Source organism: Eublepharis macularius, chromosome 9 (assembly GCF_028583425.1).
Source record: "Eublepharis macularius isolate TG4126 chromosome 9, MPM_Emac_v1.0, whole genome shotgun sequence".
In the NCBI taxonomy this organism is placed as follows: domain Eukaryota; kingdom Metazoa; phylum Chordata; class Lepidosauria; order Squamata; family Eublepharidae; genus Eublepharis; species Eublepharis macularius.
The window spans coordinates 63,824,148-63,896,236 of NC_072798.1; the positions used below are offsets into that span (position 1 = coordinate 63,824,148).

Below are 72,089 nucleotides of genomic sequence, written 5' to 3' on the forward strand. Positions count from 1 at the left end.
GGAGATATTCCATCAAGCCCAGGGGCTTTTGCATTCTTTAACTGGATAATATAAGCTTTTACCTCTTTGGCATGAACTGGGGGGCATTTGGCCAGATTTTCTATTGTTAGGGCAGCAGGGGGTTGAATAGGATCATCATACATTTTTTGGAAAAAAGAAGTCCATTTATCTGGGGGGATAGAGGAAGCCAAGGGGGAGGCGGCTGTGGAGGCGTGGTTTGACACTAGTTTCCAGAACACCACTGAGTTTTTGCTCGTAGCTGCTTCAATTATATTGGCCCACAGTTTTCTGGTATGTTCTTTCTTACAGCGGGCAACCAGTGATTTATATTTCTTTTTTAAAAATGAAAGAGAACGATATGCATCTTGTCTGGTCTTTTCATCAGCTCTCAGTGCTAGCTTATAGGCATAGATTAAAGCATTTTTAGCACAAATACAGCTTTGATCAAACCAAAGTTTAGATGACAAATTGTTCTTGACCAGTTTTCCCTCTCGAGCACCTACCAAAAGTGTCCTTAAGGATTGGACAAGGTCATCATAACTCTTTAAAGGATTTTCAGATTTTGAGGAAACCTTAAAAGCTTGGCTATATAGTTGTAGGTTCTAGTGCAGAGGTATTTTTCCCTGCACTTGTTCCTCTGCAGCAAGTATGCTATGCGCATTGCTACAGCAGAATTTCCCTACTTTCCTCCCTTTTATTGCAGCCATGAAGCTGACTTTCTGCCCATTTCTTTCCAGACACAGCAGAATAGCTGTGAAGATTTTAGTGTTTTCCACTCTGCCTCTTCTCTTGGTGTTGCTGGGATACAGTTTGCTCTATGAAGTGGGTTTTTTTCTTAGCTCTGGAGGCAGTTTCCCACCTTTTCCCTTTTGTTTTCCTTCTCACTTCTTGTTTGGCTTCCTCAAGTTGCTGAAAAGTTTCTTTTTGTAGCATTGGAAGCTATTTCCCCACCTTTTTCCTGGCTGGCACAACAGAGTCTCTTCTACTCCCACCCCCTTCTCATGTTTGCTGTGAGACAATGAGAGAGAGAATTGTGTTGTACTTGAAAAGGAGATACTTTTGTCTGCAGTTACTTAATTTGTTTGCTTTCTTCTTTTTAGCTGACTCTCTGGAGAGCTAAAAAGGAGTAGTTTCACTAAGGATTGTTCCTCTCAAGTTGACTGAGTCTTCTGAGATAACTTTGAGTAATTGAGAGGGCGGTAGTGGAACAGCTGCAGGTATACCCTGGGTGATGCCTCTATCCTGGATCCATTCCAGTCCAGCTTCAGGCCCGGCCATGGTACAGAGACGGCTCTGGTTGCCCTCACAGATGATCTGCGGCGACACCTGGACCGGAGTGGGTCGGCACTGCTGATACTTTTAGATCTTACAGCAGCATTTGACATGGTCAATCATAATCTTCTGACCCATTGCCTTGCCGATGTGGGGATTTGTGGAACAGCCCTGTAATGGCTGAACTCCTTCCTTCACAATCTAGGACAGAGGGTGGCACTCAGGGAACAGATGTCTGCTTACCATTCTTTGGTATGTGGCATCCCTCAGGGGGCGATTCTTTCCCCGATGCTATTTAACATCTATATGTGCCCCCTTGCCCCGTTAGCCCGCAGCTTTGGGCTAGGTTGTCACCGGTATGCGGATGACACTCAGCTCTATCTGCTGATGGATGGTGTTATGACCTTTACTTTCTTTAGGGTAGATTTTTCTTTTAATCTATCCCTTAACCCTCTGGGTAGTCTGCTGCCACCCGGAATATTTTATTCCAAGATATTTTATTTAAATTTTCCCTTTGGTAACATTCCTAAGCGTCAGGCTCCTTCGTGGTTCTATGTGGCCCTGAAGATAGGAATGGGATATAGCAATGACAGCTACACTGTTTTGCTATAGCAAAACAAAAATAAGCTTTTATTTATTTGAGAAGCGTATCGGTTTCATAAACGTAGTTCTCGGTTCTTAAAGTTACTTCATTTACTCTCATTCACACAGCTGGCCTCTCTTTCCCTGACTGAGTGTCCTTTTACAAACATGCTCAGTTCAGGTTCCACTCAGGTTATATTTCTCTCATAAACACTTCAACATATTCAGGCAGCACACAGCTAGCCTGCTTTCTTCTGACTAAAAATTTTCTCTCTACTCTCAGTCTCAAACTGCATTCACTCCACCCACCCTCTCAGTCCTCAACCAATCATATTGTCAGAAACTGTTTTAACCTAAGTAACGCCATATTTAATCGTGTAGTGTTTAGACTTCTTTCCCTCCAGGCAACACCTGCAAGGAGCCGATTCCATGGGAAAGGATCCTGTCTTATCTGCTGTTTCGACCTTGGCCAGGTCAGCGCACCTCTGAGAAGTTTTGCTGTATGAACTCGGGGGGGAGGCTGGGCTCCGGGAGTGTGAAATGTAACAACCTTTGCTCTATGATTCATTCCTAGCAACGCTTTGCTCGGCCAGGATCTCTAATCCTGGAATATGCACATCTGGGCTTGAATGCTGTCTTTCACAATAAACCTTTTGAAATCAAAAGACCTCGTCTTTTTTTTTTTATATAATATTTTTATTAGTATTAAGCAAATTAACATTTAACAATAGCATTATAGCCATAACAACGAGAGAAAATGTTTCACATTACATCTGAAGATAGATTTAACAAATAGATAAACGGAATATTAAAAGAAAATATTCCTTATTATACAGATCATTGTATATTTTTCCAAAAGCAAATTTCTATAATTTCTTTTGACTGTTAACATGCTATAAACATACATAATGCCAACAATGATTTATATTTAGCCAGTCTTTTAACCTTTTTACTCTGTTAAATCTACTTTAACCATTTAACTTGTAAATATTTTATTCAGATGTTTATTGATTGAGTTATAATACTAATTATATACTTCCTAAACCACTTACCCACCTCCTCCCTAACCCTCCCCTCCCCTCCCTTACCCATCCAACCCCTTTGCATAAAAGTAAACTTTGCATCTTGGTTGATAATTGAATTATATGATCTTAATATATATTGATATCTATTAGCTTTAAGTATAGCTCTACTGAATTAGTGTGACATTACACACACCAATTCTGGGTACCCTACTTAACCCCCCCCCCAAACAGGTAGAGCTATAAAACAAGGAGAGCTATGTTGAGAGGACTGTAACCTCCCTTCCCCCAAACCTTCGTTTGTTTTAAGGCATTCAATGGGTAATACAACGAACTGCATATATATATATATAAAAGTATGCTTAAGTTCCTTCCTAAAGTTCTTGCAAACATAGAGAGAAACATCAGATAAGTCTGATAGGAATCTTGCTTCCTTTCTGTGGTGAAAGCAGGTCTACTGGTTTCTTTTTCTGATTGGATTTATTCATTTCTCTTTCCATAGGAATTTCCAGCTTAATAGAATTCAAAAGGTTCATTCCAGTGTCTATGTCTGTAGCAACATAATGTTTTCCATGATATATCACCAGAAGCTTAGTGTAATTTAGCCATCGGTAGCGAATACTGGACTTTCGTAGCGCTTCAGTTATAGGCTTTAGTTCTTTTCTTTTAATAAGAGCTTCTTTTGGGAGATCGACGTATACATAGATTGGCACGCCTTCATATGGAATTGATCCTTTTAATCTTGCTTCTTCCAATATCTTCCTTCTTATGCTTTGATTTGGAATTTCAATAATGACGTCTTTTGGAGTCATTTTATTTTTAGTTTGTGATACTCTGCCGACTTGGTAAGCGTTAGTTATGAACAAGGCTGTTTCATTTTCCAACTTAAAATATTTTACAAGCCACTTTGAAAGAAGCATTATGAGATCCTCATTATGGGTACTTGATATATTAAGTCCCTTTAGCTTGAGGCAGTTTTTCTTGGCTGCAACCTCCAGCCGAAGAATCCTGTCCTTTTGAATTTCAATTACTTTTTGCATAACAGTTACCTCCTTCCGAGACTGCAAACTAGAGTCTAAAGCTTTCTCTGCTTTTTGGTTGACAGTTTGCAAGTCAAGCTTTATTTCGGCAAGCTGTTTTGACAGCGGGTTGATTAAATTAGTCATATGCAAAATAATGTCCTGACTCAATTTTGCTAGCTGCGGGTTTAAAGTTATTCTGTCTTGATTTACCTTTTCTGTGGCGTCATTAAAAAGATCGTCCGCCATTTTGGGTGTTTCTCCCCCGCTGCTGTCTGCTAGCATCGGCTCTTTAACTGTAGAAAAGAACGTCTGTAGGTTCCTTGCCACTTTGAAGTTACTTTTCCTCTTCTTTTGTGATGGCTTATGCATAGTTTTTGTAGATTTTGTTTCGCTGTATGCTGTTAATGAAGGTTTAGGAGTCGGGAGGAACGGAGCTCTCCCAGCACGCGTCTGGCCCCGAAGGTGCCCTCGCCACGCCCCCCAGACCTCGTCTTCTTGCAGAAGGGAGTGAAACAGACTATCAAGTCTGGAATGCCATAGCCTGACACATATCACTCACTCATCCATCTCCTTCACCCCCCACTCTTCACCTATCTCATCAAGCATTTAAAGATACATGCACACATTTACTTGGAATCATTACAGATGGCCAGTCCGATCTTGCTTCGGATTCCTTGGTCAAGGGTCTTGAGGCTGTGATGGTATGGTTACATCAGAGTCGCCTGAAATTGAATCCCCTGAAGACAGAGGTTCTGTGTCTGGATCATGGGGCAATCGAGCTGGGAATCGGCTCCCAGCTGTTGATGGGGTACAATTGAAACCTTCCCTGATGGTGAGGAGTCTGGGTGTGACCTTGGATGCTACACTTTCAATGAAGGCCCAGGTCATGACTGTTGCCAGGTCTGCCTTTTTTCATCTTTGACAGGGCAGGCAACTGGCGCCCTATCTTTCACAACAGGACCTGGCCACAGTAATCCATGCAACGGTCACCTCCAGGCTAGACTACTGCAACTCACTCTATCCTGGACTGCCCTTGGGTCTGACCCGGAAGTTACAGCTGATCCAGAATGCAGCGGCACGCATCCTTACCAGAACGCCCATCCAAGCGCACATTCATCATGTGCTGTGCCAGCTGCACTGGCTTCCAGTGGAGTTCCATATCTGTTTCAAGGTTTTAACCTTGGTATTTAAAGCCCTTCATGGACTGGGACCTCCATACCTGCGGGACCGCCTCTTCCATTACGTCCCCTGCAGGGTGTTGTGCTCTGCAGACAAGCAACTCCTGGTGGTCCGTGGCCCAAAGGACATCCATCTGGCCTCAACCAGGGCGAGGGCTTTTTCTGCCCTGGCCCTGGCCTGGTGGAATGCTTTCCTGCTGGAGATCTGGGCCCTGTGGGACCTGTTACAGTTTTGCAGGGCTTGTAAAACGGAGATGTTCTGCTGGGCCTTTGGCTGAGTGCCAGCGAGTGTCCTTCTTCTTCCATCTAAGACCACCATTTCTTCCGGAGCTGCCCTCAGCCATCTGCCATGCCTGTATACGGACTCCCAATATTTGTTTAAATAGCCTGCTCCTGGACTATTTTAATTATTTTTAAAAAAATATTATTGATTTCATGTTTCTGTGATTTTAATGTATTTTTAATGTTGTTAGCCACCCTTAGCCCATCTGTGAGGAGGGCAGGGTATAAATCAAATAAATAAATAAATAAATAAATAAAAAAGTTACGGTGAGCTTTTGAGCTGCTTGATGTCTGTGGACAGGACCATTTAGGGGGTGCTCAATAGGTTTTCTCAGTTGCATTTTTTTCAAGAAAGTAATCTGTATAAAACTATGCCCCTCTTGAGGTCTGTGCCCAAGGCGGCTGCCTAGTTGGTCTAATGGTAGCATTGGCCCTGTCTATAGTTATGGCAAACAGAAATGGGGAAAGGGGACAGCCTTGTCTAGTTCCCCTTGCTATATGGATATCTATTGAATGTACATTGTTAGTCCTAACTGTAGCTTTTGGAGAAAGATAAAGAGCATTAATGGCATTTTAGAATTGGTCGCCAAAGCCCATTTTTTGAAGTAAAAGTTTTAGATATGGTATTTCCACTTAATCAAATGTCTTCTCTATATCAAAGGCCAGAAGTAATGCAGGGGTTTTGTATGCTTCACAGAAATTAATTATAGTTAAAGTGTTACATGTATTGTCTGGTCAAGGTGAATGTAGTTGGTTATTTAAATTTAGACAATGTTTTGGCAAATATGCTTGTAAAGATCTTTTGGTCTTGATTCAGTAAGGGTATTGGTTGAGAAGATTTAGTATTTGTAATATGGTTGTCCTTTTTTGGAGTAACTACTTTTTCAGCCTCTGACCAAGATAGAAGGATGCTACCTCCTAACATAACAGAGTTGCATGTGGCAGTTAGTGGAGTTGAAAGTAGGTGAATGTATTTTTTTGTAAAAATTGGGCAGGGAATCCATCCCTGTCTGAAGCTTTGTTATTTTTTTCAAGGATTTGATAGTGACTGTAACATCTTCTGTTGTGACTGGTTGGTCCAGATATTGTTTTATGTTCTTGTGAGTTTTTTTCCAAATAATTTCCTGTGATGATAAATAATTTAAAATATGATTAGTGTCAGGATTGTCTGATGTACAAATGGTTTGGTAGTATTCAGCAAATACATCGGCTAATTTTACAGAATTAGTTTGAGTTTTTCCTGGGTGCCTTTAATAGCTTGTATAGAATGTGAGGAGGTTTTTTCCTCTAATTTTCATGCAAGCAAGTTTATAGATTGGGTGGCCTTTTTTGTGTTCATCTTCTAGTCTTCTTATTCTAGATATCATTTCATTACTAATGTTTTCTTTTTGCTCTTCATGACAGGAGGGAACGGAGATTAATTTCCCTCTAAGTACCACTTCCATAGCATCCTACACGTGGATTTGAGGAATGCCACATAGTTTATTTGTTTCTATTGTTTAATTTCTAAAGAGACTTCAGAAGAAATTTATTTGTTAAATAAAAGTGATTTATTTAGTTTCCAATTTGTTTGATGTCATTTATTCTCAGTGTACATTCTGTCCAAGCATAGTCTGTCCACAACTTGTCACCAATCCTTGATGTAAGAGTTTGACTAATTAATTTAGGAGATAAGAATATGTCATTTAAATATGTAATTTAGAAGGTAAGAATATGTAATTAATCCTTGTGTATATATTGTGGATAGAAGAGAAGTATGTATAGTCTGTTACCAGTGGGTTTTGAAGATATCACTAGATCAATAGATAAAGCCTAAGAGCCATTAATTGATCTTAGCAGCTTAGTAACTGCATTGTTAATTTTAATTGCTTTGACACGATAGGCAGTAAAATTTAAAAGGTCATTCAGAGAGGAGTGATACAAATGTTTACTGCTGACACATTGATTTACCCATGCTGAACGAAAGCAGAATTGAAAGCCAAGAGAATCAAGTGTACTCTGCATGAAGACAGCTCGTCAGGTTGTTTTGATCTACAAGCAGCTCTCCACACTGAAAGCAGTGAAAGCAGCTTTCTCAGTAATCATGCTTTGCGGTATTATCCAATACAATTTTTAAAGTTTGTATATGTACACTCACACATTATGCAATGCATTTATATTTTGTATCACTTTCATATTTATCAAAATACTTAATTTCACAGGTCAAGGGATGGTGTCATGGAAATATAAATAATAATAATAACTGCTTATATACCGCTCTTCTACACATATTAGTGCCTCACCCAGAGCAGTGAACAAGTTAGTGTTATTCTTATCCCCACAATTGAGCTGGGGCTGAGAGGAGTGGCTGACCCAAGGCCACCTACTGAGCTCATGTCAGTAGTGGGATTCAAACCAGTAGACTGCTGATTATGGTTTAGAACACATACTTCGTGAAACATATGCATTCTAAATAACGCTGTATGAACATCACTGTAGTTCTTTTTCTAGTATGGTGTATAACTGGTGCTTTATATTTGACAGCCAATTATAAATAGTGAACAGTATCAGATACATGTTCTGTAATTGTTAGCAGAGACCAAGGATGATCTGGTCATGTAACTTTTCTTGTCATTTTTACTATCCATAGCCGGGTTTGATTCCCCACTCCTCCACGAAGCCAGCTGGGTGACCTTGGGCGAGTCACAGTTCTCTGGAGCTCTCTCAGCCCCACCCACCTCACAGGGTGATTGTTGTGGGGTAATAATAACACTTTGTAAACCGCTCTGAGTGAGCATCAAGTTGTCCTGAAGGGCGGTATATAAATCGAATGTTATTATTATTATTATTATTATCTCTTATCTTGCAGCTGGGCATAGTGGTACTTTTGGCTAGGTAGAATGTCACATGATTGGAAATAGTAAAAAAAGAATTAAATTATGATTGGTTTGATATTTATCTTTGTTATCATATGAAAGGATCTTAGATTTCTGCATAAGATAATATATAAAAATGGTAATCCAAATAGCAGATCAGGGTTTTGGCCAAAAGAAATCTCATGAAGATCTAGGCAGGAAACTTACCCTTGTAATATGTGCTACGGTAACTTGAATGCATTTCATCGTTAATCTGACTGAGTTAGATTTCATTAAGAAATGTTAGGAAACTTAATTCTTTTTGTGTTCATCTGTTCTATTTTTCTGTTTTATTTAAATAAACATTTATATTTTGATACCTCACGTAATGAAAACGACTAGCATTTGTTAATGAAAGAAGCCATTAAACTCTTAGGAAGAGTCTGTCTCCTGGTTGGGAGAGTGCAACAAAAACATACATCCCGTTTATTTTGTACTGACAAACAGTTTCTCTAAAACAGAGAAACATGTTTTCAGTTCTCACTTGAAGTTTTCAAGCTGCTCAGGATTTAAGATAAAACCTTCAACCCATCTCTACCGAGTATTTAATACTTTTTACTTAATGTTTAAAAGTTATGTCTAATATTTATGCCTAATATGTTTATAGAAGCAATACTGTTTGAATTATCTATAAACTTATTTGAGTTGGATTGTTAGTAAAATTACAATTTTATGAAATGTTTACCATTTTATAACATTACAACTTTGTACCAAAAAAGTTTTGCATGTAGAAGAGGTTGCCAAAAATAAAATTGCCCATGCCCATGCCCATGCCCTTCGCGAAGGTGAAGGCGAAGGCGAAGACGAAGACAAAGACAAAGACAAAGACAGCCAGGCCCCCGGGGGTCGCGGCTGCGCAGCTCCCCCGACGCCCCCCGCCCCGCCTATTGTTCTGGAGTGTCTCTAACACATCCCCCTCTTTTTTGTGGCACTGGCATTTCTTTAGTGCCCGTTCCGGCCTGTTCCGTCCCGTTCCAGCTTTTACCCTGTCCCGAAATTGTTGGGAGATAGGTTCAGGACAAACAAAAGTAAATACTTATTTACTCAAAAAGTTATTAAACGGTGGAATTCAGTCCCACTGGAGGTAGTGACTGCCATAAACACAGAGGGCTTTAAATGGCACGGGGGGGGGGGGAGGCTGAGAGATTCATGGAGGTCTCTCAACAGCTACTAGCCATGGTGACTGAAGAGAACCTCTACCTACAGATGCGGCAAACCTCTGAACACCAGTGCTAGGAGGTGGCATCAGCAGGAGGCTTGGACCTTTACGCCCTGCTTGTTTGACCCTCCAGGGCAACTGGTTGGCAGGCCAATGTGAGAAAGACTACGGGTCTGATCCAGCAGTTTGTACCCTGGCGCGGACTGCAATCCAGCGCTTCAACAAGCAGCAGCAGCAAAATGATTTTAAGTCTTTAGTTGCCACAAGACTCTTGCTTCTTTTCTGTGTTTGTTTCGCCACTCGCTAGAAGGGCGGGCAGATGGAAGTCAAGCGCCGCTGCCCCCTCCGCCCCGCAGCAGCCACCTCTTCTGCTTTGCAGAAGAACAGCAGAGGCTTAACCTAATCCCCTAAGGACGGGGAGGCGCCGAGGCTCGCTGGCCTCTTCCTGCTGTCCGCAAGACCGGCTTCTACAAGCCGTTCACGCAGCGCCCAGCCGCGGCTCTGAGGCAACTGTAGCAGCAGAAAGGGACCGGACGCCTCTCCCCTCACACCCTTCGAGGGGTGGTGGAGGGCGGCCCCAGCTGAAGCGCTGATTGGGTGGCTCCGCGCGCAGGCGTCTGAAGCGGGGCAGGCCGAGAGCTTTGCTACGGAGACGGGTTTGTTTACAGCCTTCGCGTCTGGCCCCCTTCTGGGACATCGGGCCAGAGCCTGCCTGGCGGATGACGAAGGGAGCAGCTATGCCTGTCCGCTGTAAGGTGAGACCAGACGGGGCCGCCGCCGCCGCTTCACCTCCGAGGCTTCGAATCTGCTCAGTCGCCTCCTCTGTGGAGGTTCTTGGTGCTTTCGAGGAGAGCACTCTCGCTGTGGTGGCTTCTAAGTATCGGTGGCCGTGGTTGCAGTGACTCGTAGCGGGCAAATCTAGTCCACGGCAGGGAGGGATAAACGCTTCCTAACCCCCCCCCCACCTCAGAGACATGAGGATGGCCATAGGGTACCGGGGGGAGGTGAACTGGCGCCAGAAGTTGGGAAACCTGTGCCATCCTTTCTCTCCGGATATTCTACAGTTGTATTAAAGAGAGGAATTCAGCAGGCAGTGCTTTACCCAGTACGGAGACACGCTATAGTGCAAGTTGCACTTGTTGGAGTTATGCCTGTCACACAGTTTTAAAAGCTAGATCTTATTTCTGGGGCACAATCCCCTAGGAAGTTCCTTTGCGTGAGCTGTGTGGAAATGAATAGGTGTACCAAGAGGATAGTAGCATTTGAGTCCAGTGGCACCTGAGAGACCAGCAAGATGTTTAGAGTATAAATTTTCGAGAGTCAAATCTCCCTTCTTCAAAGCTTTGACTCGAAAGCTTATGCCCTGAAAATTTATTGGTCTCTAAGGTGCCATGGGACTCAAATCCTTCTGTTCTATTGCAACCCACACAGCTACCTATCTGAAAAAAATATAGAAAAGAATTCTTTTTTTAAGTCTTTATGTGAAAGAGTGTAATTTGGATTTTTCACCTTGAGCATCAGAATGTCTTGGTAGGACTGCTGATGTTGACCCTGACTGTATGGAGGAAGATATAGGATAAACCAAAATATTTGCACAGGGCTGCAAAAGAGTAGACAATAGACGACTTGGGCTAAATTAGTGAAATGGTAAAATAGAAAGGAGGCAGATTTTTTTTTAAAAGTAGCACAAAAATAGTGTTTAGTTATGCTTTATTATGAATTTTCTCTCTGAAGGTTACTTCACACAAAATAATGCATAAAATACTTCCATGTAGAAATTGGTGTGAAACCCATGTGCAGATTATCGTGTCTGCTGTCTTATGCATGGTTTTGTCTATTTTTTCCTGTAGAATTTATTGGCTGGTTGTGCTTTCCCATTTAGTGTGGTCATCATACATGACACTGTATATGTACATTTCATGTTAATTCCTAAATGGAATTTACTTCCTTGTCAGCTCAGAAAGAGTGACTGGCCCAAATTCTCTCAGGGTACTTTTGTAGGGATTTGAAGCTGGGCCTTCCCAGTATGGGATAACACTCTAAACACTACACCACATTGGCTCTCCTACTTTCAATATTAAGAAAGGCTTCTTTCAAAAGCATGCTCTGAAGACTTAGCTTTTGGACTTAGACTTAGCTTCAGCACTATCATCTGCTGTGGATGCATTTTATGATCTTGGACAAGTCACAATTTCTTAGACTCTGTTTGCTGTCTATAAAATGGAAATAATGCCCAACACCCCACTCCCCAAAGTTGTTGTGAGGGCAGAATATAGATAAAGTACATACCTAAGTGTTAACTATTATTTATGTATTTGAAAGCTGGTTCTTAACATTTGGTCACACTCTAGAACCTAGGGCACTGCTATACAGATGGTGGTGGTGGAGAGTGCCCTCAAGTCATAGCTGACTTACCCCTGATGGGGTTTTCATGGGAAGAGACTAGCAGAGGTGGTTTGCCATTGCCTGCCTCTGCAACCCTGGTCTTCATTGGAGGTTTCCCATCCAATTACTAATCAAGGCTGACCCTGCTTAGCTTCTGAGATCTGAGGAGATGAGGCTCAGCTGGGCTATCCATGTCAGGGAGTTGTGTAACTAAAAACTTATTATTTATGGCTGAGTTTATGAGGGTAGGAGAAAGGTTTATTCTCTGGTCCGTTTGTACATAGTCTGGAGAAGCAAAACCTTGTACTTGATGATAGTAAAACCTACTCTGCACCCCTCACATTGAGGTATCTATGTTGAATTAAGACATCTCACAGGATCCCACAGTGGAGAGATGCACAGTACCCCCGGGGGGGGGTCTTCCAGAATACAGAATTTCAATATATAGTTTGCTGTGTATCATAATGATGAACTATTATAAATAACAATCAGTAGTCCAATGAGATTACTATGTGCTTCTTTCCTTTCAGAATTGTTATGAAGTTGTGTCATAAAAATGGAGTTGAAGTATGGAATCAATCACTGTTGCATGTTTTTTTTTTACTCTAGGGAGTGAGTGAGTACAGGAGGAACTTCAAATGGAGAAAAGCAGATCAGTCTATACTTTGTAGTCCCGTGCATGAGCAAAAATGCCGATGGGCTGGACTTCGATCAGATCAGCTTGGTAAGCCCAGTTAGATCGCAGTTTCTTCCCAGGCTCTGCAATACATTAGAAAGTAGTATTTTATTTTTATGTTAATTATATAGTGTTAAGCTGTATCATCAAATATGATTTTTAAATTAAGAAAACAGGTTTGACCTATTGCTAGGAGAGCTTTCCAACCTATATATTGGATTAGTGTAGTATGCTCTGTGTGGGGCTGCTTGGAAAGCAACCCAGAAACTTCAATTAGTGCAGAATGCAGCTGCTTGCCTACTCTTAGGGCTTAGCTGCTTTGCTCATGTAGTGCCAGTTTTGAAGGATTATTGCCCTTGTATTGTGGAACAGACTGCCAGAGGAAGTTTGGAAAGACCCATTTTTGATATCCTGTGTTTTATTGTTGAAACATGACAGGCTGTTGACTGGAGTTCTTAGCTCTGTTACCATAACAAAATATGTATGTGTTTTATGAAATGTCAATTTGCATGTTCCTTTATTTCTGCATCTAAGTGCTGTATAGAAACAGCTGAAAGAATCACCATCCTTTGCAAACTTTTCAGGCTACACAGATCTGATGTCACTTGTTTTTCAGGAATTGCAAGAGAACCAAATTTTATTTCCAAGAGAAGAGTGCCATATTACAGCACACAGATTTCAAAGTCCTTTGAGTGGGACAGGGATAATGATTACAGGGCAGGTAAATCATCAGAATGTGAAGTTCCTCCACCACTGGAGTTGCATACAAATCACAGCAAAGATGATATAAATAAGGATGATATTAAGACACCTGACGCTCCCAGGCTTCCAGAAAAAATGGATCCTAGTTCTGCAGGTTCTAGACCAGACCCAACTGATGTCCTTTCAGAAAACAAGAAGTTACCGGCCAAACCTTCAGTGAACGAAAATGGAATGTTAGCACCTACAGAAAAGGCATCAGAAAAAACAGGGGTAGGGAATTACTAAAATTGTTTCATTTGGGCAATGTAGAGGAAAGGCTATATATAAGTATGGTGATGAAATTGTGTCTGATTTTTTAAAAATTTTGTTTCTATTGAAACTGAAACCCTGTTCACATGTGAACAGTCTTGCGTAGTGGTTAGAGTGTTGGACTAGGATCTGGGAGACCCAGATTTGAATCCCCACTCTGCCATGAAGCTTCCTGGGTGACCTTAGGCCAGTCACACACATGCAATTGAAACCGGGGACCGGGACCTGGATAAATGTGAGGTATGTGCATTGAATGTTCAGGTGCGTGCATTGAATGTAACATGAGAATTACTCTACACACAAAAAGAAAAAAAATCAAATGTACACTGTACACAGATTCTACATGCGATCACTGTAACTTGTGAATAAGGCTTCGGTGTCAGTCTATTAGATATACTATGAATTGATTTCAGTGAGCTTAGACTGGAGTAACTCTTCTTGGGATTGCATTGTTAATGATGGAGGTGGAATTGGTGGAGCTCTGCTAACATGACAGAGGTAGTGTAGTCAGAAGGACTTTCGGCTGCTACTGGCTGAGCAGCTCTGACCTTAGTATGGGGGAAAGCTAAGGAGGCATAGAAGAAGTAGGCAAGCAGTAAAGGAGGAGATTGATGTATCTACAAAGTGAGCATTGGAAGCAGGGTACTCTACAGGAAGAGGTGAAAGGAGTCTGAGGGAGGAAATACAGCTGAGAGAAAGGAGGAGTACAGGTAAAGTAAGCTAAAGCTGACACAGCAATTTGAGTTAACTAATCAAATCCTTGATTACAGGCTAATCAAATCCTTGATAACTAATCAAATCCTTGATAACTCATAATCTGATACTTATGCTGGGCAAACTATATTTGTAGGACAAGCACCTACTCTCTTCCAAATCAGTAGTGATTCTACCAATGAAGTTAAAGAAAGATTTCATTTACAATTAGGTTTCAGAAATGGTTGTAGAATGGGAAGGTGTACCTTGCCTTCGTCCACTTGATCCAGGTTAAGAATATTCATGTTATTGTTATAACTTTAGATGTTAACAAAAACAACAAATGGACGTCTTCCTGAATTTATTGTCGGTTTCTGTTGACAGCTTAACAGAGTCTTGCAGAGAAAAGCAGGCATGAATATTTTACGGTCAAGTAGCTTCCCCAGAAGTTCTGAGTATCAAAGGCAGTTTGTTTGGAAAACCCCTCCGAAAATCTCGCCAGTACTTGCAGCAGATCAGGTAATGTCTTTTTGTTGTTGTTTAAAATAGTATCTAGTTTTCAGACACTTTATAAATAATGAACATTATTGTTTCAGCAGTACAGTTAATTTAGCTTTAAAAATCACTACATTAATGTATTTTATAAACCCAAGTTTCTTCACAGAACAAGTAACGCCATTCCTCCATACAAGATTTCTGCAAATATTCCTGAAACTGAATATGAGAGACGTTTCAAAGCTTCTCCCCCTATGAAAGAACTGAGAGAAACATGTTCAGAAAAGAAAGAATGTCCTATATATAATACTGTAGAATTATCTGCTGGAGAAAAGGTATTAATTAATTTCGAAAGATCAGTTTACGTTTACACTTACCTTTTACATATGAAATGTCAGAGACTTTTCGGGATCACCTCAGGTTCTCAGCCTGGTGAATGGATGGTTAGCAGGTATCCTACAGCATATCTTTTATTAATCTTTCACTTCTTATAATTTTTCTTTCTCAAACAAATGTGCTTGGTGCATTTTCAGTGTTACAGTGTGGGTTACAGTGGGCACACTCAATCTTGCAGCTTTGTTTTAACTAAAATGAATAGACAGAAATAACACATACAAGATAGTAGAGAAGATTCCATCAAGTACATAATAAACACATAGCATTAGCCATAGCCTAAAATGTGAAAGAAATGATTTATGTGTGTTCTGAGATTACCTCATAATCTCGCTGTGTTTACAGTGATTCATCATAGCGAAGGGCAACAGTGATTATGAGTGTTAGGAATTTTCATTTCATTTTCATTTTAGGTTCTATCTCTTAAATAGTGTTAAATCATTTAACATCCAGGACTGTTGAGCAGACAGTGATGCTGCCTTTATCTCCTGGTCAGGCCAAAGGGTTAATTAACAGTTCTGCTCTTCTTTTGCGTAATTAAAATTGCTTAATGCATTGTTGCAGAGCAGTAACATGGCAGGGCTTGATTACAGCGCTTCTAGATTTAAACTGGTGCCTCATGAGCCTCTGCAAAAATATCTAATATTTGGGTCAAGTTCAATTATGAACCTTCCACCTGGATGAATAATTTAGTTTAAACATTATAGCATGGGGGTGGTGATGGAGAGTGCTGTCGAGTCATAGCTGACTTAAGGTGACCCCTGGTGGAGTTTTCATGGCAAGAGACTAATACAAGTGGTTTGCCATTGCTTTCCACTGCAGCCCTGGTCTTCGTTGGAGGTCTCCTATCCAATTACCAACAAAGGCTGACCCTGCTTAGCTTCTGAGATCTGATAAACATGAGAGAGCTCTGCCAAAAAGGTCTTTCTGCGTCCAGACACTTTATATGGAGTTACAAGGACTGGTTAAAATATCAGAGCTCTTGCTTGAAGACCACTGGAAGGTGCTTACCTCTGTCAGTGCTTTACTTGGCAGGTGATAACAAGAGAGAGGAAGTTACCCCAGGGACTCGCAGAGTCTGCATGTTAGTACAGCCACTATCTGGGATGTGGAATGCTGATTTTTACATATGGTATACATACATATTGGTTAGTACATGAATAACTTTTTAGTTATATTATTGTCTTTTTCTGGTCGATCAGCCTATTGGCTTTAAGACCTAGATGGGATATGATTTGCTTTGGTTAGGGCATGTTGTAAGTTCCCTTTATTTATTACCACCTGCCAAGTAAACCATCGATGTGTGTAAAGTGAGAATGGCTTCCAGATGAGAGTCTTATGTTTAAATTGGTTCTTCTGTAGGAAGAATCCTGTGTGTCCCCCCCCCATTCTTTTGTCTGCCAATAATAATTTTAGTGACTCTAATACACTCCTATGATGTGCGAGGTCAAGCAGAGTCTGAGGTTTATTTCTTTTGGTTGTATTTATTCTGTCACATTACTAAAAAGGAAAGTAAAAGAAATAGGCTAATTGGGGAAACACAGCACTGGGCGTCTTGCAAATACAATTGCTTTAATAAAACTGCTTTGCCAGCCATTGTTCTTTATTTCATTTTAACATTATTTTTATGTTTTAAAATGCAGACAGTAGTTATCTTTTGAAGGCTAGGTCGTTTAATAAAGATACAACAGTCTCATCCTCTCCATGTTTCTAGTGGTATGCATTTAGACAAGAAAGGAGACAGTGTTTATTTTGTGGGGGTGGGAGAGGAAAACAGAAGGGTAGAGTGGGCAGAGTTTTGCCCCATTTGGAGCTAAGCTGTTTTTACAGTATTACATTCATTTTGTTTTATTGTTCTTTCAACCAAGGAGTTCAAGGTGGTATACATAGTTCCTTTCCCCATTTTATCCTTGCTGCAACTGTTGGCGAGTGGTTGGCTGAAGTGACCCACATTGAGCTTTGTGGCAGATCGGAGACTTGACACTGGTTGTAGTCTGACTCTCTGATCACTAAACTGCATCGTATATAGAATATTGTATAGCAAAAGTTCCAAAGCATTTTAAAAGTAATTAGAATTGCAGTAAGCTAACTAAATACATTGCAATGAATAAAAGTAAACTAGTATATCTTTGTAAGGCTAAAGCTAATGTGTTTCTGTAATTTTTACTTTAGAAAGAAAAAAAATCACTTTCAAAGACCCCAGAAGATCCTCCAAAAGAAGACCAATCAGAAACAGAACAAAAACAACAACATAAACAACGAAATAAACCACCCTGTTTACACAGAAGTTTTAGGTACATGTAACGCATTAGGACTGCTTAAATTGTTTTTTTTGATTTCTAGCACTTAAGACTCTGGCTGCATTCAGACATCACAATAAACTACAGTTTATAAGCTGTCAACTCCAGTTTTGCATGCTGTTTGAATGTAGACTTCCTAACAAACTATGGTTTATTAGTGAAGGTTAAACTGAGATTATAAACCATATGCCACTTGCTTATTCTCTGTCTAATTGCTTTGAACCTCAATTTGATAAAGTGATACAGAAGGTTATTGCAATATAGATGGAGGCATCTCATTCTGTATGCTTATTAGAGGGTGGTCCAACCATACTTCAGTGCTACATTCCCAATAAGCCATTATTTATAGATTAGCCATTACTATAATTGATGTTGCATAGAAAGTAGATAGTAACAAAGATTGGCTCTGATGCTGATATAAACTGAACAAGTTCACAGAAATGATCCATATGGGTTCTTTTACCCCTGAGTCCTCTCAGCAACTGCCGCACAAGGTTCCTCCAGAAAATTATGCTATGTGTTGTGAGAGACTGCAGGTAGGAAGTTTGCAGGAGTTGCCCTCCTTTGCTTTTTCCTGAGAACAGTTTTAAACAGTAGTTTAGTAAAGCAGAACAGAACAAGATCATGATTGGTCATGGAAGGCTGCCCAACATTCCTTTTCTGCTTCCCCCAGGTCACTCTGTAGTTGGATATCATTTGGCATATGTGGATTCCTTCCTAGCCCAAGAAATGTTGACCAGTTAGGTTTTGCTTCATGTGCTGTATTGACCTGTCTTCTTCCCAAGGGGGCTTAGATATAGAAATAAAGACAATTATATATGAGTTTCAACCTGCTGCATTTCATTGATAACAGCATCAATTGAGATAGACTAAAATCTATACAGTAAATTAATCTATTATCAAACTAGTTAAATAGAAGGTTATGAATAAGCTATCCTGATATTATTAATATGTTACTTTGGAGCATCTTTATTAGAAAGTCCCATCATATCCTGACAAGTTCTAGTGCAGAATCATGTCTGTTACTATGTCCTGAGCCCCAGGTAAATAAAGACCAGGAACAGAGATGCCACCTCTTTTTGAGCTTGCTTACCCTTACACTATAAATCCTTCACATAACTGAGAAATCTTGGGGCTAGTTGCCAACACCTTTTAAACAAGACACTTTTGACAAGGCTTATGGTTAATTTTATGGCACATGTCTATGGATTGTAAGTCTTACTGTTTATGATATTTTAATTTTAAAACACCAATTTGGTAAATGCAGTTTTCTACAAACATCCAAAATTTCTGAGTATGTTCACCTGAAAAGCTCTCTATGTCCCTCCCTCTACTCTTAAAGCTGGGATGCAATCATTGCAATACTACCAGTCTTTAGCACATTGCCTCGTCATTTTTTGTTTCCCTCAAAATAAATTTAAAAATTGAGTAAAAAAATCACTCAGTTTTTGATGGGCCTTTCAGACTCTCACTCATCTGCTGTGTAGATTGTTGAGGGCCGATTCTTACATTACAAAGTTTATATGTCCCCTGCACAGACTTTGGACAGATTAGTTCTTGGAGTTTCCCACTGTGCGCATCTGTTGAATTTCCACATGATGATTATATGGCAGATGCAAGGAATTTGTAAAGCATCAATTGGCCCCAGTTAGGTTTCTCTGCAGTTAGCTTCAGCAGCTCTGCAATATCAAGTGGTCCCACTGGGTCACAATAAGAAAATAATACGTAGTATTTATATAATACTTATGAATGTTCATACATTCATACATATTATCCTGTTATCCTTATGACAAGTATCATAAGAAGAGGTGGGAATGGATTGGAAAACGAACCAAAATTTGACCCTGCCCAGTTTGGCATTTGCGAATTGGAGGGTCGTGGGATGCATGTTTTCCATGGACCTGATGACTTTTGGGCCAGTCCACTGGTCCATACCTTCCCTGGGACTTCTCCGCCTGCCAGCTGAAGCAAGACATGGGGGTTAAAGCACCCATTTCTGTGCTCCTCGCTTGCAAGCAGCACGAAACTGGGCACTTCCAACAGGGCTGGCTTCAGCTAACAGGTGGGGAAAGGGCACTTTAACATTTAAACCCCTTCGGCTTGCTCCAGCTGACCCATGGGGACTCCCTCACAGATCAGCTGGAGCAAGCTGAGAGGGGGTTGCAAATTGCCCATTTCCCCATGGTTTGAAAGGGGTGCTTTAACTTTTAAATCCCCTCAGCTTGCTCAAGCTGACTGGCAGGGACTTCCCCGCCAAACAGCTGAAGCAAGGCGTGGGGATTACAGCACTCATTTTTCTGTCCCTTACTTGCAAGCAGCATGGAAACAGGTGCTTCCCCCACAGGGCTGGCTTCAGCTGATGGTTGGGGGAGCTTTCTCCCCAGCTGGCCAGCTGAAGCAATTCACGCTGGATTGCAAAGCGTCCCATTCTGTATGGCTTGCAAACTGTGGGGAAAGGGGCGCTTTAACATTTAAACCCCTTCGGCTTGCTCCAGCTGACCAGCAGGGACTCCCTCATGAGTCAACTTGAGCAAACTGAGGACGGTTGCAAAGCACCCCTTTCCTTATGGCTTGAAAGCTGCACGGAAAGGGCACTTTAACTTTTAAACCCCCGGTTTGCTCAAGCTGACTGGCAAGGACTTCCCCACTTGCCAGCTGAAGCAAGGTGTGGGGTTTAAAGCCCCCCCCTGCAAGTGGCATGGAAACAAGTACTTCCCCGTGGAGCTGGCTTCAGCTGACAGGCCCCCCAACGTGATGGACCATGGACTGATGAACTGGTCCGTGAACCGGGGTAGGTCCATGAAAAGTTCGTGGTCCGTGGTCCATGAAATGCCTGACGGCTTGTGTTTTTTCCCAGTCCGTGCCCACCTCTAATCGTAAGGAAAAACAATGTTGTCATCCCCATATTGTGAGCATGGTTTGAGGCTGAGAGTTTGTGGCTTGTCTAAGGTAATTTAACAGATTAATGGCAGAGGGGCAATTTGAACCAGTGATTTCATGTTTTGTATCTCAGTCTTTCAGCTATTAGGCTGCAATTGCTGATGATTCTTAATTCAAGATCGTTCATGGAGCTGTATTGCAATATTAGTTTCATCCAGCACTTAGCAGGGAGATACAGAATATTAGGTACGGTAAACAAACAGGAATTCATCGATTCTTTGGGGCACAGTTAACTGGGTACTTTCCTGCACAGGCGTACTTGAAGTAAAAGATGTGCAGAAATGCAGAGGCTGTTCCTAGTGGATTATTCCCAGAGGCATTTTGTTGTGCGCTCCATGGATTAACTTGATCCAGGAGTCATTAAGAGCTCATCCCTAGATTCTATTTTGGTTGCCAGCCTTGGAGTATGTAGAGCAATGTAATAAAGGCAAGAATGCCTCTAGTACTTTTCATCCACGGAATGAAGCTAGCCCCTGCACCTGAAATTTACCTTGAAGGGCTTCCAAGGGTAGCTGAAGTGGCTTCTAAGTGATCTTGAAACCGGTTTTTCTTTTTAGAAATGAATTGCTATCTATAAGTCATTCTCTCTCGGATATTTCTAGCAATGTTGATTTCCCACTGTTTTGTCTGAACTTATATCTACATTATTATGTTATTTAGGTTGAGAAAGATCAAAGCATTAGTACAGTTTGCTAGATAATTATGAACTAATTTGTCTCTCCCAACTTCCTTTTTCTAGAAAAATGAACACCGAATACAGATCAAAATTTTTGTCTCCAGCTCAATACATATACAAAGATGGAGCTTGGTTGCGTATCAGGAGAAATGTCTTTGGTCAAGTGAGTATGTATTTTAACCTTTCCAGTAATCCTAGTTTGGAAGTATTAATGCAGCTGTAATTTCTGAGGGGACTAAGTTCTTCCAATCTGTGCTGTGGGAGCCTTGTGAAGGTAGTTCAGGGTATAGCCTCTGCTGCTCTAATTTTTTTAAAATGAGGTTATAGTACACTAAAATGTGGAGCAAAGCAATTTTAATTAACATTGTGCAGCTCTTACTGGCTTTCATTGGTTGCTGCTAAAGATTTCAGTTCTCCACTGACTTTCCCCAAACAGCTTCCTTCTTATGGAACACTTTGCTGTCAGCTACATTCCCACCCCACCCCCATTTTAGAAAATAATGCTTTATATTTTTAATAGGGGTTTCTTACCACTCTGCCTCTTCAGGCAGCCACAGCCATCTCAGACCTCTCCACTGATGTCTTGCTGCCTTTTTGTTCTGCAACAATTTCATTTGCTTCATCTTAGGATTCTTGCTTGTCTGAATTTGATAGTGGCAGGAGCATCATCTGCTTTCTCCATTGTTTCTCCATCGAGTCAAGACTTTTAGTGCTCTACAGATCTCTTCTGTTCCTCTTGCATCTTACATTTGAACAAAATATGGTCTTGTTCAGTCTCCTTTTCATATTTGTACACATGTCCACGTTCATTAACAGTCCTTTCTTTGCCTTTCCATTATGTTTGAACACTTTTTCCTGTAGAGGAGACAGAATTATTGCAAGTTTCATTGTATCTTTGTACTTAGCCTGAGTTTGTCAGATCAGGGTCACTTTAAACCAAAAGAAAGAAATTATGAGCTGAATAGCTATTTTTTTCACCCCTGAACAAATAAAATTGAAACTCAAAAGGCACTGGATGGCTTTCTTAGTGTTTAAAGATATTTTTTCTAAATACTTGGCACAAGGTTAGCAGGCCTTCAGCTCCAAAGAGGTTTTTCTTAAAAAGCTGACTGCATAAGATTATAATGAATCTCCATTACAACAGCAAGGCAAGTCAGTCGTATTTTTAAAATGTACTGTATTTTATATAGTTTTCTCCTTTAGTACTAGCATAAATCCACATTAAATTAGACTACTGAAAAATTAATATGGGGCAATTCATGATCACAGTAGGGGTTTCAACTGTCTGCATCCTGCTGGGATAAATGCGGCTTCCTCTTTCACTGAGTAAGGTTAGGGGTTCTTTGTTGCTTTTCCATAATTCACCATTGAGGTATTCTCAATATCCATTTCCTCTTATTAAGTGTCCAGTTACTCTGACCATATCTCTCTTCTACTGAAGCTTTCTTGCCTTTCATTATTGATTTTGTCTTACAAAAGAATAGCTAGCTGTACAATAGCAAAACCATCTTAAAATGGCAGATTTCCAAAGCTTTTTTAAAAAAACAAAGAGCACTGCAATGGCTATGTTTCGCTTTGTTGTATTTATGTACAATTGGTTGTGTGTTTTTATTTTGCCATTGTCTTTGGCAAGGTGACATAAGTCTATCAGAGCAGGATTTTATTACATCCTTTGGAATGTACAGGATTAAATAGGAAGGTATTGGGTAGTTTTTAGATGCACAGAAAAATACCAATTATTATACCTCTGTCATAGAGATTATTAACTTTGCTTGTCTCCACCTGCATGGGATTCAGATGGAATGATGATCTCCTTGAATGTAATTCCATATTCGGCTGATTTTACTATGAAATGAACATTCATATGAGGTCTGCTTACGATCATAAATCTAGTGACATTTTGAATTTGGTATAGCAAACTGAGGAAATCTTTTTTGGTTTGTTTGCTTTTCTTTTATGTATCTGTGTATACTTCTCCGTGGTTTTGATCTGTATGAATGCAATGAAAAGAGGTGTGGCCTTGTTCTCTTCAATGGCATTTACACTCAAACATTCCCTGATCATGAAGAGAATGAGCTCTTGCTTGCGTTGTACTGCACTGAATCACTAGCAAGCACACTGGAGATAATTGGAGAGAGGAAATATGTGTCCTTTTCTGTTACAGAGAATGCCCTTGAATTCTCTCTGATCACTGGAGTTCTAACTGCATGGTTTTTCAATGCATAGTACTTTTCACATTCATCTTGGCTACCTCCTGAAAGCACCAGATGGTGCTACAAATGCAGGTCAGCCTGTTACTTGAAATATACAAAGAGGATATTTTTCGGCATTTTAAACTTTGTTGGGTATGTGTGTACTAAGAGTCCTGGGTCTTAGTGAAATCATTTTAGCCATACTAAAAGATTGTCAAATATTGCCTGTCTTTGTGTCTTATTACATCAGATAATTATTAACAGTGATTATTCTGGATGCTTTGATACTGCAGAGGCTGGTTCAAAAATTATGACAGACCAATCAAAATTGGGAACTAGCTGCACATCAGAGCAGTTGAGCAGACCGATGGATCCAAGTAGATTAGGACGCCATATTCAAAAGGAAGCCTGATGGAGATTTTTATTACATTTTTAAAATATGAACTCTAAGAAGCAGGATAATACTGTGATCCCAACAGAAGAAAATAGATTGTTTCATGGAATGAATGTACATGTAACCTATTATTTAAACAAACATTATTTCTATATTCCTTTCCTTAGGGTTCTCGAAACACCCTAAATTACAAGTGGTATATGGAGGTTGGTTACATCTAAGTTCTTCCTTCTTGGAGCAATTATAGAATTATAAACCTTCAAAAAGAAATAGAATCTACTACTAAGCAGATACATAGTTGCAGCGCTTTAGTGCTTGTGAAATAATTTTCCTGTTAATTGTGCTTTGGCTGGATTGTTGAAAACCTTGTGAATGTATCCTCATTCTTTGCCTCTTGTTCACATATTGCTCCTTATAGCGTTGCTGCTGTAAATGGCTATGCATTGTCTGTGTTATGCTGTTGTGTGCTGTTAATTGTAGCTTTAACTGGCTAATAGTTCCCAAAAAACATCAAAACAATATTTTAAAAAAAACCTTTGTGAAATTTTTACACTTAGGTAAAAGAACTGCGAGAGAAGGCAGAGTCTTACAGGCAAAGGATACAGGGGACTCACTTCTCCAGAGACCATTTAAATCAGATTCTGTCTGATAACAACAGGCTTTGGGATTTGTCTTCAGATTCAAGTTCAGAAGAAGCCATTAGCAACAACGTTAGAGCTCTAGATCTGGCTGGGTAAGGGAGTCTTTGTGGATGAAGAAAAGTTTGTAATGTCCTAGTCTATCAGTGTAACAGTTATTATGCTAGTCTGGTATGTGTGAGGATAAGGCTTTTGCAGTACAACCCTGTGCAGAGGTACCTTGGTTCATAAACTGAAGTCAACGGGCTTAAACTGGAGTAATTCTGTGTAGGATTGGGCTGCTGGCCTTTGTTAGTGTTAGTGATAGGAGAAGCATGTGGGAATATTTGTTTCTGTTGTTTTCTGTATTTGTTTGTGTTCTGAAATATATGCTGAAGAATATGTAAATTCAAAAAGGGAAACCAAGATCAGTGAGGCTTATCATATTAACTTCTGTTTTTTAAATTGGATTTAAGTATGTACCACTATCAGGGCTGTATCTGGCTGCTCCAAGTGCATACCTTTTCTGTTTGCATTTCATGACTTTTATGTATGATGTCCATGCGTGATTTATTCCCGCAATTATATTACATGAACATGGTGTTAGTGTGGGTTTAATAGTTACTTATCTAATGATATTTGATTATTTTTATGGTATCTCAATCACTCATATGCGCACAGTTTGTTGACAACACATTGATGAAAAGTATTCTTACTTTTTTTGTTTAAGTTAATGCTGCACTGGCCATGCGGATTGCCAGATTTACAAGTGAAGATGATCTGTTTGTATTTTTTTTAAGTGTGTAGTTGAATAGATAACCTGGGAGACTTACCCCTAGTTCTTCTATACTTGCTACACAAAACGTGTTGCATGGGGAAGTACGAGAGACCATATTCAGCAGTAACCTTGTAGGGATTGTTATGTGTCTGAGCATGGATGATAGACTCTGGGAGTTCATTAGCATGCAAGAACAGCCTGCTGCTCTTCCAGGTCTCTGGACAAGGTTTTAAGCCTGCAGTCCTGTGCACAGGTTCAGCAGCCTGGGATCAAAAAAGCTACTTGAATGTTCCCAGTCAGATTCCCCCCCCCTTAATCTTTGTTATTCTACAAATGATTTTTGAAAATGTCCTAGGTTCCAAAAGTAGTTTGCTATGAGACCGGCTGTTTGAGAAACAGAAGCCCAGAGTCCCCCTGGGTTGGATACTGGTGGTAAATAATCATTTAATAGGTTAAAACAAAAATTAAAGTCTAGACAATGTTCTGATGCAGAGGCAGGGCTGTCCTGTTAAGGCACTTAGCCCCGCCCCTTCCCATGTGACCCTGAGAGGCCGGGGAAATGCTACCACATATCCTCCGCGGCGGCAAATGCGGCCCCCGGCCTCAAGTCCTTGGCTGCCGGCCAGGTGGGGGCCGAACTATTATGCAAATTTTGTTGAGGTATAGATTTGATTTGATATGCATGACATTAACAGTCGAAACACACGAGATGAAATACCTAGATTCAACTCGTGTTCTCTTACCTAAAGGTTTGTTGGGAAGTGTAGGCATCCTTGCAGCTTAAAGTTTAGCATTTACAGAGCAGCAGGGAGAAGTGCAGGTGTCCTTGCAGCTTAAAGTTTAGCATTTACAGAGCAGCAGAGAGGGATGTACGGGGGTCCTTGCAGCTTAAAGTCTCCGGGTGCAGCCAGGCGTCGCTCTGCAGGGCCAGGCCGGGTGAGGGAAAGGGAAAATGCCATGATGCACCTTGAGAGTGGGAGGAAAGGCGCCCCATGCCTGCACTTCCCTCCTCGCTGCTCTGTAAATGCTAAACTTTAAGTTGCAAGGACGCCTGCACTGTAAGTGCTAAACTTTAAGCTGCAAGGATGCCTGCACTGTAAATGCTAAACTTTAAGCTGCAAGGACGCCTGCACTGTAAATGCTAAACTTTAAGCTGCAAGGACGCCTGCACTGTAAATGCTAAACTTTAAGCTGCAAGGACGCCTACACTTCCCGGCAAACCTTTAGGTAAGAGAACACGAGTTGAATCTAGGTATTTTGTCTCATATGTTTTGAGTCTAAGCAGAACAAAACATAAGGTTAGATTCTGGGTCTTTTATCCTCCAGGAGCAACATTTTGTAGCAATCAGTGGAAGGGAAGAGGCAGTAAAGTTCCATTCTGCTGATGAAAAATTTAGTCTGGATCTAATCTATGTTTGCAGGTTTCTAAATACACAGATCATGAAATAATGGACAATCCATAGTTGAGTGTGCTGCCTGCTTGCTCTTCATATAGGGTCTCTGAGAAGAAGATCTCTACGGGTCCTAAGACATCACCGCAGCCTGAATTGTCAGAACAATTCACCAAGAGTAATACTGAGAAGCTGGGCCTATCAGATGCTGCCACTGTTCCAGTCAAACGACGTCTAGTTTGGGGTGAACCTGGCAGTGCTGAAAAACTGGATAATCCTCCACTGGAGGAGGGAGAGGAAAAAGAAAATAAGCAGGAATCAGAAGATTTTGAAAAAGGAAGTGATAAGGATGGCAATACAAACAACCAGCAAGAGTAAATATTTATTTTTTAAAATCCTGACAAAAAGTCTTGCCTGCTCTGACTCCCAAGTATGACAATTTCGGTATTTTTTAAGCATGCTTGCAGTGCTAGTTTAGTAGGCCACTTCCACTGAAGTAATTGGGAAATCTAATAAGTTAACATAATATAAGTGGGGTTAGGGTTTTCCTCCAGGTAAGTGTACTGTTGGCAAACTGCTAGTAAATTGAACGAGAATTTGTGTGTTTCTGTTTAGCCATAGCAGAAATTTCAGAGAGAACTATTCATTCAGAAACTACATGTCATTATTAGGCATCCCATATGGAGATGTTAGCTGCACCATATGAAGATTCTAAATATACAAAAAATAAGTAGCCCTCCCATGCAAATGCTCTGATGAATTCACAGTTATTGAGACTGTTGTATATTTCATTGCATTAAAAATAAGTTGTGCTATGAGTTGCTCTAAAAATCAGTTTTCCTCCCTCAGTAGAAAAGCACAAGAGACCAGGATGAGCTTTTGCGAGTCACACAGCTCTCTTCTTCAGTCTTAAAGGTGCTACTGGGCTCTTGCTCTTTTCTAGTGCTACAGGCAGACCAACATGGCTGCTCATCTTGATCTTTTCCTCCTTGAATAGTCTTTATAGACAGATAGGATGGAATAATCTGGAAAATGTCTGAAGACACATGTCTTTGTAATTTGGGAATCATCAAATATGGCTCTGATAAATTCCTTGTGGAATTCTTCAAATTATGCCCCCACCACAAACATGATATATTACAAATATATGCATTTGTGATTATATTCAAGCTACTTCTCTCCATGTGTCTGAAAAATTCAAGTGGAAAAGTTAATAGGACAAACCCTACTCCTTATCCTGACACATGTAGATGCATATTGACTGATTTGTAGATGATACCAAGATAGGATGCATTTGTAGTAGATGAAGAATGGCAAGTAACCAGTATTACTGGAAGATGATATAGGACTCCTTAAATTTGTTCATTAATAACCCACTTTTCTCAAAGTAAAGGGACTCAAAGAGGCATAATAGGGAAGAAGGAAGCTGTTTAGATTATTTTAGAACCAATAATAATGGCCGCAAATTGACAATAATTTATGCTGTGTCATCATGGTGGTTCTGTCAGAGGTATAAAATTCAAATCATCTCCCTGGAACAGTTTTTTTGGGGAAAACCTCACAGTGTTCAAGGCAAAGTTGTATTCCTGTTCAACATATTTCTTGTGATTTATGTTCTATTTTGTTTCTCGCCTATTTGGATTGCTTTTGGCTGTCTTCCTTTCTTTTATTGCAGAAGCAGCCAAGATAGGCTTCCACTTTCAGTAAATGGTAATGGTGGCTACCAATAAATCGTAGGGTAATAATTTTTCACTATATATATTTTCATATATTATGGCCTAACACAGGAATGTGTTTGTATTTTTCAGAGGAAATGTCTCACTTGTGAGTTCCTCAGGTGATAGGTCAGATTCTTCAGTATCTTCAAGAAAGGGTGGTAGGCTTTCTACGCCACAGCTAAGAATTCTTGGTGGAGCCCAAAGGACTCATCATGATCTTACCACACCTGCCACCGGTAAAAATTTAATAGTTAAAGAAACATCTTATGAATAAAAGAACAAACATAAATTTTTAAGTTCTTGGAGATTTAACGTTAACATAAATATGGATGTTATTTTTTGTTACTTTAGGAGGAGCTGTTTTAGTATCGCCTCCAAAAGTGAAGCCTTTGTCCTCAGTACAAATGAAGGAGGGGTCTTCAGAAAAGCAGGTATCAAGAGATGACACAACAAGAAAATTTAATAGGGTAAGATACAGCAAATCTGTGAAAACTAGTTATAAAGTCTGACAAGTTTCTTTTTAATTTGTGTCAATCTTGTTTTTGTTTACACGGACAGGATAAACTCAGGTAATTAATTAATGTGACTTTTTAAAAACGGATTCGAGGAGTTGTAATTTTGGGCCTCTAGAGAAATTTCTAGAGTTTGTGTGTGAAAGACCAGCTGCCATTGGCTGCTTTCAAACTGGATTGATGGGAGGAAGTCTAAATGGTATAAAATGAAGCAATGTAGCATGTTACTATTTTAGTATTCAAAATATTGTTTTGAGGAAATGACTAAATGTGACCTTCATTAAAAATGACTTTAATATTTGTTGTACGGAAGAGGCACATACAGAATGACGTATTTGGAAAAAAGTTTTACACATGAAGAAACTGGATTTTATTTCCTGTGAACAGCACTGTGACAGCAGTATTTGGGTGGTACCTCAAACAGTGGTTCCTTTACAATGTGACAACTTTTCCTTTGCATTTTAGGATGAAGTAGAAGCTACAATCTTGTCTCCTTCCTCAGCTGCTGGGCTGAAAACTCAAGATCTTTTACCATTACGGAAAGATCAGTTGCTTGGCCTAGATCTTTCTGGTATAAGAACCCCTCCAACTACAATGCATTCAGAGCATGCACCTATAGTTCCTGCATTAAAGCCAGCGAAAGACTCTGCTTCATCCTACTGGAGTCCATCATGCCGCATTCAAGGAACTCTCAGGGATCCAGAGTTTCAGCATAATGGTTGGTTCTCTTTCCTTGCTCAACTTTTAGACAAGTGTACCTTTCACTTTAAGACATTTTAACCACTCTTGCATCTTGATGAAAATGATGATAGTAGTGCAGTCTTATGCAAAGTGATTTCTCTGGGCTCTGACTGGAGTGACTGTGCTTAGGATTGCATTGTTAATGTTCTAATTAGACCAAGGCTGCATTTGTGGCTCTTCTTACTCTCCATTTCATGAGCGCATAATATAAGTCCACAAAATAGGGTAAGGTGTTAATTAACTTGCTTCAACAATTTTCCCTTGTTTGGGTGCTCCCCTTCGTTATCTAAGGCTAGATGGGTAAGCTACCTGACAAATGGCCTTCTTGGTCATGGTATCAAAACTATGGAATCCCCTCTCCAGGGTGGTTCTTCTGTCCCTCTTGATCGTTGTCTTCTGCCAGTGGGTGTAGACTTTTCTGGTTTGTCTGGCATACCATAATTAAGCTTCCTTCTTCTTTTTCTTTTAATTAGAGATGGGCATGAACTGGAAAAAAATGAACCATGCGGTTTGTGGTTCATATTTCACGAACCATGAACTTGCATGAATCCGCTCCGGTTCATGAACTGGTTCATTTGGTTCGTGAAAACGTCACATCCAGGTCAGCAAATCGTCTCTTCCAGGCCAGCAGAAGGCCACTTCCAGGTCAGCAGAAGGTCTGCAGGAAGTCCATCCCCTGTCGCCTAGGAAACTGATTGGCCGGTGCCAGGCTTTCTACAGTGATGAACCAAAAACCGAACCAAACAAACCAGCCTAAAGTTTGTGGAGGTTCGTCAGAAATGGGCTCTGACGAACTGCCAGTTTGCGAACCATGAACTGGCGCGGTTCGTCATGAACTTTGGTTCGTATTTCAGTTCATGCCCATCTCTACTTTTAATTGCTGATTTTATGTATTTTTTAAAAAGTTGATTATAATGGCTTTTTAATTGTTTGCTGCCTTCAAAGCCGTAATTGGGCAGAAAAGTGGCATACAAACATATAAAATAAATAGTAGAAAAAATGTTTGAGCTGATAAATAATTTATTCTTTATTGAACAGCTATAGCAACATCCTTTTAAAACAAATGGAGATAATACTGTACAATATGCTTATTTTACTCTGATCTCATAAAGTAGGAGTCCTTCCACTGGGAGAAGGTTTTGTTGAGATCAGAATTATATATTAATTAATCTGACTATTAAATATTTTATTTAAAAGTAAAATTCCAAATTACTTTCCTGCTAAGTGATAAGACTTATAGACTGTTAAAGTGCAACACATATATGCTATTTCTTTTAGGAAATGTGGCAAGCCCAAAAAAGAGCTGGCTGCAGTTACCTCTCCAGGAGAGAAACTATAATGATGAAGGTATATTTTCTCTCTATGTATAGATATGATTTAATTATATTTGATTTTAATCTGTTGCTCAGATTCCCTTACTGCTCATGTGTCCCATATTTCACAATAGCTCAGAATAGTTTTATTAGAATAAGATACTAGAAGTGAAATTCCCGAATATAACCAACTTTTCTAAACTGCATGACTATGTTAAAATGGAAAGTTTGCATTTGAGAAATTTGCTAGGGGTCTAAATCTAAATGTTTATGATTTTAAAATCAAAAGGAAGGAAAATCAAAAACTGTTCTTTTCCAACAATGAGAAGAGTAGCCTTAAATGGTATCCTTGTATTTTCCATTAAATTTTGTGTTGAAAAGAAATCTAGATCTACCAAAATATGGGCAATTAGATTGTGGAAATAATCTCTGCCATTCATCAGTACTACATTTTGGCCAGAGGTGGCTTTGTTTAATGATGGTTGCCATAGTGTAGCTTCATGACTGTGGCATTGCCAAGTTGCTTCTGTTTGCCATCTTTTAAAAAAATGTGGATAATTCTTGGAAACAATTGTTTGTTATTGCATAATTCTCTTGGGATGGGAGCACATATCAAGAGCTTTCAAATTCTGTGAGTCTTCCTGAAGGTGCTTATTAGATTCAAAATGTAACTAAAGATGATTTGAAGGGCTGTGCTGACTGTCATCAGGAGGAGCCCAGAATAGAGAGGGTAGGGATCTGCAACTCTTGTGAGATATAAATTCCAGGGAAATTAAAATGGGTAAGAATAGGAATTTGAGAGCCAAATCACATATTTATTTTTCCTGTGAATATACCAAACAGTTTTCATATGAGAAAGTATTTGTGTAAGCCCAGTATTAATCTTATAAAAGAAAGTGCTTAAAATATGTTCTGCATATAACGTTGTGACTTGACAATTTTCCATGTGGTATCCATCTCATATAAGCAACTTCCTGCATCAATAATTGGAGGTAACATCACTTGTGTGAGTTTTAGTACCTTAGAACTAAATGTTTGAATCTGCACTGTCACTGAAGATAAAGTCTGCCATTGTACCCACTGAGAAGGGGACACTTTGGCACTCTGTCCTGACAATACATGTGCAACCCCCCCCCCCAACCTTAGTTTGGAAGGGTCAGAGGAGAAACTTGTTCTTCTGTAGTGACTTCCTGTACCTCTTAAGGAAGATCCCTAAGGAAGGGTCATCTAACATTTTACTGTTTTCATTGCTTGAAAAGACTGTCAGGACTTAAAAGTGTATGGGCTGTGCAGTTGCTTAGTAAAGCAGCTGCAAATGTTTATAGAAAGCATTTAAAATAAGCAGTTTTCCAGCAATGCTCTGCAAACTCACCACAATATTTAAGATGACAGAGCGTTATGAAACTGTGGCTTTGCTACTAAAAAGAAATCATTGGAGCAGAAAAGCATCTGAAATGATCTTGTGTGGAGAGAGAAGGGTTATTGGCCCCTGCTGCCTCCGTACACCAAGTAGGGCAAGGAAAGCTCAGTTCACCCTCCCTCCCCCCAGCTGTCCCTTACTCTTTTTTTGCCAGTTTTTAAAAGAAAAATGGGGGGCAAGCTTGCACAAATCAGTGGGCAGTAGACCACAATTTGGACACCCCCCCCCCCTGGCTGCCCTCTTCCAAGCTGGACTGCTCCCGCTCAGGACCTTCCTACCTCAGGCCAGGAAAAAACATCCAGAATTGCTGTGGCTGTATGGCTGCAGCTTCCCTCCCAGGAGCCTCCCACTCCGTCTTAGCACCACCAAGGCCAGATGGCTTCTGCCCCTGAGCCCTCTCCCATGGCAGCCCGCTCTTCAGCCGCACCACTGTCTTACTCTTGGCCATGCTGCTGTTCCACCTTGCTGCCGTGTGTTGCTCACTGCCACTCCAACCTCCACACACTAAGCCAGCCATGAGCCAAGTAGTAAGGGATGCTGCCAGCTCCTGTTCAAATTCCCTGGTGGTGGACCTGATAGAAGCTGCATCTCTCAGGTACGTTGCATGCCCCTGCCCCCCTCACCACCCAGCTGGCTGGCCCTGATTGGCTGCCCAGGAATTTGAATGCGGGAGCATGTGCTGTAGGGTGCCAGGACATTAGAGGATTGTGCGCTTGAGCCTCTAGATTTTTAAGATTGATTCTTTAAAAGTTATGATCTTTAACCACCATATAGCTAATGAACTGCTCAAAAGATGTATGCTGTATGTTGCCTTGAATATTTCTTAAGCCTCACATAATTGTTTTCAAAATCCATAAAATCTCTAATTAGCTTCTCACTAGGTGTAGACAATAATATGTTGTGTATATGTTGATATGTTTACAGATGATGACAGATTGTCCCAACTGTCTGCTCGATCCGCTGCTTCTAGTTCCCTGGCATCTCAAGTCCTAGAACGAGCTCAGAGGAGAAAAGAGAACTTCTGGGGCAAGATGTGATGTGTTCTGCTATATTTGGAAATTGTTTCTATTTGGATATTTTAATATGGTTTTGTGAAAAATGTCTGTTGTATTGGGTGTGATATGAACTCTACCTCACTATGTTGTTCTTTAGCTATAATATAAAATGTTTCTATTCCATGTACAATTTATGTGGAATTTCAAATTGACTTTATGTCTGTTTTAAATGGCAGTATGGCAGAAAAATAAGTGCCAAGCTTCAGATAATCTCATTTTACACAGTACCACATTTTATACAGTAGCACAAACAGCATAGTCAGTGGAGTTGTCCAAATGTAAAATAAGGCTGGGACAAGTCTAAGCATCCTCTGACCTCTGTTATGCCCTTGATCTGCCCAGGATTATTCCAGCTGTTCTGTTGGCACTCGTGGTGTCCAAGATCTCCCTGGACATTTATATGCACATTTCACATTCTTTACACTGAGCCCATCAGCACTAATCCTTCTGCTCCCGGGCCACTTTGGCACTCATTCAGGTCTACCAACCAATTAGCTTTGACTTTGATGATGAACCTATAATGTTCTTGACCTACTTTGGTTCCTCAGGATCCGGAAATAATGGGATTTATATGATTTCTGTGACTCTCTCTGGGGCAATGTTTTTAGTCTAAAATTACCAAGTAAACTATATTCACAACAGTTAATGCTACAATCACACACAACAGCCACCTGACTGGCTAATCTGCTCAGTTCCAGGATTTGCTTCTGTTCTCTGCATACATTTTTTTAGTGTCCAAATCCAAGTGTTTTTCTCCACTGAAAAATAGGTTATGAAAAACACACAGTTGTAGGAAATCATTTTTGTTTGTAAATCAGATAAGTTTTTCTGTCAACTTAGTTTTATAAATGTGATCATTACTGGGTTTGTCAAAAAAAAATCCATACGGATGGTAAGATCATTAAATATAAGATCATAAAATACTATTACCTTCCCCATACTCGGTCTTTAAAACTCCGGTATTTAAGAACCTAACAATTCAGTGTTGTCTTGGCATGAGTCTTTACTTATCTCTTCTAGTTTTCTGTTTGGAAATATTTTATAGTGCAAGAAGAAGTGGCAGGACTTTGTTTTTTTTATTTAAAAAAACGTATTAGTTCCTTAAATAAAAATTTTAAAACCTGCTAGATTTGTATGATGAAAAAATCCAGTTTTGTATGTTTTTTAAACAATAAAGATTAATTTGTGATTTTGTGGAAAATTATTTTATAATTAGAAGTAGTCATATTCAGTTGTCTTTAAGTCATCAGAAACAAGCCTCCAAATAGTTTTGAATTTTTTGTAACCTTAAAACAGAAAGTACTGTTGATAGGTTAAATTCAGTCACCAACAAGATTGAGAGGAACTTCAGACTTACATTTCACACAAGGATGCATGTGGGTGAATTTGACATATTGGTTACAATTGTGAAGTACTGGTTAGCTTAATATTATTGCCTTGCATTTTTAAAAGACAAATTCCATTCTTTGTTAATGATGGGTCAACCCTGCCATCTGCTTCAGGCAACAGGGCTTATGCATATGAGCCTGAAGTCCTCTCCTTGCCCTGGGAAAGATTCCCCTCCCAGTTTGTTCCATGCCTGGCTCCAGACATCAAAAAAGTCCTCTGCTTTTTCAGATGATATGTTGGGGCCTTTGTGCCCTTTTATACCTCAGGCTTATCAACGTTACAAGGTGTTTTTTAAAAAGTAAAACACTCTTACAAGGTGCTTTTCCATTAGCAAATTGTTGTGCATCAAAACTGCACATTGTTACCATAGTCTACTTCTGCCTTTTTAATTTTTGTGCCTTTCTCACTTTCTGCAACACTTCCAAGAAATGGGGCTTTTGGTGGTTCATGGATGCTGGAGTGAGAGTGATGGTGTTACCTATTTTTTTGTTTTCAATATGACATGATCTCCAGGGCTTTCACCTAAGGCTGTGATCTGTGATCTGGGATAGCCCAGGTGAGCCTGATCTCCTCAGATCTCAGAAGCTAAGCAGTGTCGGCCTTGGTTAGTAATTGGATGGGAAGCCTCCAATGAAGACCAGGGTTGCAGAGGCAGGCAATGGCAAACCACCTCTGTCAGTCTCTTGCCATGAAAACCCCGTCAAGGGTCACCATAAGTCATGGCTGGGGGGGGGGGACTCTCTACCCCCCCCCATTTAAACCAGTTATTCTTTGTTGGATAATGTTTAAGAATTGTGCCAAAAAAACAAACAACAGGGTTACCTTTATTTTGTTTGAAACAAATAGCTGTATTCTAGATTGTCATGCTGGATGCAATTATTTACTGCAGACAGAATGAATGTGTGGAACTTGTAAAGACTGTTATTTCCCCACATCCTCTTGCCTTTCCTCTTTGTCTCCCCCGGAGTGCTTTTCTCCCCTTCTAGCCACATAACTATCTACTTTTTTCTGTTTCTCTCCCCCTGTTCAGCATTCCCCTTTTTACCTCTTCTGCTTCTCCCTCTCCAGCTGTGCCATCCTGTCATCTTTTACTTTTTAAAAGTAAAAGATGAGCCCCTGGGGATGGGCAGTATAGAAATTGAAATATAAATAAATAAAAGTCTTTCTCCTGCACCCCACCCTCTACACTGACACCAAGTGAGGCTTGGAATCCTCATCAATACTGGTTGTAGGTTGCCTAGCAACCCCCAAAATGGCCACCAATGCAGTCTCACAAGATCTCAAAGGCACATTTTTATTTAAAAAACAGTACATTGCCTCTATGATATCTGAGGTGTTCTTTAAAACCCTGATATTTTTTAAAAAAAAACATTTTTCTGCAACATTGGACTTTTCCTTGGCTTGTAGAAAGAATATTCCATCTGTCCCTGGCTTCATTGTATAGATTTTTTAATCCACACACTGTGGCCTGAATCAGAAGTAGATAGAATGATAGTCCCTTCTAGAGAGTTTCTAAAAAAAATTCTCACATGCAGTCTTAAAAGTTTGTAAAAAAAAATGTAACAAAACATTACAGGGCTCTTAGATTTATTTTGAATAGTTTAAATACAGTAACCACTGCGATAACTTCTTGATTTAGCTGATAGTCTCAAACATACATGGCAACCAAGAATTAATTGGTGTGATCTGAAGATCTTAAGGACTGTATCCTGTTCAGCAGTGCACACAGCAATGCTGCCTGAGAATGGAAAGTATACCTGAATCTGCAAGAGCAGGCCTCCGGCCCTGTCACTAGTTGACACCTGCCTCACCACTCGGTATGTTAGCTGACCCAGGCATGACCAGAAAACTTCGTGGAGAGAAAATTCAAACCTCAGAGCCAAGCTACAAGTGACGCCTTACACAGGTTGGACACTTGTTAGCTTCCCTCAAGTTTTGATAGGAAATGTAGGCATCCTGGTCTTGCAGCTGTAATGGAGAGCCAAGCTGTAAAACCAGGATGCCTACATTTCCCATCAAAACTTGAGGGAAGCTGACAAGTGTCCAACCTGTGTAAGGCATCACTTGTAGCTTGGCTCTTAGTCTCCCTTGTCTAAACCAAGTGCTTTCCACTGCACCATACCATGCCCTTACTCCCTTCTGGTGTCCTCTTCGCCATCTTTCATTCTGTTCATTGTGCCACAGCACAGACTCTCCCCCTTTTTGTGCTGGTGGGCATTACATTTACCACGAGGTGTTTGTTGAATACACTTCATTCTGAGTGTTCTGCTGTAAGGCGTAATGAATAGGATGACATTTTTTATTTAGAGGTTAGTAATTGCCTCTCCAGTTGAGAGTTCCCATATAGCGTAAAGAAAAAAGAAAAAAAATGGTCTTGAACTGCCATAAATAACCATCATTCCAGAAGGGTGGAGAGTCTCCTTATGTGGAGAGTTTCCATGTTCCTGTGCTCCATCCTCTTGCTTTATGTCAAAATACTACTCTATGAATGGTACAGAAAAGCTTTTTCTGAAACATCCTTCTCTCAACTTGTTTGCACTTTTGATTTTTAACAACCACTTTCCACTTCTTCCTCTCTGCTCCTTTGTCAAACCTCTATGCTAGCCATGTGACATATTAGCAAGCAAACTTTGTAGTTTCTAGGGACTTGTTCTCACTCAGGTGGTACCTGTATTGGGACAGGACTGCTTCAGATGTGATGCACTCTTCCCACACCAAAAAAAAGGGGGGGCAGGCTTCATGTAGAATAGTAAAGGAGTGTGCTAGACCAGAACATAAAATAGGGAGAGGGATTATTTTGCTTAGTTTGAAAACCTATATGCCATCTCTCAGAGTCCTGCTTGAGCGGAATCACAAAGTGAAAACGCTACAATAAAATCATTAAAAATTAGAATTTCATAATAATTATAAAACAAGCCGTAAAACTGTAGCAGCAGCCTAAAGTGGTATTCATAAAACAGCTCTCAGGCTAAAATCAGACTTTAGAACAACTAAAATAGATGGAAACATCAGGTATAGCCTGGACAAAAATAAATTTTTGGTACTTAAAGAACATGAAGACAGTACCGGGTGTGTTTCAAAGTGTGTGTGGGGGGTAAAGGTGAGATGCCTTCACTGGAAAAGCCCTGTCTCTGGTCACCTGCTTCACCTACGCAGGCAGGGTCTCAGGAAGTGGGCTTGGAAACAAGATTTTAACTTGGCAGGCTGGAGGCAGTCTTTCAAGTATTTATTTATTTAGAATATTTCTATGCTGCCTTTTCAGAGTCGAGGTTGCTGACAATTAAAAGCCACAGTATAAAAAAACCCCAAGCCATTAAAAGACAAGGTGTTAGACATAAGCAGCACAAAAAAACGTAACACAGAAGCAGACCATTAAAAGCTGATAAGATTAGCAAAAGATAAAAAATGTAACAATGTTTGTATATCACATTTTATAAATAACAATTTTTCTGTGAAAAAAGCTGATAAGATAAAAAGCTCTAATTAAAAGCCTGGATTAAAAGATGTGTTTTAGCCCAGTGCCTCAAAGAAAGTAAAGTAGGTGCCAGGTGAACCTCAAGGGCGGGGGGGGGGGGGAGAGAACTTTCCAAAAGTGAAGTGTCACTGCTGAAAATACCTTTTCTATAGTTGCTCCCTGCTTTAGGTGAAAGCACAAAGAGCAGGGCTTGGAAAGCTGGATAGTGTATTGCACCAAATTTAAGATTTTGGAATTTATGGGAGGGGCTGTGGCTAAATGGTATGCTATTCATGCAGAAGGTCCCAAATTCAATCCTTATAATTTCAGACAGTAGGCCTAGGGAAAGACCACCCTCCATTTGAAAACCTGGAAAGCTGCCGTTACAGTACACAATACTGAACTAGGTGGAACAGTGGTTTGACTCTATGTACATATGTAATGGTTCATGTAGTTCAAAGTTCTGCTTGGCAGGGAAAGCAAAAAAAAAACCTTTTGAAGGGCTAAGAAAGGGGGAATGGCACATGGTGGGAGAGATGCCTCTGCCATTTTGAAAGCAGAGCTTAGTTTTGCCTCGTCTCTATAGAGGCTAGGGGTGGAGTATCCAGACAGTTGAGCCACCCCATGCCCAGACACATTGCAGTTCTTCCAAACCAGATAAAAATAGGATTAAATGGCAAAGCCCCAGGAACATCACAGGTCAGAATGAGGAATGTGGAAGCAACCATTGACTGTCATAGAGCAGACACCACTATAAAAACAGGAAATGCAGAAATGTCACTGCATCTGACCCAAGTTTTCTCAATAACTGAGTAAGTAGGTTATTTAAATGGAACCGTCTCACAGCGTGAAACTTGCTTTACTGTAAAAATTCAAAGATACATAATTCATTTGTAGTTCAGTATGACTAGAGAACCAATGTGGTCAATGAATCATCTGCTGTATGACAGGTAAAAATTGGGCTACTTTTAATACTAGCTTTTCCCCTCACAAATGAAGTTGCCTCATACTGAGTCAACTTATTGGCCTATCTACCTCAGTACTGTCTGCTTTTACATTGATTTTCCAAGGTCAGAAAGAATCTCTTGCAACATCTGTTACTTGAGATATTTCAACTGGATATGCCAGAAATTGAAACGGATATATTCTGCATGTCAAAAATCTGCTATACTACAAGAACATGACCAATCCCAATAATATAGTCACAAATAATAAAGTGGAAAATTCACAAATAGATTGAAATACAGATGCATTGCTATCATAATTTCCATCAGGAGAACCCCTTGTTCTCTAGCTTATTTGTGGGCTCATTTTCAGAAATTTATTGGTGAATTGGAAGTTTGGATCCAGTTTGCTGGTGCTTTTGTTCTTGCGTAGTTTATTTATTTAGAGCCTGCCTTTCTCCAGAATTGGACTCAAAGCAGATTATGGAGGATAACAATATGCAAATAAAATTCATAAGATAATGGGTTGGATCATAGACTAAATTGGCAATTTCCAATGGTTCCTCCTTCCTGCAGCAACCGCCCCCCCCCCCCCGTCATATAAGGTTCTCTTTCTCCCAGGAGCAGATTTTGTGAAGGTCAGTGGTTTTCAGTGGGAGAAGAGAGGCAAGAAAGTTCCATGCTACCACTGGAAAATTTATAGCGCAATCCGGGATGTGTGTGTACTCAAGAAGCTAAACAGCGGCTATGCAAGCATTTTTTGGACATGCATTGGTGTAGCACCCCACTGAAGCTGTGCTATGGCTGTCCACCAGCAGAGCAATGCTGAGGACCCCCACCGGAGCACTGCCAGTGCACCCTCTGGGCTGGTGAGGGAAGAGGTGGGCCCAGGGTCAGGGCAGGAGTTAGTTGACTCACTAAGTATCCCAACCTGGGAGTGTCTCCCAGAAGTGACATAAAGTTATTCCATCAGTAATGCACTGCTGCAAAGGAAAAGACAAAATACCCCTCTCCAGCATGGTTCCACCCACAAGCCCTGACATAACACGGGATGCTGACTATAGCTACAACCAATCAGGGCTGGGTGGTCTGAAGAGAGATTGTTCTAGGAAGGAGCAGCAGCTCTCTGGTTCTCACGTGTGCATGCCACTGAGGGACATCATTGGGTGCTGCTGCCTGATTGGTGGGTGTTGTTGGGATTGCTATAGACTCTGATGTGCTCACTATGTGGTCTGCACCTTGCACAGAGGACATGTGTTGTTTTCTCTCCTACAGAATGTCCATAGAGATCAGACCAACACCGCCAATATTACATTGGCAGTTGGCCACCACTCCTGCAGTGGCCCTCAGGGCTGCTCATAATTAAAAACTATCGTTAAAAAGAATTAGGGGGGCAGGATCAAAAACCCAGGTGAATAAACTCTTTTAGTTTCTGGAGATCTGCAGTGTCATCATGTCACCTTTTAAACTGATCCCTCTGGTTGTCTCTTTAATATCAGTTTGATCAGCAATATTACTAGGTGCTGTTATTAAATTTTCATGCCATGAACAGCTTCAACCGTCCATTAATTCTCATTTTACCTCTATCAAAGGGACAGAAAATTCCCCCCCATCCTGTTGACAACCTCAGCCAGGTCATGTCTCCAACCACAGCCATGCCTCCAACTGCAAGGAGAGGAGAAAACAAAGTTAGCCCAGATGGTACTCAGCTGCTGTGAGCAAGCTAGCAGCTCCTTCTCCAACTTCCTCCCCGCATTGCAAGAATCCAGTATTAACAGAGATGGCTCACGACGAGTCCTTTTCTATTCTTATCCACTATGCAGAGGTAAAACAGGGAGGGAAAGGTAGTGCGGCTGTGAGAATAAGTAATCAGAAATAGTAAGATATATGAAGGGTGGTGGTAAAGATTTAAGTATTGAAGAAGTGGAAGAAAAAGAAAAAAAGAATATTGAAAAGAGGTAAAAAGGAAATGCAAGAGTGGAGAAATGTAGGGAACATAGATTTACTGCTCAAAAAGACTGAAAATCTCATGAAAATATCAAGCGTGGCTGATTGATTATATGCAACTAAAGTCTCTATTAGAATGCTTTTTCTCTACAAAATGTTCCACAAGAGGGGCATCCATGATTTGGTTTTTTATCCGTGAAGTATGTTCATGTACCCTTATTTTTAAAGGGCGTGCGATGCTGCCAATGTAAAATAACAGGCGGCTACACTGGAGAATGTATACGACATTAGATGTTTTACAGGTGGAAAAACTTTGAGAAAAAAGGGGCCTCCCCATTACTGGGTTGTTAAATTCAGCAAGGCTCACCATCAGTAGGCAGATACTAGTGGGCAGAGACTAGTTCTGAACAAAAGTTTGGACTTTGTGCCCACTCCTGGATACAATGCCTTCAGGACTAGAATTGACTTATTTAAATTGATTCGATTAATTAGACTGAAAATGTTGGGGGGGGGACCGCCCAGAGACACCTTCTAGTAGGGGCATAAAACAGAAGTCAATGTTTACACCTCCAGTCACGGGTCCACTGATTGAATCATTTGAACGTGTGGTACTTAGGGATATAGAATTTCTTGAGTCTAACCCCAAACTTGTTTGGCATAATCTTACAAAACTGGAATGGGAGGCTAAAAATGCCCTTAAGAATGACCGCGAGATTATTATTAAGTCCGCAGACAAAGGGGGAGGAATTGTAATCCAGGACGTTTGTCATTATACACAGGAGATAGCACACCAGTTGGAGAACCAAACTGATTACAAAGCTATTCCTATGAACCCTTTAATGCAAATTCAGAACGTTATTAAAATTGTTCTGGATGAAGTCCTAATGGCCCAGGAAATATATCAGACAACACATAGGGCTCTCATTAATAAGTCTCCTCGGACCCCAGTCTTCTATACCTTACCTAAGATCCACAAGGGAGGTTTCCCACCCCCCCGGGAGACCTACAGTCTTGGGCACAAATTCGGTTCTAGAACCTCTGGCCATGTTTTTAGACTTCCACTTGCAGCCACTAGTGACACGAACACAAGCATATCTCAAAGATACTACAACACTCATCAAAATGATAGAGTCTCTAGTCATTTCTGAGACAGCTTTTCTCATGACCTTAGATGTCAACTCCCTCTATACATCCATACCCCATGATGAGGCTAGGGAGGTTGTGGAGCTAGCTCTCTACAAGAGACGCACTCTACATCCATCTACTCACTTTCTTTTAAGCCTCTTGGACATTATCCTAGAATGGAATTATTTTAAATTCAGGGACCAGTACTATTATCAAACAAAAGGGGTAGGAATGGGGTGTGCCGCTGCCCCTAGTATCGCTAATTTGTGTATGGCCCGGTTAGAGGAAGAATTTGTCCTTAAGTCTGATCACAATCCTTTTTTTGATGAATTTGTTTTTTATAAAAGGTACATTGATGACATCATACTTGTACTCAGCCACGAGGGACTAGCTGCCCCTTTGATGTCTTGGCTGAATGCGATGAACCCCAATATTAAATTCACTTGGCAGGGTTCAACACAGTGTGTCAGACTATGCCACTCCAGATTTGATAGTCTGTCTCACTCCCTTCTGCAAGAAGACAAGGTCTTTTTGGTTTCAAAAGGTTTATTGCGAAGGACAGCATTCATCTCCAAGTATGCATAATCCAGGATAGAGATCCTGGCAGACCAAAGGATTGACAAGAATAACTGATGAAAAGAAAATGGTTACATTTCACACTCCTAAGCCCAGCCTCCCCCCTGAAATCACACAGCAAAACTTGTCAGCGGCATGATGTGCTGGCCAAGGTCGAGCAGACAGATAAGAGAGTTTCCTTTCCCATGGACTCGGCTTTTTGCAGGTGTTGAGGCCTGGAGGGAAAGATAGACTAAATACTACAGAATTAAATATGGCTTTACTCAGGTTAAACAGGCTCTGACACAGTGTGTCAGTTTTCTTGATGTGACCATCTACAAATGGACTGACACTACTTTGGGGGTCCACCCCTTTAAAAAGGTTACAGACCGGTGCTCTTACTTGCAGTTTTCTTCTTTTCACCCCAGCCATTTAAAAAGGAATATTCCAACCAGGCAGTATTTGAGGTTAAGGCGTAATTCCACTTTGAAATGAGATTTCCAACAGAGCAGCAAGGTTCTGGATCGCTCCTTTGCTAGTAGAGGTTATCCTAAGTCGGCAATAGCAACAGCTAAGCATAAGGCGGCGACTGTATGCTGGCAGGATTTGCTTACCCCTAGAAATTTGACTCAGTGTAATAGAATCAGATGGGGCTGGGACTTTACGTCTGTAGCCCCTGCTATCAGCAAAATAATAAGACAACATTGGCATTTGGTTAATTTGATTAAAGGTTGTGAATAAACTCCCTCTATAGGTTTCCGGAGGACTAGGAATCTGAAGGACCTATTGGTGTCCTCTGCATTTAAGGAAGTGGGACCTATTAGGACTTCGCCATCAGGCCACTTTCATTGTGGTGATTGCAATATCTGCCCACAGATGGTGAGCCTTGCTGAATTTAACAACCCAGTAATGGGGAGGCCCCTTTTTTCTCAAAGTTTTTCCACCTGTAAAACATCTAATGCATTATCTAGTGTAGCTGCCTGTTATTTTACATTGGCAGCACCACATGCCCTTTAAAAATAAGGGTACAAGAACATATTTCATGGATAAAAAACCAAATCATGGATGCCTCTCTTGTGGAACATTTTGTAGAGAAAAGGCATTCTAGTAGAGACTTTAGGGTATCTGTATTGGGGGTAGTGGTGCCTAATAAGCACACGAACACTGCTCAGAGACTTCTCCAATTGGAATCACAGTGGATTTTCAGGTTTAAGAGTCTGGCCCCGTATGGCTTAAACAATGAATTAGATTATTCTTGCTTTCTGTAATGTTTTTCATTTTCCATGTTCTTTGTATTATTATGGTATAAATTGGCTGGATATGTAAGCATTTACTTATTGCAATTTGCACAAAATGTTGATTACGATTGGAAGCACAGCGCCTTTAAGTGCTCATAAGGTTAAATAGACCCACCCTTAGTAGCTCTCTCACGGCATTGTTCCATCAGAGCAGATCTGGTGTGAAGTGATTATACATCTGACATTGAATTGTGACCTGTAAGTAATTTTTTCTGGTGATATAGATAAATTGGGCTCGTACCAAGTATTGTGCACACAACAATGTTTTATTTCAGCCTGTATTTAAACATAGCCAGTGAACAAGTATCACTACGAAACGGGAATTGGAAACTACGCTGGCAACACACCTGTCTGGCTTGATACTGGATACTACCATTGGCACATTTGCTCCTTAGCCCTTGTGCCTTTTCGTCTTCTTCGTGAAGTACTGCTGGATATTGAATACTCCTATTGGTACGTGTGCTCCTCAGCCTGTGTGCCCTTTTGTCTTCTTTGTGAAGCATGGAGGGTCACCTGCGTTTATTCATTCAAAGTATGAACCTTCTTATACACCATGTTGAAGAAGTTATTTATAACTCAGTTATTTCCACTAATTTATGTGGAGTGTCTGCGACCGTTTACATTAAGATTGTTCATGTGCAGTGACTGTATGGTGTACATGCCAAAGAGATGGTTTTTGTATGATTTTGCATGTCTTTGTAGACGTTTGATTATTTTGTCATTGACCTACTTTACATGAAGTTTGCACTTAGCACTTTGCCTTTTGATTCACAATGAATTTTGTATACTAAATCAGCCCTTTTCCCTGGAGACCAGTGTGGTCTCATCAATGTGCAGCATTTTGCTAGTCAGCAATTGGAAGTCTTGTTCCCTGGCTGACATTGTAAACAGAATGCCTAGACTATGAATAGGGGACCACAGGACTGGTGGCAAATTCACACAAATAGAATATTAGGCAGAGACAAAGCAATATTTAATCACTTGCCATCAATGGATATCAGTGGACTTAGTATAACTGTACTTAGGATAGCACTGTAAATATGTAGATATTTTGAATATCTATATATGAATTAAACAATCATTCTGAAGAAAGAGGTATTCTTTATTTTTAGAGAATGCAGGTAATTATCACAGTAGCCGCCATCTTAGGACAGTCTGTATATGAAGGAACGCCTTTTCTAAGGTCTCATTGTTGACCGCTATTCATAGTTTCTGTACGTTGTTGCTGTGACCCCCTTACACACTACTGCCCACCATATACAGGTATGGGCCTTCACAGGCAGTTAAGGGCAGTAACAATAACCTCCTTCTAACCCCTATTTATCAAGCAGAGAGCCCTGACTCAAATTCACACCAGGTCTTCTCTCTCCTCATCCCTGAGGCTCCACCAGGCAGGCAGCCAGCTCCCTACACTTACCACTAGACATGGGTATGAACGGGGAAAAAAATCCGAACACCCTGTTCGTTGTTTGTTGCCATCCAGGAACAACGAACAATGAACAGAAGCGAACATGTCCCCTTAACAAACATGTTCAGTGTATGGTATTCGTGGCACTTTTCAGAGGGACGTGGGGACTCCCCTCGTCCCTCTGACACTGGGCATAGCTGGCACCACGGGGCTTCGTTCTGCTCACTGTCAGAGGGATGAGAGGACTCCCCTCCTCTCATCCCCCTGACAGCAGGCAGAGCCGCTGCTGCGGGGCTTCATTCTTCCCGCTGTCAGAGGGACGAGGGGACTCCTCTCGTTCCTCTGACACCTGTCAGAGACAGCGCCGTGGAGCTTTGTTTTGCCCGCTGTCAGAGGGACGAGAGGACTTCCCTCCCCTCATCTCTCTGACAGCAGGCAGAGCTGCTGCTGCAGGGCTTCATTCTGCCTGGTGTCAGAGGGACAAGGGGACCTCCCTCGTCCCTCTGACAGTGGGCAGAGCTGCTGCCGTGGTGCTTCATCCTGCTCACTGTCAGAGGGATGAGGGGACTCCCCTTGTCCCTCTGACAGGGGGCAGAGCTACCGCCGCGGGGCTTTGTTCTGCCTGCTGTCAGAGGGTCGAGAGGAGTCCCCTCATCCCTCTGACAGCAGGCAGAGTTGCCGCCGTGGGACTTCATTCTGCCAGCTGTAAGAGGGATGAGGGGAGGGGAGTTCCCTCATCCCTCTGACAGCAGGCAGAGCCGCTTCCGCGGGGCTTCATTCTGCCCAGGAACTCCCCTCATCCATCTGACAGCGGGCGGAGCTGGTGCCACAGTGCTTTGTTCTGCCCGCTGTCAGAGGAATGAGAGGAGTCCCCTTGTCCCTTTGACAGTGGGCAGAGCTGGCGCCGTGGGGCTTCTTTCTGCCCGCTGTCAGAGAGACAAGAGGACTCCCCTCCCCTCAATCGTTTATTGATAAACTGTACACACTGTATCACCAGTCCCCTAAAAATGCAAGGGAATTAAAATGTCATGTGGAACAGCTTAACAGTGAAATTTTAAGAACTGGGAGGATTTTAGATACTAGATGGGTTGTATTGTCGAAGGCTTTCACGGCCGGAGAACGATGGTTGTTGTGGGTTTTCCGGGCTGTATTGCCGTGGTCTTGGCATTGTGGTTCCTGATGTTTCACCAGCAGCTGTGGCTGGCATCTTCAGAGGTGTAGCACCAAAAGACAGAAATCTCTCAATGTCACTAGATGGGTTGCTTCCAGTTTTAGAAGTGTTTCTGCTGTACAGCCAAATTTTGAGGCTTTGGTTGCCCATTTCAAAAGTGCTAAAGTAGATGACAATAGAGACAGAACTGAGCAAAACTTGTATGAAGGACTGTTACGACAAATCACCAATATCAATTTCATTGTAGATCTTGCCTTGATGTGTGATGTTCTTCAAGAATTAGCAGTACAGAATTGCAAGCACGTGATATCACAGTTTACTCTGCTCACAGAAAAATAACCAATCATCTTAAATTGTTTGATGAAAGGAAGACAAACATGGGACCTTATTATCCAGAAGCCTTAAAAGCAGAAAAAAGTTTGGACTTAAAAGGAGTTTCACTGGAAAATGGGGCAAGAAAGCTACAGGGAAATCATATCAATCCAGTAAAATTCTATGACAGTCTGAAAGCCCCTATGGAAAGCCGTCTTTTAGCAAGAGAAGATGCTGAAATTCCACAATGGGCCAAGGTGCTGGATTGTAAAACTTGGCCAGATAATCCTCCTTTAACCTTTGGTGAAACAGAAATAATGAACTTGTGTGAAAGATTTGGACTTCCCGATAGACAAATCCTAAGGGGTTTTCGAGAGTATCTTTCAGAAAAAAAGTTCCATCATTTTCTTATACCTCTTTTAAATGCAATCAAGAACATCCCAATTTCAACAAGTGAGTGTGAACGTGGCTTCTCACAGATGGATTTAATAGTGACTCCAACAAGATCTTCATTGCATTTAAGCACTGTAGCAAACTTAATGTTTATAAAATTGGTAGGCCCTCCTTTGAGTTTGTTTAAGCCTTCAGTGTATGTAAATTCATGGTTTTTGAAAGCATGACATCTGGTGACGGACACCAAAAGCAAGCAGAGGAATCGGGAAGATGTTAGTGAACACAACCTCATGCCAATCTGGAAGTTTTTGTGAGCTGTGTAATATGAGGTAATGCATGTTCTTGGTAATTTTGTCCATTGACTGCATTTATTTTTTCCAATTTGAACTATTAAATGGTGATTTTCTTGAGTCAAACTGAGAGTACCCTTAAACATTTTTTTTTAGAAAAAAAGCACTGCATTTAATCCTATGTTATGACAGTAGATGGTTATACTATAAATTAATAGGTGTCAATAACCAGCTATTGTCGGCTGCTACTCCTCAGCAGCTCCAAAAACTTCTCTTCTGCTCACTAATTGCCTTAATGGATTCCATTTGTCATTAGCCCCAGCTTGCTGCCTACGCTGAGAGTGGGGAGGGAATGCTGCGCCGCCTCCCCCACCAAGGCTAAGATAGAGAAAGACCGGTACAAAACCTGACAGACAATGATGCTGGAGTAAAACAGGCCACAACTTTATTAACATAACAAAGGAGCATTGGCGCGGCATGAGGGTCAGATCCCAGATCGAATCGGCTGGCCCGCCTGCCAGCCGAATAACCCACCCCCCTCAGCCATGCTGAGGGGGGGACCCAAGGAGTGGCCTTATTGGGGAGTCACTTGGGTGTACACCCCTGAGTGGCCTCCCCAGCCACCTGGGAGTGAGTTTTCCTAGCTGCCCCCGAGCTGGGCATGCTCCTCCGAACTCACCCCCAAGATTCCTTATGGGAATCCCCTAAGGGAGGGGCCTGGGCGCGCAGGCCCTGGCCCCCCCAAACGAGATCTGACCCGATGCCCACCGCCTACAAAGTTGCGACGAATTAAAATTACTAGAAAGGGAGTGGTGGGTGGGTGCAGGAACTCCGCCGGCGACTGAGCTGGGCGGGGCCGGCCACAGGCATATATGCCATGCGGTCGGACCAGAGGGGGAACCGCGGTCGCGATTCCCCTCAGCCCCGCCCCGGGCGCCCGTGATTGGGCGGCCGGGGTTTGAAACTATTGGCTGGTCTCGCCCCAGGATGACCGGGCGAGACCAGCGAAATGGCGGCCGCCACGCTTCCCTCCCCGCAGCGCCGGCACCAAACAGGCCCCAGGTAAGTCTGAGGCCACAGCTTGCTGCCTACGCTGAGAGTGGGGAGGGAATGCTGCGCCGCCTCCCCCACCAAGGCTAAGATAGAGAAAGACCGGTACAAAACCTGACAGACAATGATGCTGGAGTAAAACAGGCCACAACTTTATTAACATAACAAAGGAGCATTGGCGCGGCATGAGGGTCAGATCCCAGATCGAATCGGCTGGCCCGCCTGCCAGCCGAATAACCCACCCCCCTCAGCCATGCTGAGGGGGGGACCCAAGGAGTGGCCTTATTGGGGAGTCACCTGGGTGTACACCCCTGAGTGGCCTCCCCAGCCACCTGGGAGTGAGTTTTCCTAGCTGCCCCCGAGCTGGGCATGCTCCTCCGAACTCACCCCCAAGATTCCTTATGGGAATCCCCTAAGGGAGGGGCCTGGGCGCGCAGGCCCTGGCCCCCCCAAACGAGATCTGACCCGATGCCCACCGCCACGAGAGACCGGCCTCCCGGGCTCCCCGCCAACGCTCCTAAAACCCCAGCCAGGCCAGCAGGCCATCCCTAATGTCCTGCAGCCAGAGGTCTTGCCCCCAGCTGGACAGATGGACCCCATCTGGCCGGAAAAGCGCCTCCAGGCGGTGTGAAATGTCCAGGTGCTGAATGAAGAGGCCCCCCCTCTCCAAGACGAACCGCTCAATGGCACGTGCCAGCCTCTGCCTGATGCCGTCTACCTTCTTGGGGCAGCGCGCCCCCCGCCAGGCCCGCCTCTGCAGCAGATCCGACCAGAGGAAGGTCGTCCGAGGAAAGAGTCCTTGAAGATGCTCCAAGTCGGCGCACATGGACCGCTTCAGATCGGGGCAATCCCGCTTGCCGATGTCGTTCTCTCCCAGCTGAATTATGATGGCGTCTGGCGGGCGCTGCAGCCGGGCCTGGTGAGCAAGCATGGGGACGAGGGATTCCCACAGCATGCCTCGGACCCCCATCCAGCGGACGCAGAGTTGGTCATCCAGTCCCAGGTGCTGGCCCCAGCCAGAGGTAGCCGCGTACTTGCCAGCCCAGTGGACAATACTGTGGCCGCACACCCAAACGCTCTTCCTCCTGCCTGAGATAACAACAAACCACAACGTTAGTGCGAGGCCTCCCCGGTGGGGCAAATATAGGAACGGAAAGCGCTGGAGCGCCAGCGCCCGATGGACTTAATGACCGACGGTGGGAGCCCCAAACCAGCGGCCACGGTTGCCGCCCCTATGCGAAATGAGTGGGAGCCAAACTGCATGGGGGGAAGCCCCGCGGCCAGCAGGCAAGCCCTGAGCACCGAGGAGAACTGGTACCGGGAGAGGGGGGACCCGTCCTCATGTATAAAGAGGGGCCCGGGGCCGGGGGGGCGGCAATCCAGGAAGGCCCTGACCGCTCAAACCGGGCAAAGCACCCGGCGCCTAGCTGCCCGCAGCGTGACGGTGGACCCTCGGCCACGCTGGTCGGTCTTGGAACGTCGCAGGGTGATGGTCACGAGGCGGGGGGAACAGGTCAGGTCAGAGGCTGCCAGGGCGCGGCCTGAGGTGTCGGAACGGGAACCTGCCACGATCTCGCTAACACGGAAAGCACCGTAAAAGGCTACCATGAAGGCGGCGCGAAAGAGCCGGGCCTCGCCTGGGGACCAACAAAGGCCGGGCAGAGCGTGAAGCACGCGCTCGAGGATGTCCAGTGTGATGGGGCGCCTGCGGTCCGGGGGAAGCGGGGCGAGCCTGGCCCAGCCCGTAAGGGCCCGGCGGACAATGAACCCGCTGCAAGGGTCGGGGAAGCCCTGGGCCTTACTGAAAAAGGAGATGGCTGCTAAATCTCTCCGCATGGAACGAGGGGAAAGCCCCAGACCCCTGAGATGCACCAGGTACTGCAGGACGACGACCTGAGAAGTGGGCCAAGACCCATCACCCCCAGCGGTTCCAGCAAAAGCCAGGAAGCGGGTGAGAGCTGCCGAATACGCCCGGAGGGTGGACGGGGCCACCGAGCACAATACTCCCTGCATTACAGCGTCCCTCCAATCAGCCACAGCTCCTCCGGGAGGGGGTCGGGGGTGCGCCGTGCCTCTGGAGCCAGTGCGAAAAACCTCTCCATCTGGAATCGAGATAGTGCGTCGGCCAGTCCGTTTTCCACACCTGCAACATGGCGGGCTGAGAAGGTTATGTTAGCAGCGAGGCATGTTAGCACGAAGCGGCGGATAAGGCACATGACCCGCTCAGAGCGAGAGGACTGCCGGTTGATGACCTTGACCGTTGCTAGGTTGTCACACCAGAAGGTGACCCGCCTGTCCCGCAGCTGAGAGCCCCAGATGACCACCGCCACCACGATGGGAAAAAGTTCTAAAAAGGTAAGGTCCCTGAGTATCCCCGAGCCTGCCCAAGATGGGGGCCAGCGCTGAGCGCACCAGCGCCCCCCAAAATAGACCCCGAACCCCAGGCTCCCAGCCGCGTCCGAATGGACTTGCAAGCTGGGGCCCAAGTCCAGTGAGTCCTGCCAGAAAGAGACCCCATTGAAGCCAGACAAGAACCGCTGCCAAACCTGGAGGTCAGCCTTGATACCCTTGTTGAGCCGAATGCGGTGATGGGGAGAGGATACCCCCCGACATGCCCTGGTGAGGCGGGAACAGAAGGCCCGCCCCGGGGAGATGACCCTGCATGCGAAGTTAAGGTGGCCGATAACGGATTGGAACTCCCTGAGAGTGCACTTTTCCCGATGGAGGGTGGAGGCTATAAGGGCCCGGAGCCTGGCCAGCTTATCTGCAGGGAGCCGAGACAGGCCAGCGACGGAATCCAGCTGGATGCCCAGATATGTGAGGCAGGAAGAGGGGCCCTCCGTCTTCTCCTGCGCGAGGGGGACCCCCAGCTCGCGGGCCATAGCCTGGAAGGACCTAAGGTGGTCAGCGCAAGCCGAGCCACCAGGGGGGGTCATTATCAGGAAATCATCCAAATAATGCGTAATGAAAGGGGACCCCAAGCTTTCCTTGGCCACCCATTCCAAAAAGGTGCTAAATGTCTCAAAGGCCGCGCAGGACACCGAGCAGCCCATGGGCATGGCCTTGTCCACATACCACCCGCCCTGGAACTTAAAGCCCAGAAGGCAGTGGTCGAGTGGGTGGACCGGAAGCAGGCGGAAGGCTGACTGGACGTCGCACTTGGCCATGAGGGCACCTGGCCCACATGCCCTTACCAAACGGATGGCCTGATCCAGCGAGGCATACTTAACAGAACAGCATTCAGGGGGAATGAGGTCATTCACAGACGAGCCCCTGGGATAGGACAAGTGGTGTATCAAGCGGTACTCGCCGGGGGTCTTCTTAGGGACGACCCCCAGTGGAGAGATCCTGAGGTTAGGCAGAGGAGGGGATTCGAAGGGGCCCGCCACGCGGCCCGCCGCCACCTCCTTGGCGATCTTAGCCGCAACCACCTCCGGCAACTCCCTGGCGGATTTTAGGTTGCCGGCTGTGGTGGCAACGCGGGGGCCTGTAAAGGGGATCCGAAAGCCCATTGAGAAACCCTCCCTCAAATATTGGGCGGCCTCCCTGTTTGGATAGCGTGCCAGGAGGGGAAGGAGGGCCGCCAGGCGAACGGGGGAGCAGGCCAAGCCCAGCGAAACCTGCGTGGGACTAGGAGCCGCCGCTAGTGGTTTGGGCAGCAGAGGCGGCCGATCCACCGTCCCTCCGAGCTGCTGCGGCGGCGGACCGGCCCCCTCGAAAGGGCTGAGACGGGGCAGAACCCCGGGAGCAAGAGGGGCGGGCATGGGGGCCGCCGCAAGAGTCGCAATTATGATCAAACCGGCACTTCGGGCGGAAGCACTTCCCCTGATTGTACTCCCAACATGGGCCCCTAGGCCTGTCGCGGCGGCCCGACCAGCGCGAGCCGCGAGATCCCTCCCCCCTGCCCCTCATGTGCGGCCCCACCAACCAGAGCCACAGCTTCTGGTTGATGAGGTCCCACCGTGCACGGGGGTTGTGAGAGGCCCTTTTCCGAAAGGCCTCATCGTATTCCATGGCTGCCTGCTCCCCGGCCAAGGCCCGGGCCCGGAGGACGTTGCTGAGGTGGTTGGACAGGTGCCAACCCCAGTTGGGGTAGGCCGCCTGGATCACCCCCATATATACCGCGAACCCCTCCAGCCAGTTGGCGAATGTGCGCTCGGCTGTCGCCCTCTTCCCCGCTTTTTTATCATGCTTGGATGAGGGGCCAGACCTGCCATCCTCCGCTTCAGGTTTTAATAGCGAGAAGATGTCCAAGTAGTAACCGTCCAGGATGCGCTCACGCACCCTGCGGGACAGGTGGAGGCCGGGGGGATCCTCCTCGTCCGTGAAGGACGAGGCCTGAGGGGGGCTGTCGTCTGCACCCCAAACCTCCCGAGGGGCACCGTCCTCCCCGCGCCCCCCTGAGCGCCGCCGCACGGCCCAAGGTGGTAAGCCCGGGACCCCTGCAGCCACCTCCCAGTAATCCTCCCCAGAGGACCCCTCCTCAGATGACGAGGACCCACCTGATGTATCCTCGCTGTCTGAAACCTCGTGGTGCCGCCGGGTCCTCTTTCTGCGCTGCCTACGCCCTTTCTTTGGAGGCTTCTTCCGCTCCCTGCTGCTGGAATCCGCAGAGCTGGACGAGGGAGAACGTGGCCCCTCCCGGGATTGGGCCGGGCGTTTCCTCCCCTGCTTGCTTCTGCCACGTTGTGAGACCTCAACGGGCCCAGGGGCTGGCTGGCCCCCCCCGGGCCCGGAGTTCCCCAGCTGCTCGACACGGGCTGCCAGGAGCTCCAAGGCACGGCCGATGCTGTCCAAGGACCCGGGCGCTGGCGCCTGCTCTGTGGAGCCTAGACTTGTGGCCCCCCTGGCTGGCCTTGCCCTTTTTGTGCCCCGATCCGAGGCCCGCGTGGTGGGCGAAGGCCCTACTTGCTTGGCCTCCACCCGCCCTGGGCCCTTTGCCCTGGGGAGGCGGCTATTCCGCTCCCCTCCCAGTGAGGCGGCAATGGACTGCCCAGCTCCCCTAGCTCTCCCAGGAGCGGCGAGGGAGCCCTTTTTTCCTGTGCGGGCCGAGGGGGGGTGGCTCTTGGCCTTACCAGGGCGGGGCTTGGCCCTGCCCCCCCGGCCCGATGAAGATGCGTCGGGGCCCACCTCGGCCGCGCGGGAGCCTCTGTTCCCCTGCCTACCGGCCGCCCGGGCTCCCGTCCCCTTGTTCGCGGGGGCCATGTTCCGCCGACCCGCAACTGCTGCCACCCGCTGTGTGGTCCCCTGTAGGCGCTGGCCCCCGAGCTGGAGAGGGGACAGGGTCACCCTTTCCCCCACGCCCCGACAAGGTGAGGGCCCGGCTGCAGGAGGAGCGCGGCCCGGCTCGGCCCCTCACCGCTGACCGGCCGGAGCACCGGCCTGGGTCCCGCCGACAAAGAACCTCCAAAAAGGCTCCCTCTGACGACGACGCGCCGCCGCGCCGCTTGCTTACACGAGGCACGAGGCCCAGCTCAAGCCTCGTGCCGTCGTGTTCTTCGGGCGCTCCCAGCTGTCTTCTGCCGAGGCAGGCCGGCAAAGCTCACCGACCGCAGCGGAGGCGAGAGGCTCAGCTCCAACCCCTTCCTCCGCCCGGCGCCCGCTCGGACTTCTGCCGCTCTGTCCCTCGGCGTGGTCTTCGCTGCAGGAACTCCGCCGGCGACTGAGCTGGGCGGGGCCGGCCACAGGCATATATGCCATGCGGTCGGACCAGAGGGGGAACCGCGGTCGCGATTCCCCTCAGCCCCGCCCCGGGCGCCCGTGATTGGGCGGCCGGGGTTTGAAACTATTGGCTGGTCTCGCCCCAGGATGACCGGGCGAGACCAGCGAAATGGCGGCCGCCACGCTTCCCTCCCCGCAGCGCCGGCACCAAACAGGCCCCAGGTAAGTCTGAGGCCATAGCATTCCACCTGCTCTCTTACCCAGGAGAAGCAGAGCTGGAACTAGTCATGTCTGTCACAGTTGCTTTAAAAAAATAACTAGCTAAAAGTCTGCTTTATCAGGGTTACTGGGGTAAGTTCAAACATATTATTAATAAACTAGGTGTAATCTTATTCTCAAATTTATACTTGTCCAGGCAAAGATGGGGTTGCAATTAAATCTCTACACAGGGAAAAATTCTAAATCACAGGGGAGTAATGCCAGTGCGAGTCTATGTGTGCTTACTTATAACTCCCACTTTGTTCAATGGGGCAAGTATGTATAGGACTGTAGCCTAACTATAGCAGTGAGGGAAATGTGGCAAGTACCACATACTGTACATGTGCTTATCCAAGCAATAGGCAATACCACTTGAATGTATCCTTGAAGCCTAATTTTTTTTGTAACAGTGCTAAGAAAATCTGACCCAAGAACTTGAATAGTGTCAAATGCACACTTGCATACTATACTATAGCAATTTTATCACATAATAATGCAAGTTCAATTAAAAACTTGAAGACAAACAAATTGGAACATATTCAAGGAACATAAAATCAAAGAACTATATGAATAAGATGACATGACAGAAGATTAACATCAAAGAGGAAGTCTTTGTGGCTTTTGATGTGCCTGCTATTCCTCCCTCTTATTTCCCTCTCTGTTTTATATGGGTCAATATCAAACCACCAACTTATTTGTCAGACGGGGAAATTCAGTAAGAGTCTGAAATGTTACCCCCTGAGCTTGTGAACGGGAATATGGCTAACTTCTGAGATACCTCCAGAAATAATAACATTTGAATGGGGTTGGGTGTCTTGTACAATTTTATCACAATGCCATACACTTAAAAAAAATTAGAAGCCATTGATAATCCATAACATCATTGTATTCCTTCACATGAAAGAACTTGGCATTATTTTACATTTTTTATTTTAATGGAACTGAACTTTTGCAGATATAAAACTTTATCGAAACACACAAACATATATGTAAATTCACTGAAATCAAATGAAGATGTGTGCATGGAAAAGTGCTGAGAATTGGGGTCATATCATAACCTGGGATAGATGTCACCCTTGGAGCATTCCATTATAATTAATTTTTTTAAAAAGGGAAAGAGACCTGGCCCATAAGAGGCTAGTAAACTAATCCACTCTTCTTTGTTTAAAGCACCTGTTCAGAGTGAATCAAGTTGTCATGTGTTTATGAAGATGTTCAAATATCATGAAATTAACATGGGAAAAATTGGTGTTTGATGGAGGGTGCCTAACATGGATATATCTTATTATGCCTCAGTGTACAGTTTGGGCCAATTCACATGTCACCATCATGGATCCGTCCTGCTCTGGTAAAATCCATAGAAGGCATCCCTTATGGATCTGCTGATTGTTGTGAATCTTTATTGCACCAGAATGTTATCCCCAGGAAGAAAAGTTCTGGTATGGAAGTAATCACATGAGGCTCCCATCTCACATACCTTTTTCTAACTGATGGTATCAGAACAACAGGGCATTCTGCCATGTGGAAATAGCTTCCATGCTAAATATTAAGGTCTTTAAAGATAATAGAATTCTCATTAGCGAGGATATCAAAAAAGTGATAATGGCAAAGGACTTTCCTCCTCTTGATCTCCTAGCTCTTTTTTAAAAAAATCATGTGTCTTTATATAGTCCTACATTTGACTAAATTTTGCTGCAGCCCTGCATAATTGAAAGATTCTTCAACTCTGAACCTGAAATAGTTGAATATTTTTTGTCTGGATCCTGTCACGGAGTTCAAGATGTGCATATAACTCCTTATAAGAATTTTATACTAGACTTGTGCTTAGGATGTTACATTCAGGGGTGGTGCCAGGGTTTCTGGTGCCCGCGGCTGCCCCTACATGCGCACACACAGAGTGCACGTGTGTGCCCCCCAGACTGTGTGATGACATCACTGTGTGTGATGTCATCACACAGCAAGCTGGTCCCATTGGCCGGTGGGTGGCTGGGACAGCACATGGAGGCTGGGGAGTTTCCGCACGCTGCTCCGGACGCCTGCCACACCTGGCCTGCGGCTGCTGTGGCCGGCCAGGGGCGTGTGTTGGTGGCAGCGGTGGCAGCGTGGGGCTGGCCGGCCGCAGTAGCTGCGGGCCAGGCATGCCAGCTCCATGGCACGCGCCCCTGCCCCCGGCGCCCCCTTCAGCGCCTCAGCGCTTGAGGCGGGGGCCGGACCTGCCTCAATGGGTGCACTGGCCCTGGTTACATTAGTAACAGAATTGAGTTACTAAAGTTACCTTTAAAAAACATTTTCTATAGCATCTGAAACTACTCATTAAGTCCATAAATAAAATAGGATTTTAGCCATTTCAAAGTCATTTTCAGTCTCTCTCATGTGTGTGTGTCTGTTGAATACTTTCATGCAGTAGAAGGCTATTATAGCTCATGCTACAATAAACCATAGTCTTTAAGTTGCAGTGAGACTCTTATTTTGTTTTTCCTGCAATAAACTAGCATAGCTACCTGACTGGAATAAAAATATTTGAAAGCCCACTGTTTGCAAATGATGTAACAAATGACAATAAGACCATACGCCTGCCACACCTGGCCTGCCACACCTTGGAAAATGGGGACTGGATGACATTGAATTATATTCTATCAGTTAATTCCATGATCCTAGCTAAGAATTTTCCTTTCATTGGCCTTGAAATGGCTTGCAGTTGCAGAACTTTGACCTCCATAACTGACAACTAGGTCAGTTGTGTACATCTGCTACTCTGAATTGAGATCATTGTATGGTACTGTGTAATATTCTCCTGCATTGTTTCACAGACAAGTATAACCAAAGGATGGCTGCTAATACCCTATCAACCCTATTAAGTATTTTAAGGTTGAGCCCTAACGTTTGGGACCACTTTAAGGTTTGTGCAACTACTCATCTTTAATTACAAGTGAGAACTACTCACACACACACACACACACACACACACACACACACACACACACACACACACACACACACACACACACACACACACACACACACACACCCTTTATTGGCATGCCAGAAGTAAAAAGGGATACATTAAAAATGGGAGGGAAAAAGCATTGAAAACCAAAGTAGTAAAAATTAATTAATAGCTTCCCTGATACAAATTGCAGACTGAAGAAAGGTTATAGAAAAATTGTGACCAGATAATAGATGCTGGACCTTGACATTATCAGAAAGGCCACACCATGGATAAAGAAGGGAGTTCAGAAATTTGTCTCAGATCTTAGAGTAAAATAAACAGTTTAATAAAACGTGAGAGACAGATTCAATGACATCCAGGCCACGGGCATTTCCTAAGTTCATAAGGGGTCTCTTGACATCTACCAACAAAGATGGCTGAAGGCAGTATGTTAAATCTGGCCAACATTAGTGCCCTTCTTAGGAGAACTACTCATTATTGTTACATGCTATGATTATGACTATTTATCATTTAGTAGGATTATGTAAAAAAACGCACACCATCTCCTACACAGAGAGAAAATGTGAGTCCCACTACCCAAAGATTATGAGTTTCTCTACACAAGACATTTACAGAGGCATGCTCAAGTGAAGCAGCTTACACTTCTTCTTCCATTACAGCTACACATGCACTGCTAGGGAGACAGAGTACACTTGAATACAAGACCATATAGGAAGTAAGTCACTTGGGCGTCCCCGTGTAAGATGTCTTGTGTAGAGATACTCTACCTCACCTATCAGGATCCCATGTGCAGCTCTACTCAGTGCAGGCCTGTTGGTTGTTTACAGCTCTTTCAAGGCTATGTTCTGCTGCTGCCCACTCATGGGCTCCAATATCATGGAATATTTTTCCAGAAGAAATTAAGACAATCTGCATCTCTCTTGCAGTTTCAGATGTCTTGTAAAACATACTCTTTGTCTCCTTAGGAAGATTGCTTTGTGAGTGTCTTGAATTAAAAAAATCTTTTTCTGATGGCAGTTTTAATTTGGTGTTTTTAGAATTATGACTTTATACTATTTTTATGTGCTCTGAGTCCCAATTATTTGAGAGAAAGAGGGGTTATAAATGTTTTAAATATAATCATATTTTTTATTACTTCGTAGTATGTAAATAAAGTTACATAAAAATGAGTTGGAAAAGTTTATAGAAATCTAGAAATTAACAAAATCTAGCTTTTACACTATATGGTCTGGTGCAAATCATAACAATAACTTGAACATTTCGTTTTTCAAAAGCCTGTTGAGTTTTATAGCCATTAAATTGCAACTGTTAAGGTAACAAAAACCCCTTTCTGCCCCCAGCATTAGCAGTGGGGTCACTTTATAAGAAATTGAACCGTAGAAAGACGATGAGGTTGTTTCTTGTGGGTTTTACGTAGTGGTTAGATGATTCTCAGAAGCGATAGTGGAAAGTAAGAGAATTGCTGATGTCATTTAACATCATTAGCTACCTTGAACAAGGTGATAATGGTATATATAAGAGAGCTCTATCTCAACACAGGCAAAAACTTCAGGAAGGTAATAGCTTCAGTCGTTTTAAAAACCTGCGTTATATGTAGTATAACTTTTAAAATATGTCACTTTTCTAATGTGTTTTTCCCATTGTCTCTCGTCTCTTAAAGGTTCAAAGACTATAACCAAACCTTGCCTGAAATTACTGCCTTTTATTGGGAGCCATGAATTCTCTGCAGAATTGGAAGACAGGTTTCCTATGGACAGTCTGCATCTGTTGCTTACCACTCTTCTTCCTTGCAAGCCCTTTGCCCCTGAAGGGAGAAGATGCTCTTATTAATCATTCTTGCAGACTCAGAAAAGCCGACTTCCAGCAATTCTACATTAGGAACCATACATACACTTTGGCCAAAATGGTAAAAAAATAGACTATGCTATAAATTTGTATCTAGATGATTTCTGTGTGTTTGCTTTCTGCTATTCTTCTATTCTCAAGAAACACTCACCTGTGCTATAATATCTGAGTGATAGTGGCTATAGAGCAGATGTGCTTAATATATACTTGATAGAAGTGTGAAGCTGTGGGCAGTCACAAAACATTGGTTAGAGAGATCCATCTGTCTATAAAGTAGTAACCCATAAGTAGCATCTTTTATAAATGGGAGTATATAATCAATTCACTGCGATTTTTGCTCTAACCATACATCTTGAAAGTTTGGAGTTTGTTTGATGATGTTCAAAATTAGCTGTTATGAACTAACTTAGATTTTCTCAGAGATCACTCTTGATCACCTCCAGGAATATTCAAACATCAAATACCTTTGGAAGATCTATGACTTTTTCTGTTATTGTCCCTGTTCTTTGGAATAGTCCATCATGAGATTTCCATGAGATCTGCTCTCCATCTGTTTTTTCAGAGGGTGAATAAAACAGTTCTGTTTCAAAGATCTTTTTGTGAGCTGCTGAACTTATGTTTTTAGAATGCTGAGTGATTCTGGTATGCATTCTGGGAAATTTTTGTCGACGGATATGTTATGAATTAATGTTATATACTGTAAACCGCCTTGATCTTTTTGAATATGCAAGATAATTTTTTAAAAATTGGAATTTGTTGATGCCTGAGCTTCCTTGCCTTGGTGGATCATGTTTATAGTCTGAACACTTAATTTCTTCCCTTGTCTCCTTTTCTATATTTTAAAATGTTTTTACAGTAGTCAGAGCAGTTCCTAATGCGGAATTAAAAAATTTATTGGGATTTCTCTGCAACATGTTAAATTTCTAAAAAAAACCCCAGGCTCAGCTTTCTATCTGATCACGCATTCCTTTTTTTTTTAAAGGCAAGATTTTCTGACAATGACACAGATAACAGGTTTGTGGGGCAGCATCTGTTCATAAACATTAAGGTGAGCTTCCTACTTTCCAAATCCATTATTATTTTTATTCCCTTTTTGTAAAACTTGTCTGTTTTCTTCTTTCTCAGTTTAAATTCCTTACCTTGTTTTGCAGGAGAAAAATCACTGCTACCTAATGAAGAGAGTAACCGAGATTGTGGTGAAAAACGTCCTCTCTGAACAAAAGAATCAATATCCCATGGTTGAAGAGGTGGCAGATTTCTTGGGCCATTTGCATAAGAAGCTGAACAATTGTGTAAGCATGAAATAGAAGTGTAGTCCCCTCCCCAGTATCCATTCTTTGTCCTTGCTTCCTTTGGAAATTCAACTCTTTATTCCACATCTTGGATTTTCCTCCCAGAGGATTTATAGTTTGTCAGGTTCTTAGCAAGATCCTGTAGCCATGGCAAGATATCAAATCACTAGTTCTCATAACAAAGGAAACCTCAAATCAAGACAATCTAAGCTTCTAAAGTAAAGTGTAAGTCAAAAGAAAGGTGTGAAATGAAAACCACATTGTTATGTTATTGTGTCTTTCTTTTCAGAAACCATTGGGACATCGAGAACATATTGAAAGTAATCTGGAAAAAATGAAAGACAAGATGAAACAGGTATATTTAAAATATATATTAACAAGACCAAAATGGAGCACTTTTCTACCTCTGCTCAGTTAACTATGTAGGGTAAAACAAAAAATAAAGCGAGTAAACCATAAAAAGCCCCAAGAACTGATTTAAAATTTTAGTAAAATTATGCAGGTAGGTCTTATAGACTGTATGTCATCAGAATGTATGCATTCTTAAATATAACTTAATATGTTAAGAAAAGGTGACACAACAGAGAGAAGGGCCCAACAGAGCATATAGTGTAAAACTTGTAACTCCATTTGCTTATATATAAATTTCTTATCTTGGCTGCTGTTAGCTTTCTCTCTTGTCATAGTTTTCTCCACTTTTTTTTTTAAAAAAATTATTGCATGAATATCAACAATACAAAAGGAGTAGGGTAACAATCATAATAACAGTAATTCTCCACTTTGATTAACTTCAGATTGGAATGCGTTTGGAAGCAGGATATCTCTCTGCCAATGAAATCCTTAGGATTTCACTGTCTCCCTTTTGCTTAAGGTATTTAGTTGATCACCAAACATATTGATGCTGGTGTAATTATTGTAGTCGCCCTGTCTTATACCCTACATATTTGAAGTGGTGCCAGTCTAGCCATTTAATCTGGAATCGACATTATTGGTTTATCAGTTTAAATTCTTTTAATCATCTACTGTTATTAACAATTCAGGCATCACATAGTTTTAATGGGCTATCTGGGCAATGCTGTTAACAACCCATTATTTGCTGCGTTCTTTTTCTGGCTCTTTTTGTGTGTGATTTTTTAAAAAAATTTAAAATGCAATTGCAGTGCCACATAAACATGCACAGACAGTCAAAGCATTACTGAGGATTTCGAATTTTCCTTCCTACCTTCTGTTTTCAACTTATTTCATTTTGTCTCTAGTTCTCTCTTGGCATTTAGAAATCCATTTAAATGATCAGTTCTTGCTTTTTTGGGGTAATGATACTTAAGTATGGTCTTTAACCAGGGCTTTTTTTCAGCAGGAATGCGGTGGAACGGAGTTCCGGAACCTCTTGAAAATGGTCACATGGCTGGTGGCCCCACCCCCTCATCTCCAGAAAGAGGGGAGCTTAGATTGCCCTCTGCACTGCTTGGCGGTGCAGAGGGCAATCTCAACTCCCCTCTGTCTGGAGATCAGGGGGTGGGGCCACCAGCCATGTGACCATTTTCTCCGAGGGTGAACCACTGAGTTCCACCACCTCTTTTCCCAGAAAAAAAGCCCTGTCTTTAACTATATAGACAACCAAAGCCACTGGTCAGATTTTATTTTTTAAGATTTTTACCTTGTAATTGAGGGAAGGCTGCAAGGTATAGCCCAATCTTGTCAGATCCTGAAAGCTAAGTAAGGTCAGTACTTGGCTGGGAGACCACCAAGGAAGACTCTGCAGAGGAAGGTCTTGGAAAACCACCTCCGCTTCTCCCTTGCCTTGAAAGCCCCTTGCTGGGGTCGCCGTAAGTCAGTTGTGACGTGACGGCACTTTACGCATCTTGTAATCATGGTAATATGATTACAAATGACATAATAAAGGAATTCTGACAAGTAACTTTGCTGGCTGCAAAGTGAAAAGCAGTACTTAGCCCCTCCCCCAATTCCCCCAAGGAACAATAACTGTTAACCAATGATTCCTAACTGCCCCAAGGGAACAGAAAGTAATTAATTAGAATGAAAACAGAAGAAGAAAAGGAACATTTCAAGGAGAAGTGAAAAATATTGCTAAAAAGGATTTACTTTGAAGTAGATATATAGTAGGATCTGGCAACATATTTTTATGGTGAATATGATGTTTTAGAACTGCCACATGAAACCTGTTGGCAGCTGAATGCATAAAAGGGACCCGTCACAAATGGGTCCTAGAATGGAACCACCAGTCATCAGATTGCAAAAACAACTTATTGCTAGTTGCGTATGTAGTACCAACTAATCATCTCAGAACTTCTCAGTTAATACAAAATATTATTGTATTGTCGAAGGCTTTCACAGCCGGAGAACGATGGTTGTTGTGGGTTTTCCACAGCAATACAGCCCGGAAAACCCACAACAACCAACAAAATATTATTCTTTAGACTAGCTCTGTAAGAAATTTCTAAGCAACCATTAACACTCCTTATAGAAAGAGGCCTGAGAGATCACAACCCTGCTTAAGTAATCACAGGAAAGCAAAAAAGTACCCCAACTGGAACCATATCAGTAACAGTCTTGCTCCTGATGCGCTCGGTTTGTACACGCAGCCAGGTTTTTTAAAAAGATGAAAGTGCAATCAACACATGCAATCCCTTACTTTTGCTGAGATGAGATCTTTCTTTAAAAAACAAGATTATCAATTGACTGCTTCAAATGCATTGTAAAGGGAGGCTCTGGTAGTATGGTTAGAACTCTGGTCTTCTGTATAGTTTATGGATTCTGGAAACAATTGTGCAAAATATAAATGAAGTAATTCTCACTAGTCTTTACGAAACCCAACTGGAAAATGAGCAGGGCTGGACTGAGAATACTATGGAAACAGTGTATTAGTATGAGCAAACATTTGCTCACTGGGCCTTTTGTCTCATACCTAGTGAGTGAGATGTCAAAGTTATTTAGAGTTTGTCACTTAGGTTCATAGATGATATCTTGATCAGTACAGTTTAGTGAGGCTACACCTGAGCAGGAGTTGATCTCATTTCTTTGTACCTACTCTTCAATCAACCATTCAATGTATTTTGTAGCCCATCCCCAGATAATAGGACTCATGGCATGTTAGAGGCTAAATGATAGGCTGTTGCCACAAGAATTAGTTAGGAACAATTCCCCAGAAAGTTCTGCTCAAGCTCCATGGGACTGAGTGGGAGCTATAAGACAACACCACTTTCTGTGGTGCAGGTTACTGTGTTTCAGTTCTCCTGCACAGCTCCCATCCATTTCAATGCCAAAGAACTTCATAGGGGATCATGCTCATTATATCCATGGTACTATATTTTCCTCCATCATTTAAAGAATCATTCTACCAAGCAGGGCTTTTTTTCTGGGAAAAGTGGTGGTGGAACTCAGTGGGTTGCCCTCAGAGAAAATGGTCACATGGCTGGTGGCCCCGCCCCCTGATTTTCAGACAGAGGGGAGTTTAGATTGCCCTCTGCACTGTATGGCACAGAGGTCAATCTAAACTCCCCTCTGTCTGGAGATCAGGGGGCGGGCCCACCAGCCATGTGACCATTTTCAAGAGGTTCCAGAACTCCGTTCCCCTGCGTTCCCCCTGAAAAAAAGCCCTGCTACCAAGTTTCATTTAAAAGCTTCGTTCTACCAAGTAACTTATTTTTGCTTTGATTTACAGCTAGGAGAAAATGGAAAGACCAAAGCAGTTGGAGAACTTGATTTGCTGTTTGACTACTTGGAAAGTGCATGCACTGAAGTGCTGAAGAAAATTAGCACCAATAAGAGAAGCAGCAATGAGAACTGAATTAATTATTAGAATTACTGGTGCTCTCTCCAAACTATGGCCGTTATGGGAAAATACCAAATATTGATATTTATTTAACTTTACAACATTTTTTATTTTTCAACAATTTTTTGATTTAACAAATTTATCAACAGTAAACAAAAGTAAACAAGTTTTAACAGTACAGGTAAATTGGTAAAACAAAAACAGAGAGAGAGAGAGAGAGAGAGAGAGAGAGAGATTTGAAGTGCCTACATGTAGCCTACAATAAAACGTACATATTTGGAGAACCAAAAGTTTCACACTATTAAGGTTACAATAAGAAAGGGTCTATTGGATATTTTTTGCTGGGACCAATGTCTTCTGTAATCAAATGATCTAGTACTGGAAGCCAGTCTTCCCAAAAGTCTGATTGTATCATTGGCGATTCAGAACAACAGATTTGATATGTTACCTTCTCCATGTAATACTGGTCCCAAACTTTGTTAAACCACAGGGGTAGTGTAGGGGGTCTAGGGTCCTTCCACCTCAAAGCGATGGCTGTTTTAGCTGCAGCTAAAAGCATAGCCACCCTTTTCCTTATAATAGTGGGTATATCATAGCTTGACCATAAGTTAAGTAAAATTGTTTCAGGTTTAAAAGGAACTATAATACCCAACATTTGTTTGATAACAGTTGTTACATCGGACCAAAATTTGCTTATCAAAGGACATGTCCACCAACAGTGAATAAAGGACCCCACCTCACCACATCCTTTCCAACATTTGGGCGATATTATTTTATTGGCATAGTTAAGCTTCTGAGGAGTGATATACCAACGTGTCAAAAGTTTTTGAGATTGTGACTTTACAGAAATTAAATTAGTCTTAAATATCGGGGAGTTCCAAATGCTTGACCACTGTGCCTCAGAAAATTTAATACCGCAGTATGTTTCCCAAGCCAGTTGGTATGAATAAGGCTTGCTTTTTTGGGCTTTCAACATTATTTTGTAAATCTTTGATAGAAGACCCTTACTTCCACTGCCACCTGATTTCAGTATTTCTTCAAATTCAGTTATCTCACGCTTTAGGGAGCTTTGTATCTCAGGAGCAGCTACAAGGTGTTGAACCTGCAGGTATTGGAGCCAAGAAATCTTGGCTTGCAACCGTGCTTCAATCAGTTGTTTAGATAAGAGCTGCCCTCTTGAGGTTATATTGACAAACGTCGTAAGCTGTTTAGATTTCCATTCTGCAAAGGAGTCTTTACTGAGGGCAGGTATAAACCACTTTTGTCCTGTAAAACATGAAAAAGGAGAAAAGGACGGTGCTACTGAAGCCCTATTTTTGTCCCAAATCCCTAGTGCCGGAGCTAAAAGTAAGTGGTTTTTAATTGCCTTGGGACGTTCAGGTGCTGAGTTCCAAATAGTTTCCTGCATTGTTTTGGGTAGTGTGTAGTGCTGTTCAATAGCTTTCCAGTCAGCCTTAAAGTCAGACTGCAACATAAGGACCAGGTAAGTAAGTTGGGTAGCCTCATAATACAATCTAATATCAGGCATTCCTAACCCACCCTGTTTGGTGTGACTTCTCAGGGTAACAAAACTAATCCTAGGCTTTTTTCCTGCCCAAATAAATTTATTCAGCAGTTTCTGCCATCTTTCTAAGGTGTGTGGTTTAATAAAGATGGGTAGTGCTCGAAAATAAAATAGTATCTGTGGGAGTATTAAAGTTTTTATTAAGTTGATTTTTTCTAGCCAAGTTAGTTGTAGCCTTTTCCAGCTACTTAATGTTCTAGATAAAGAAATATAGAGCTCATTGAAATTCAAGTCCCATATTTCATTCAAATTTAATGGTATTTTTACACCAAGATAGGACCAATTGGATTTAATCCACTTATATTTGTAGTTTGTTTTAATGAACTGGGTAGTGTCTTGCTGTAAATTCATGGGGTATAGTTCAGACTTTAGGTGATTAATGGCCAAACCGGAGACCAATTTGAAGTCTGTTAAGCATTTTTCCACAGCTGGTAATGAGCTACTAGGGTCTGTTAAATACAACACTAGATCGTCTGCAAAGAGGCTAGTCTTATAGGTTTGTTTTCCAATCGTGATTCCTTTTATGTTGGGGTGTAATCTTATTGATGTTGCTAAGGGTTCTATGGCTAAGGCAAATAAAATAGGGGAAAGGGGGCAACCTTGTCTGGTACCTCTTCTAATTTGAAATTCTGATGAATAAGTACCATTGGCTCTTACTATGGCTTTAGGAGAGTCGTAAAGTGCTCTGATAGCTTGTAAAAAATATCTGCCAAATCCCATGTGCTCAAGTAAGCCTAATAAGTAAGGGACCTCCACCCTATCAAACGCTTTCTCCACGTCCAACGATAGTAGAAAAGCTGGTAGCTTTTTTAGGGTGCAATGGTTAATTAAATCTATGGTTTTTCTTATATTGTCAAAGAGATTTGATATTTATTTAACTTTTAAAGAGAACGCACAAACACATCTTTTTGTTTAGCAAAGTGGTCACGAACTTTTTTTTGATATTACAGATGGTAAAAGGATTTAGGCTACAGTTCTCAAACCACTTTATCTGGAACAGTGGATTTGACTGGCATACTTCTTAAATGAATGTGTGACAAATACATTTACTTGAAAGTAAGGGCCAGCGTAAATATGCAGGCTCTCTCATTGGGATCATTCATAAAATGTGTAAAACAAACTCTTCCTTTCCATTCTTACAAAGAAATATGACAAGGGAGTGGGGTGAGGAAAAGATGTTTTAAGAAAGTCTTGCAAATGGGGACCTTTGAATTTTCAGCTCTGCTAGGCTTGCATAGAGATGCTCTTTGTATGAACTGATGCATCCACCTGAGTGGTCTAGATACAGGCACCTCAGTTCCTGTCAGGGCTTTTTTTCAGCAGGAACGTGGTGGAACAGAGTTCCGGAACCTCTTGAAAATGGTCACATGGCTGGTGGCCCTGCCGCCTGATCTCCAGACAGGGCAATCTCAACTCCCCTGTGTCTGGAGATTGCCCAGGGCAATCTCAACTCCCCTCTGTCTGGAGATCAGGCGGTGGGGCCACCAGCCAGGTGACCGTTTTCTCCGAGGGAAACCCATTGAATTCCACCACCTCTTTTCCCAGAAAAAAAGCCCTGGTTCCTGTGATGACAGCAGCAAGTCACTGCCATCGCAGGAATTGGGTGTTTCAGATAAACTATATGGCCCATTCAGACAAGGCCTCCATTTGAAATTGAAAGCCCTGCATTGACCTGAAGAGCATGCATAAGGCCTACTACTGAATAAGCTGGAAGTAGCATCAACTTCAGTGGAACTCACTTCCAAGTAAATGAGTTTAACAAAAGGATGCCGAGTATGAATTATGTGACCAAAACAGCAAGAATTTTTTTAATAGAATCTATGCAGAGTCATAGATTTTCTGATAGCAACATAATCATATATGATCAAGTTACAAGGTATCTAGAGGAACATGAAAGGAAGTTTTGCTGCTTCTGTTTACTTGTCTCCAGAGACCAACTATATTATGTTATTTTAGAAAACATTGTATCCAGTGCTACAATTTAGTGATAATTTATTTACATTATTTACATCGTGATCATAATTTATATATGTGATGATTTATTTATAAAATTTATTCTAGGAGGCTTTCATTATTTAAATTAAAGATGGTTTACTGTTGTAATAATATGCATACTAAATTAATGGAGCCTACATTTTATTTATTACAATAAATACATTTGTTTTAGAATATGGCACTTTCACATTTATGCATATTCATAAAAAATAAACTCAGAAATATATGCGTGTCATCAAGAGTTTACTATGTGCAGTTTTCTGACTTTGATTTCTCTAGGTGTAAACATAATATCGGGCAATATTCGTATGTTAGTAATCAAACCATATTCCATCAGCTTCTCACTGCCATCTTTCTCTGTATATACTGATTTGACATGTTTTCAATTAGAGTTGTCACTTTCAGCTCCACATTTTCCTGGTACCAGCTTTGAAACTGCTGTAACCATGTTTCAGGTGTGTGTGTGTGGAGGGGGCTGCTCCAGTTTAAAGATGAAAGCCCTAGGAACTACATATTTTGTGCTTAGAATGCATAGAAATTTAGGACCATCTTCAGAAATTCCTGGCAATTTGGGGTGGTTCCTCTGAAAGGTGTTGGGCGGGAGCTGAGTGGTGACCATAGAGTCCAAAGCTGCCATTTTCTCCAGAGGAACTCACATCTGTAGTCTGTAAGTTAGAAACTGGCAACACTAAGATGCTGTATGGAAGTGAATTTTTTTAAAAGCTGCAGTTGGAGAGGGAAGGGGACTCAAAAGCTCCATGTGAAAGGTACCTTTGTTGGCATTAGTGAGATAGATCAAAAGGAGAGTGATCTGCAAGAAAGATATACTTTGCTTCCTCCAGATACATTTCCCAATGGCAAATGGGAGACTGTCTTCTAACAATTCCGGACCACTGAGGCAATCACTCATTTCCTAAGAAGAGGGGTGACCATCATTCCCGTCAGCAATGGCCTTCTTTAGACAGAATGTGGGCTTCAACAGATACCTAACCATGCCAACCACTGATAACAACCTTGGGGAGCAGATTGGTTAAGGAAGTATTTTTCTGTCACCACAAGATATTTCTGCTTGTGAACCTAGCTCTGTATCTCCAAAAAGCCACTACGCTTCAGCAGACTGGATGAGACTAAGGGGGAAATAAAAGCTTATACAGCACAGCAGACTCATATAAATGCCACCATACAATCATAAACATTGACAATGTTTAATGCTTTGTCATAAACATCCCTCAAAATATATTAACATCATACCAAAACAGCAAGGTTGCCTGCCTGCCCCTAGCTTCCACCCTCATCCACTTACCTGATTGGCAGAGGGAAAAGGGGGATGCAGGATGGAAAGCTGTCAGGAGATGTGAGTGTGCATATGCCCACATCTTTGACTCAGGACATCATTACTGGGGCAACCTGGAAGTGACAGGTCATGTCAGGCCCGATTCACTAAAAATCACCCTCCAAACTCTGTTTTGGGCTGATTTTTACTGAAATGATGTTGTTGGACACTTTGCACATAAGCACAGGTTGTCTCCTGTTGCCCCCTGGCCCCCCTACTCCCTCCCCCTGGTTTAAGATTAGGGAGCTTGGTAACTATGGCACATACAAAAATATACATACTATATAAATTAAATCCTGTGGATTGACTTTGTTAATGGTGGCACTTTTCTTCTGCTAGAAAAAGAGCCTCTTGCCTCTGAGAAAGGCACCTCATGCCAGAGGAGGGAGCCATTAATGGAATAGATTTATTGTATTCAGTCTGTGGATTCAATCTATGGCCCCCTCTAACCAGCTGAGTGACTCCTACTCCTTTGAAGACTCTAAGGAAGGGCCTGAGGAGACAAGGTAGGTGGCTGAGGAGAAACAAGGGGACTGGGCACTGCAGAGGCACCTACCAAATGTACCAGTGGCACCAAAGGCCACCCTGCCAGAGCCTGCATATGAAACTTTGCCACTAGCTCCGGAGATAACTGCCAAGTCTACATTGTCTATATGGTATTGTGTATATTGTACATTGTACTGTGTTTTAACTGGATGTGATCTGCTCTGAGCCTGCTTGTAGGGACAGTGGACTACAAATATAATAATAATAATAATAATAATAATAATAATAATAATACCCACCAATGGTGCCTCCTTACAGTGGTGGTGGGGCTTGTGTTGTCCAATGAGGCTGAGAGCTGTGCTGGTGGTAGTGCTGCTACCAGTAGGGTCACCCAAACCAGACAGGTCTCATCTGAGAAGCCAGACTAAGCACACCCAACAAACATCAATCATGATGAGAGAAAATAAACAGAAATCCATACTGGATCGGTTGTCACCCGGGTCAACAAGGACCACGGCAGGTGCTATGGCTCCTGGACACCTGTTGACAAATGGGCTACGGGGCTCAGTAGATTCAGTTGAGGAACCAGGACAAACTGCTGAAGTGCTACTGGAACAAAGTTAGCGCCAAACTTTGACAACTGCTGAAAATCAAGAAATAATGAAATGTTATTATAATGCAAATCCATCTGCCCGTGGTTTCCAGAAAAAAATGATGCAAATTTGGAAAGAAAATCACTCACAATGTGGTATAACAGAGCAAAGAATAACGGATCAAAGAGGGTTCATTATTCGAAATAAAATTTTCACAGAACTGGAATTGCAAGAATTGGAGAAACTGGCAAAAAAAGAAACAACAAAAAATAATGACCAAAGAAGGCTGAATATTATGGCTGAACCGATTAAAGCCACAGTGGAAGAACATGCTCTACCTGAAATACAAGCTATGGATCAGCCTGATAATAATGTTTTGAATGAACAGCAAAGAGTCCTGAAAGAAAAAATTTTGAGTCATGTCAGCCAAGGCAATGAACAACAAAGATTGCCTATAATTTGCCAAATACAAAGAAAACAAGTGAAAACTTTACTGAATATAGTTAATGACATCATTGATACAATTCCAACCAACACATTAAAAGAAACAAATCAACTCATGTATAGTACAGCGGCTATAATAACAGCAAGAGCTTGGCTACAAACTGCCAAAAAAGAAAAAGCCTGGCATACCAAAATGGAAAATCCGACTGGAAAAGAAGATTAATAAACTACATGGAGATATCAGTAACCTGAAATACCTGAAAGATGGAAAATTGAAAAATGAGAGGATAAAAGATGGACTATGCTGAATGTATGATTTGGAAAGCAAAACAATTGCTGAAAGCATAGAATTAAAACAACAGGTAACAGCAACAGCAAAGAAAATAGAAAGATATGATGGGTGAATAAAGCAATATAAAGAAAATTTGCAATTTCAAAGCAATCAGTGATTATTCTCTAAGTCACTGGGAGAAAATATGCAGAAGAACATCATACCATGTAAAGAAGATGCCCTGAAATTTTGGCAAGAAATTTGGGGAAGCCCAGTAGAGCATAACAGAAATGCCCCATGGATTAAAGACATTAGTAAAGAATTTAAAGGGAAATGGATGAATGATATGGTAATAACAATTGAAATGGTTGCCAGACAAGCAAAGAATGTGAAGAACTGGAATTAGTGCAACTGGAGTGCACCTGCTGAAGCATCTAACAAGTTTTCGTCAACGTATGGCAGTGCAATTCAATGAAATGCTTCAAAATTCTACCAGTGAAGGCTGCACATTTCTGATTGTGAAGGATGAAGGAAAGGGCAATGAGCCTGGCAATTACTGCCCAATCACATGGCTTCCAACAACATTCAATCTTTTCACAAGTATATTGGCAACATTGGTATATGATTATTGAATGGAAAACAATATGTACCCTATTGAACAGAAGGGCAATTTTAAAAGTCAAAAGGCACTAAAGATCAACTGCTAATAGATAAAATGGTACTGAAAAATTCAAGAAGAGAGACGAATTTGAATATGGCATGGATTGACTACAAAAAAACATTTGATTCACTGCGACATAGTTGGATTAATACCTGCCTGGAAATTTTTAGAATTAGTGAAAACATCACTCTGTTCCTTAAGGAAAATATACGTAAATGGAAAACCACGCTAACGGCCTATGGTGAAGAAATTGGGGAAGTTTGTATCAAAAGAGGTATATTTCAAGGGGACTCCTTGTCGCCTTTATTAGTCAACATCTCATTAATCCCCTTGACAATGGCCCTAGAGAAAACAAAAATAGGTTATTATATTTCTGACCAGGCTGGGAAAATAAATCATCTCCTGTGCATGGATGATTTGAAATTCTATGCAAAAAGTCCCACTGAACTTGAATCATTGCTTAATACAAATGAAAATTATAACTATCTTGGAATAT

At 42.5% G+C, this 72,089-nt stretch overlaps 2 protein-coding genes across 4 annotated transcripts; both read left to right on the forward strand.

The window, feature by feature from the left end:
* The first annotated feature begins 10,068 nt into the window (after positions 1-10,068).
* Positions 10,069-34,300, forward strand: MDM1 (Mdm1 nuclear protein). Of its 3 annotated transcripts, XM_054989448.1 has the most exons (15): positions 10,069-10,166; positions 12,406-12,520; positions 13,089-13,444; positions 14,561-14,695; positions 14,830-15,006; positions 17,237-17,358; positions 21,044-21,143; positions 23,734-23,772; positions 24,124-24,299; positions 26,457-26,726; positions 28,161-28,306; positions 28,422-28,537; positions 29,048-29,300; positions 30,602-30,670; positions 32,981-34,300. In XM_054989448.1, the coding sequence occupies exons 1-15, from the start codon at positions 10,131-10,133 to the stop codon at positions 33,091-33,093; spliced, it is 2,223 nt and encodes a 740-aa protein (XP_054845423.1). In that variant the 5' UTR covers positions 10,069-10,130; the 3' UTR covers positions 33,094-34,300. The 3 variants fall into 3 exon arrangements, with proteins under 3 accessions (XP_054845423.1, XP_054845424.1, XP_054845425.1); XM_054989449.1 differs by lacking the exon at positions 23,734-23,772; XM_054989450.1 differs by lacking the exons at positions 30,602-30,670; positions 32,981-34,300 and adding an exon at positions 29,797-29,878.
* A 24,076-nt stretch (positions 34,301-58,376) lies between these two features.
* On the forward strand, positions 58,377-64,261 carry IL22 (interleukin 22). The gene is given in 6 exon segments (XM_054987767.1): positions 58,377-58,410; positions 58,978-59,222; positions 60,144-60,209; positions 60,313-60,453; positions 60,743-60,808; positions 64,136-64,261. Coding segments are annotated over 6 exon segments (678 nt in total).
* Positions 64,262-72,089: the final 7,828 nt, after the last annotated feature.

What these genes read in the sequence shown, in the direction of transcription:
- MDM1 (XM_054989448.1), top strand. Translation starts at nt 10,131, where the DNA reads ATGACGAAGGGAGCAGCTATGCCTGTCCGCTGTAAG. An exon ending in ACTTCGATCAGATCAGCTTG is followed by an intron (nt 12,521 to 13,088) that starts GTAAGCCCAGTT and finishes CTTGTTTTTCAG; the next exon opens with GAATTGCAAGAGAACCAAAT. An exon ending in CAACAAGAAAATTTAATAGG is followed by an intron (nt 28,538 to 29,047) that starts GTAAGATACAGC and finishes TTTGCATTTTAG; the next exon opens with GATGAAGTAGAAGCTACAAT.